Source organism: Coregonus clupeaformis, chromosome 10, assembly GCF_020615455.1.
Source record: "Coregonus clupeaformis isolate EN_2021a chromosome 10, ASM2061545v1, whole genome shotgun sequence".
NCBI classification, from domain to species: domain Eukaryota; kingdom Metazoa; phylum Chordata; class Actinopteri; order Salmoniformes; family Salmonidae; genus Coregonus; species Coregonus clupeaformis.
This window is the reverse complement of record NC_059201.1, coordinates 18,295,868-18,367,956: the sequence shown is the minus strand read 5'-3', so window position 1 is coordinate 18,367,956 and position 72,089 is coordinate 18,295,868. Positions and strand designations below refer to the sequence as shown.

Here is a 72,089-nt window from a genome sequence, read left to right as displayed (position 1 = left end):
CACCTCAGGTGTAAAGATGGAGGAAGATCGCATTTCAGCCGTGCGCAATTGGCCGACTCCAACCACGGTAAAGGAGGTGTAGCGCTTTATTGGCTTTGCCAACTACTATCGGAGGCTTATCCGGGGCTTTGGCAAGGTCGCATCTTCCATCACATCTCTGTTGAAGGGTTAGCCGTCCCGGCTCCGCTGGTCTGCTGAGGCTGACAGGGCCTTTAGTAACCTGAGGGTTCTGTTCACCTCAGCCCGGTACTGGCCCATCCCGATCCATCACTACCATTCGTAGTGGAGGTGGGGATAGGCGCGGTCCTATCTCAACGCTCGGGCACGCCACCCAAGCTCCGCCTCTGTGCCTTGTTCTCCAAGAAGCTCAGCCCAGCGGAGCAGAACTACGATGTTGGTGATCGGTAGCAGTTGGCTGTTGTCCGAGCCCTGACCATGTGGAGGCACTGGCTCGAGGGGGCAAATCACCCATTCCTCGTCTGGACGGACCACCATAACCTGGAGTATATACGGGCAGCGAGGAGGCTGAATCCTCGCCAGGCCAGGTGGGCCCTATTCTTCACCCGGTTTGATTTTACACTATCATACATCCCGGGTACGAAGAACGTGACGGCTGTACAACACAGAGGAGAGGTCCATAGACAACACCCCCATACTCCCGGCCTCCCACATTGTGGCGCCGGTAGTATGGACGCGGACATAGAGCGGGCGTTACGCACAGAGCCATCTCCACCTCAGTGTCCAGCAGGGCTGCAGTACATGCCCTCTCTTGTCCGTGACCATCTGATCTATTGGGCACACATGTCCCCCTCCTCCTCCTCTGAACAGTTGATGTTGAGATGTGTCTGTTACTTCAACTCTGTGAAGCATTTATTTGGGCAGCAATTTCTGAGGCTGCTAACTCTAATGAACTTATCCTCTGCAGCAGACGACACAACAGTAGTAGGCTTGATTACCAACAATGACGAGACCGCCTACTTGGAGGAGGTGAGGGCTCTGGGAGTGTGGTGCCAGGAAAATAACCTCACTCAACGTCAACAAAACAAAGGAGATGATCGTGGACTTCAGGAAACAGCAGAGGGTGCACCCCCCTATCCACATCGACGGGACCGCAATGGAGAAGGTGGAACGCTTCAAGTTCCTTGGCATACACATCACTGACAAACTGAAATGGTTCACCCACGCAGACAGTGTGGTGAAGAAGGCGCAACAGAGCCTCTTTAACCTCAGGAGGCTGAAGAAATTTGTCTTGACACCTAAAACCCTCACAAACTTTTACAGATGCACAATTGAGAGCATCCTGTCGGGCTGTATCACCGCCTGGTACGGCAACTGCACCGCCCGCAACCGCAGGGCTCTCCAGAGGGTGGTGCGGTCTGCAGAACGCATTACCGGGGCCAATCTACCCGCCCTCCAAGACACCTACAGCACTCGATGTCACAGGAAGGCCAAAAAGATAATCAAGGACGTCAAACACCCGAGCCACTGCCTGTTCACCCCGCTGTCATCCAGAAGGCGAGGTCAGTACAGGTGCATTAAAGCTGGGACCGAGAGAATGAAAAACAGCTTCTATCTCAAGGCCATCAGACTGTTAAATAGCCATCACTAGCACATTAGAGGCTGCTGCTGCCTATTGAAATCACTGGCCACTTTAAGAAAGGGAACACTAGTCACTTTAATAATGTTTACATATCTTGCACTACTCATCTCATATGTATATACTGTATTCTATTCTATAATATTCTACTGTATCTTAGTCCATGCCGCTCTGTCATTGCTTGTCCATATATGTATATATTCTTAAATTCCATTCCTTACTAGATTTGTGTGTATTGGGTATATGTTGTGAAATTGTTAGATATTACTTATTAAATATTACTGCACTATCGGAGCTAGAAGCACAAGCATTTCGCTACACCCGCAATAACATCTGCTAAACATGTGTATATGACAAATAACATTTGATTTGATTTGAGAGGTAACTCTGGGTCTTCCATTCCTGTGGTGGTCCTCATGAGAGCCAGTTTCATCATAGCGCTTGATGGTTTTTGCGACTGCACTTGAAGAAACTTTCAAATGTATTGTAATTTTCCGGATTGACTGACATTCATGTCTTCAAGTAATGATGGACTGTCATTTCTCTTTGCTTATTTGAGCTGTTCTTGCCATAATATGGACTTGGTCTTTTACCAAAAAGGGCTATCTTCTGTATACCCCCCCTACCTTGTCACAACACAACTGATCCACAAATTAACTTTTAAGAAGGCACACCTGTTAATTGGAATGCATTCCAGGTGACTACCTCATGAAGCTGGTTGAGAGAATGCCAAGGGTGTGCAAAGCTGTCATCAAGGCAAAGGGTGGCTACTTTGAAGAATCTCAAATATAAAATATATTTTGATTTGTTTAACACTTTTTTGGTTACTACATGATTCCATATGTGTTATTTCATAGTTTTGATGTCCACTATTATTCCACAATGTAGAGAATAGTCAAAATAAAGAAAAACCCTTGAATGAGTAGGTGTTCTAAAACTTTTGACTGGTAGTGTATGTGTTATGGCTTTTCAACCTCAGCTCTGAATCCACGATATGGCAATCTAATAGAACTCAAAGCATTTTCTTTAATGGAAGGTTCTCTAATGTCAAACATGTAAAGTGTGGTGTACCACAGGGCAGCACTCTAGGCCCTCTACTCTTTTCTATTTTTACCAATGACCTGCCACTGGCATTAAACAAAGCATGTGTGTCCATGTATGCTGATGATTCAACCATATACACATCAGCAACCACAGCTAATGAAGTCACCGAAACCCTTAACAAAGAGCTGCAGTCTGTTTTGGAATGGGTGGCCACTAATAAACTGGTACTGAACATCTCTAAAACTAAGAGCATTGTATTTGGTACAAATCATTCCCTAAATTCTAGACCTCAGCTGAATCTGGTAATGAATCGTGTGGCTGTTGAACAAGTTGAGGAGACTAAATTACTTGGCGTTACCTTAGTTTACAATCTATCATGGTCAAAACATATAGATTCAATGGTTGTAAAGATGGGGAGAGGTCTGTCCGTAATAAAGAGATGCTCTGCTTTTTTGACACCACACTCCAAAAAACAAGTTCTGCAGGCTTTTGTTTTGTCTAATCTTGATCATTGTCCAGTCGTGTGGTCCAGTGCTGCAAGGAAATACCTAGTTAAGCTGCAGCTGGCCCAAAACAGAGCGGCACATCTTGCTCTTCATTGTAATCAGAGGGCTGATATAAATACTATGCATGCCAGTCTCTCTTGGCTAAGAGTTGAGGAGAGACTGACTGCATCACTTCTTCTTTTTATAAGAAACATTATGTTGAAAATCCCAAATTGTTTGCATAGTCAACTAACGCAGAGCTCTGACACAAACACTCTTACCCTCCAGACATGCCACCAGGGGTCTTTTCACAGTCCCCAAATCCAGAGCAAATTCAAGAAAGTGTACAGTATTATATAGAGCCATTATTGCATGGAACTCCGTTCCATCTCCATATAGCTCAAATAAACAACAAACCTGGTTTAAAAAAACAGAAAGCAACACCTCACGGCACAACGCCTCTCCCGTATTTGACCTAGATAGTTTGTGTGTATGTATTGATATGTAGGCTACGTGTGCCTTAAAAAATGTTTTATGTAGTTCTGTCCTTGAGCTGTTCTTGTCTATTAATGTTCTGTATTATGTAATGTTTTGTGTGGAACCCAGGAAGAGTAGCTGCTGCTTTTGCAACAGCTAATGGAAGTGGCGCCGGAGAAGATGGCTGCTGTTTTACAGCCCTCTAACCAATTGTACTATTATGTGTGTTTTTTCGCGTTATTTGTAATTTATTCTGTACATAATGTTTCTGCCACCGTCTCTTATGACCAAAACGAGCTTCTGGATATCAGGACAGCGATTACTCACCTCGTATTGGACGAAGATTTTTTTATTCAATGAGTTGGACGCGAAGGATATCCTACAGACACCCGACAAGGCCCAAATCCCCATCATTCGCATGAGAAAGAGACAGAGATATCGTGGACGTAGGTCGGGATGCCTTGTAATGATCCGACGGCGAGCGAGTAAACTGCCTCTTCCATCAATCCTATAAGCCAATGTTCAATCATTTGAAAACAAATTGGACGACCTAAGATTAAGGTTATCCTACCAACGGGACATTCAAAACTGTAATATCTTATGTTTCACGAGTCGTGGCTGAACGACGACATGGATAACATACAGCTGGCGGGATATACGCTACATCGGCAGGATAGAATGGCTGACTCTAGTAAGACAAGGGGTGGCGGTCTGTGTATATTTGTAAACAACAGCTGGTGCATAAAATATAATACTAAGGAAGTCTCGAAGTTTTGCTCGCCGGAGGTAGAGTATCTCATGATAAGCTGTAGACCACACTATTTACCAAGAGAGTTTTCATCTATATTTTCCGTAGCTCTCTATCTACCACCACAAACCGATGCTGGCACTAAGATTGCACTCAATGAGCTGTATAAGGCCATAAGTATGAAAATGTATGCACTCACTAACTGTAAATCGCTCTGGATAAGAGCGTCTGCTAAATGACTAAAATGTAAAATGTAAGTAAACAGGAAAACGCTCATCCTGAGGCAGCGCTCCTAGTGGCCGGGGACTTTAATGCAGGGAAACTTAAATCCGTTCTACCTAATTTCTACCAGCATGTTAAATGTGCAACCAGAGGGAAAAAAACTGTAGACCACTTTACTCCACACACAGAGACGCATACAAAGCTCTCCCTCGCCCTCCATTTGGCAAATCTGACCATAACTCTATCCTCCTGATTCCTGCTTATAAGCAAAAACTAAAGCAGGAAGCACCAGTGACTCGGTTAATAAAAAAGTGGCCAGATGACGCAGATGCTAAGCTACAGGACTGTTTTTCTAGCACATTGAGGAGTACACCACGTCAGTCACTGGCTTCATCAATAAGTGCATCAATGACGTAGTCCCCACAGTGACCGTACGTACCTACCCCAACCAGAAGCCATGGATTACAGGCAACATCCGCACTGAGCTAAAGGGTAGAGCTGCCGCTTTCAAGGATCGGGACTCTAACCCGGACGCTTATAAAAAAATCCCGCTATGCCCTCCGACGAACCATCAAACAGGCAATACAGACATTTACGTTGTGGTCATTTAGCAGATGCTCTTATCCAGAGCAACTAGGGTTAAGTGCCTTGCTTAAGGGCACATCGACAGATTTTTCACCTAGTCGGCTCGGGGATTAGAACCAGCGACCTTTCGGTTACTGGCACAACGCTCTTACCCACTAAGCTACCTGCCAGGACTAAGATTGAATCGTACTACACCGGCTCTGACGCTCGTTGGATGTGGCAGGGCTTTAAAACTATTACAGACTACAAAGGGAAGCACAGCTGCGAGCTGCCCAGTGACACAAGCCTACCAGACGAGCTAAATCCCTTCTATGCTCGCTTCGAGGCAAGCAACACTGAAGCATGCATGAGAGCATCAGCTGTTCCGGATGACTATGTGATCACGCTCTCCATAGCTGATGTGAGTAAGACTTTTTATCAGGTCAACATTCACAAGGCCGCAGGGCCAGACGGATTTCCAGGATGTGTACTCCGAGCATGCGCTGACCAACTGGCAAGTGTCTTCACTGACATTTTCAACATGTCCCTGACTGAGTCTGTAATAACAACATGTTTGAGCTGATGCTCTCATGTGGTCCTCTGTAGCTCAGCTGGTAGAGCACGGCGCTTGTAACGCCAAGGTAGTGGGTTTGATCCCCGGGACCACCCATACACAAAAAAAATTATGCACGCATGACTGTAAGTCGCTTTGGATAAAAGCGTCTGCTAAATGGCATATTATTTATTATTATATGTTTCAAGCAGAACACCATAGTCCCTGTGCCCAAGGACACTAAGATAACCTGCCTAAATGACTACCGACCCATAGCACTCACGTCTGTTGCCATGAAGTGCTTTGAAAGGCTGGTCATGGCTCACATCAACACCATTATCCCAGAAACCCTAGACCCACTCCAATTTGCATACCGCCCCAACAGATCCACAGATGATGCAATCTCTATTGCACTCCACACTGCCCTTTCCCACCTGGACAAGAGGAACACCTACGTGAGAATGCTATTCATTGACTACAGCTCAGCGTTCAACACCATAGTGCCCTCAAAGCTCATCACTAAGCTAAGGATCCTGGGACTAAACACCTCCCTCTGCAACTGGATCCTGGACTTCCTGACGGGCCGCCCCCAGGTGGTAAGGGTAGGTAACAATACATCTGCCACGCTGATCCTCAACACAGGGGCCCCTCAGGGGTGCGTGCTCAGTCCCCTTCTGTACTCCCTGTTCACCCATGACTGCGTGGCCAGGCACAACTCCAACACCATCATTAAGTTTGCCGACGACACAACAGTGGTAGGCCTGATCCCCGACAATGATGAGACTGCCTATAGGGAGGAGGTCAGAGACCTGGCCGTGTGGTGCCAGGATAACAACCTTTCCCTCAACGTGATCAAGACAAAGGAGATGATTGTGGACTACAGGAAAAAAAGGAGGACTGAGCATGCCCCCAGTCTCATCGACGGGGCTGTAGTGGAACAGGTTGAGAGCTTCAAGTTCCTTGGTGTCCACATCACCAGAAACTATCATGGTCCAATCACACCAAGACAGTCGTGAAGAAGGCACAACAAAGCCTATTCCCCCTCAGGAGACTGAACAGATTTGTTATGGGTCCTCAGATCCTCAAAAAGTTATTCGAGAGCATCCTGACTGGTTGCATCACCGCCTGGTATGGCAACTGCTCGGCCTCCGACCGCAAGGCACTACAGAGGGTAGTGCGTAGGGCCCAGTACATCACTGGGGCCAAGCTTCCTGCCATTCAGGATCTCTATACCAGTCGGTGTCAGAGGAAGGCCCTCCTTCCACGGCCCTCCTCATCCCGGGCCAGTGGAACCAGGCGGCGATCCGTTCCCGGGTCTTCTCCATTCCCAGGTGCGCCCCCAACAGATGGGTGTGGGCCAGCTGAAGAACGGTTCCCATGTACCGTCGGGGAAGCAACAGTACCTCTCAAAGTTCCCCCTGTTGGCGTAACACCTGATACAAAAGGTTATTGTTGATTTGGAAATGGGGGTATCACCAGTCACTCACCCCTGGAAGTAGCTGGCCATCCACCGCTATGACTTGGGCTGCAGCGCCTTTCAAGTTCGGATCCTCCCTCTGGGCAGTCCCGAACTGTCCCCTCAGTTGGCCCATTGCGGGTGTCTCAGCTGGTCCCTCGAAATCAATAAGGGGGAGGATGGGTTCCTCCTCCAGTTGTTCACCAGGGGTTCGAGTTCCGGCGCCCCTTTGGACTCCGACTCCGGACCCGTAGATACGGGTTTGTCAATCGCTTGCTTCCGGGCCGCGCAGGTGACTGGTCGTCCTCGCTCTCGTCTCCCGCCGGCTCGTACCTTTTTCCTCAGCTTGTGCCTCCACAGTGCCGCGGACAATCTCATCCCACGAGGAGGGGTACCGGCAACTCCGGTACGGCACCCACCATCATCTGGCAGCTCCCTTGTGGCGTCATGATGTTGGCCTGTACGGTCGGATACCGCTTGGTGTCACCGTGGACACAGGAAACGGAGATCTATCCACCACGTTCAGTCCCCTGGGCCAGCAATAGAGCTTCAGTGTCGTGTCCGTCGACTTTCACCGGGACCATGGGTGCCGGTGGTTCATGGTGCGCCCAACAGGAGGTGGCATAGTTCACTGTGTGGCCCACCTCGCCTCCGGGGCTCGCTGATGGCATCGACTCCTCTCCAGCCGGGCAATTCCATGCAAGGTGCCCCTGGGCGCCACACTCAAAACACCTCCTTTGGTCTCCATCTACCTGGGGTCGTAGGCTGCGGGTCAGCTCTCCCCCAGCCGTCTCTCCGCTGACTGCCGGTTCGGGGTATACGGCGGTGGGGGTGTCCTTCCTTCCCCTCGGGCGGGTCCTGACTCAGCCCGGCTCCCCTTCAGCGGGGCCTCTGTGTTCTGATGTGTCTCCACTGCTCCCAGAAGGTCCTCCAAGGTCCGTAGCGCGCCTAGACTCGCTGCCCTCTTCATGTTTTGGAGTAGCGCCTGTGAGAAGCGATCCATGACCACTTTGTCTATGATGGACAGGGTGGATACGTCGGTTAGGAGACATGCCCTGGTGATGCGCAGTAGGTCGCTCATCTGGGCTCGGGGGGAGGCGTCGGCCACGAACCTCCAGTCGTGGACCAGTTGGGGCCGATGGGCCAGGCTGTACCCGTAGCGGCTGAGTATCTCCTGTTTGAGACTGTCGTAGTTAGCCGCCTGTTCGTCGTTAAGGTCCCAATACACCTTTTGGGCGTTCCCAGACAGGAACGGGGCCAGCAGACTTGCCCACTTCGGCCTTGGCCATCCTTCCCGTTGCGCTGTCCGTTCAAACGTGCAGAGGTATGTTTCGATGTCGTTGTCCTCCGTTAGCTTCATTTAAAAACTGGTTTGGATGCAATTCAGTAGGCGCTCCTACTTGTAGCTTCCTGATTTCCTCAACGAGGCAGACATTTTGTAGCCGATGTTCCTCAAGCGTTTGTTCCTGAACCACCTGTTGTGCTTGTTGGGCCTGGACTAATTGAGCTATCAACTCGTCCATGCTGATGCTGCGTAAACATCAACCCTGATCTGACCACGTTATCAGAATGCCTGAATTCTCCACCACTTGTGGCAGACAAGGGGGTTTGGTGAAGACGTTTACACAGATCAGACACGGACAGAATTGTATTAGCTAGGTTTCAAGGGTGTTTATTTAAATAATAAACAAAGAAAATAATAGGTCTCCTCCAGTAGACCTTCTCCAGGATACCGTCTTCTGGGCTCCGGGGTCTTGCTGTATCCTGTGGGGAACAAAACCGAGCTCCCTCTGTTATCTCTGGTACCGAGCACGACTGTACAGGAGTAACCTCTCTTCCCCAGTCCCCCCTCTCGTGTGCTGCCCTTCTGGCAGCTTTATGGGACTCGTCCAGCTGGTGAGCAGTCAGCCCCTTGATTACTCACCAACCACAATCAGCCCTCACCAACCACAATTAGTCCTGGCTGGAGAGCCCGTTGAGACCTGGCACATCCAGCAGAGGGAGCCATCGCCGCGTAATGTAGACTCCGTCTGTCACCAGGCCTCGACGACTCTCCCCCTGGTGGCTAACCTGCTGTACGCCACAATATATAGCGGACAGAAACTCCTCATACAGAGAAATAAGTCAGGGGCATTTTAGTGACACATTAGTCAGATATTAGAACCCTTTGATTTTGAGTTCCATTTAGAACCCTCTGTGAAAAGGCTCCTACATGGAATACAAAAGGGTTCTACCTAGAACCAAAAAGGTATCTTCAAAGGGTTATCCTATGGTGACAGCCAAAGAACCCTTTTAGGTTCTAGATAGCACCTTTTTTTCTAAGAGTGCATGATGATATCATGACATGCACTGAGATCATGACATGGAACAACCAACAACATGGGAGGTCCCTCAGCTGCCAGGTTCTTACTGCTCCTGAGGGAATGGTATGGCCGGTGGGGCTGGGCGGGGATGCCCAACCTGCTTTTAATGTGGTCAATAGGAAGAGATCAATATAGGGAAAAGGCCATTACATTTGACATTTTAGTCAGATGCTCTCATCCAGAGCGATTTACAGGAGTATTTAGGGTTAAATGCCTTGCTCAAGGGTACAGACAGATTTTTCACCTAGTCGGCTCAGGGATTAAAACCAGCAACCTTTCGGTTACTGGCCCAACGCTCTTAGGGGCCGATTCCGACCAGAGTTAAGCATGCATAAATGGAACATAATTCCTTTTTTTTTCTCTATGCGTATTCTGATCTTGAACTTAAGCATGAGAATAGCATTCACCCGCTATTCGTTTGGGGTGGAGATCAAATAAATGAAGGTGTGGTGGAGATGTCTACAGATACCCATATTCTGACCTTGACTTAATTCCCTAATAATGCCACCATCTTTACGCGTGAGGAAACCATTAAGGTCTAGCGAACCTACCAGTTCCAAGTGGAAAAAGCATCTACTTTATTTTTTCCCTATAGAAATAACACCATTCTCCATGCACTATAATTTACAACTTGATAAAGAGCTAGGTAAATGAGTAATCCATTTGGATAAGGGAATTGTAAATATAAATGACACTTGTTTTAGATATATTTGACCTTATAATCGCTGGAGACACATGTGAAACCAGTCATATGGCAGCAAACTGAAGCATAACATATAAACTTTCCCACAGTAAAGTTTATGAAATGCTGTGCCATTATACAGAATTGAAATTTTACGGCCTTTTAACATGAATGGATGGGAACTCTCTAATGTGTTAGTTATAGGCTCCACGACTTTCTCCGTCTCCTATTTCTATCAAATATTAGCCACTATCAGTATCGACCATCAGTAGGCCTAATAACCACACAACTGCCAATTTACTGTTAGTTCCTTCAGTTGGTATAGCCTACATTATTATTCCATTTAATTCCATTGTTTCGTTTACCTTTATTTGCTTCCTTTGTAAACGCCGTCATGGCAGCGTGGTTGTTGCTGAGGATCATTAGTAGCAGTTGATGATAATATAAATTGTTATTGAGCACAGACCAAGCCGTGACAGTTTGAACCCGACGCATAGCGCAGTATTTGGCCCTGTCATCACACAGCTCCATGGTTAGTGCAGCTAATAGATGAGGGTATAGCCTACTATTGTACACTATTCTCCCTATTATATTTCTATGTACACTAATCTTCCAACATTACCATGGGTTGAAGAACTGAATGTGGCAATTTTCTGAATGAATCAAACCATCCATTTTTTTATTTGTGCGTAAAGGCACTTCAAACCTGTTTTTTTATGGTTCATAAATACTTTCCTAAATCTAAATAATATACAAGATCAGAGTATTTTTAAATCTACCAATTGGTGCTGAAATGGAGACGAATATGCATATCTTTAGATGGCTTTCTTTCATTGAGACCTAAAATTCTGAACCCGTTCTCTCGCTATATTCTAGTCTGTTGACAAAATGTATTTAACACTGTATTTAAAGGGATGGCTTAAGATAAATGTACTGAAAACCCTATTGAATGAAAACTCCACAAGAAAATCTGTTGGCCAGTAAGTGGGAGGGTTGAATTAAATGTATTCAGAGTGCCCAAGGTAGTGTTGCGCGACTGAATAAGGTAAGTCTGAATACCAAATACTGAGAAGTATGTAGGAAAGGTGTATGAAAGGCATAAATTCCTAAGTCGTAATCGGGCCCTGAACCAATAGGCTACCTGCCATCCCCAGAAGAGGGTCAGCACTAAGCAACTACTCAGCCCTCATAAATCACATGATGCCCTGCCCTGGCAACCTGCAGGAGTTCAACCAACCTAGTCTCATAGACTAGATGTAACATAGTAAATGTAAATCCAGTACACTCAAATTAGTATGATATGTTACATTTGGTATGGTTACTTAAGATAAAAACGAAAGTTGGGTGGTTGGTCGGCGTGTAACGCGAATGTCTAGCAATCCAAAGGTTGTGCATTTGAATCTCATCACAGACAACTTTAGCATTTTAGCTAATTAGCAACTACTTACTGCTTTTTAGCTACTTTGCTACTACACTGAACAAAAATATGTTTTCATGAGCTGAAATAAAAGATCCCAGAAATGTTCCATACGCACAAAAAGCTTATTTCTCTCATTTTGTGCACAAATTTGTTTACATCCCTGTTAGTGAGCATTTATCATTTGCCAAGATAATCCATCCACATGACAGCTGTGGCATATCAAGAAGCTGATTAAACAGCATCATCATTACACTGGTGCACCTTGTGCAAGGGCCAATAAAAAGCCACTCTAGAATGTGCCGTTTTGTTCAGTGTACTTACCATGCCTAGCTAACGTTAGCCACCTTGCTAATGTTAGTGTTAACCACCTAGCTAACATTAGCCACAACAAATTGGAATTTGTAACTTGTCATATGTTTGCAAATTCATAACATATTGTACGATTTGCAATTTGTAACAGATCGTACGAATTGTAATTCGTGACATATTATACGAAATGGATGATGGACATCTACAAATCAATACATACCAAACGAATCACAACATATCATACTAATTGGAGTGACCCAGATTTACATTTATAATGTTTCGTCGACCCCTGACTTCAGGTTGGTTCAACCCACTCTCTTTGCAGAGAACCTAATGCTTGTAGGCATATCCAAAGCAACTCTGTTTCCATAAGGGTGAGGGATGGATATTTAACTCAAGACTGTTAAAGGTTTAAGTGCCCTCAAGGTTCATGCACCTCACCTGGGTTGGGTACAAATTATTTTGCTAACTTAGACACATCCAATTACCAATGCTTTTCACCAAGACGTAATGGCAACCCCTGAGAGCAGTGTGTTTTGCATAATGCCTACTCAGAGGTGGAGTGGTTGGTCTGCTTAGCAGCCTATTTCTACTGGTTATTGGGGGTGGAAATTAGATGTCTCAGAAGTGTTCATCTCCATGTCTGGACTGGACTGCTGCAGTATACAGCAGTCCAGTCCATTTCCATTGTGTGCTTTTAAGAGTGAGGATAGGAAGATTTGGTGCATTTTATTTACTTAGTGGAGCTAATTATTCAAGCATGGTGATTTATAAGAACAGATGCTTAAAATAGGGCTATAGAGGACACAACAAAACATTATTGCAAACAGGCTTATGTAGAGTAGGCTGATAGTAGGCCTATGGTGTAATGCTGTATGGTGTAATGCTGTATGATGTGTAGGCTATAGTGAAATGTAGGCCACTGTTAGGGCAAACATGGTCTCAAATCACTGATGCAGAAGAGGTGCTCTGCATATTGACTGAGAATATGACATCATGGGAATCCTCTACATATTCCAAGGTTCTGAAAAAACGTTTACAGCCTAGGCTAGCGCAAGAACAGTATGGCTACCTGAAAAGAGTTGATGGGCTATACAGAATCTAACAGCCGTATGAAAAAATGTAGGACGGTGGGTTGGCTGTAGGCCTATAGCCTGTATCCATGCCGGCGCGATGTCTAGCACCATCTGTGTCCCTCCCGACTAAAGAACGTGATGCTTATTTTGCCTTTCCAGTCACCGACATCTTATCCTTTCTTTCTGTTATTCTTCCTATTATGCAATCCATAGCCCAATGAGGAAAAACACACTTATGGTGTCATTCAGAGCTAATCATATGTGGAGCAATTTCAGGCCAACGCATGTCAATGGCCAGTATTGAGATATAACGCCTCGATCACACCGACAGTGTTATTGCATTTTGGTACACCAGAAATACATCCATATCCAATGGAACGCTGTGTTTGCATGCAGCATTGTGTTGCAGAGGCAGTTGCAGGGTGTATGAATCAAAACTGTATGCGTAGACGGCTTGACAGAAATAGTAGCAGAAGGTGAATGTTGAACTTTTGTTGCACACATATCCAGATGATGCTGTGTACCATTTTGTGCAATGAAGCTGTCGGTGTGATTGAGGCATAATATGACTTGATTCAGCCTTTCTCTAACAGACCTCTCAACTAACCGGGTGGTAACTGCACATAGACAAATACAGTTCTTGTCTGTTAGGCTTTAATGGATATTTGCTCACTACAAATGAAATGTTGCTGCAATTGCACTTGTAAAACGTCTCCAATGCCTTTTATGATATTAAAGGAGCTACAATTAGGATAGATAAATCTTATTCTGAGTCAAAGACCTACAGTGTCTTGAATGGCTAAAGCTCCATTCACATTAACATAAGCACTCCGTTACGCAGGATATCTTTCATTTGAATGGGGGCCTCCACAACTGAGTGAAATTGGGTTGAAGGCTCCCTTGCGAGACTGACACCGCATACTTTGAATTTTTCCAAACTCTGCATCTTCCTCAGTCCGGCCAGACTAACAGGAAGTTACTAAACCACAGAAGAAGATGAAAATATGTGGTTTTCAACAATGGGTTTATGGGATAGCTAGCAACTTGTAAACAATTACCCATTCCTATAGGTGGGTTAAAAATAATACACATTGGCTGCTAAGCCAGTTATACTTTGACTGTTGCCTTCCGTTTATTGTGTCTCCTTTCCCAGATGTTTAGTTCATTTCATTCCGATCTCCTCTGCATTATTGTAGCCATCTGCTGCAGCCTGTCAACTATGCCTCTGCCTATCCCTGTTCTCTCCTCTCCGCACAGGCTACACAAACGCCTCACACCGCGTGGCTGCTGCCTCTCTAACCTGGTGGTCCCTGCACGCACCTCCCACGTGGAGTTCCAGGTCTCAGGCAGCCTCTGGAACTGCCGTTCTGCTGCCAACAAGGCAGAGTTCATCTCAGCCTATGCTACCCACCAGTCCCTCGACTTCTTGGCGCTGACGGAAACATGGATTACCACTGAAAACACTGCTACTCCTGCTGCTCTCTCCTCGTCTGACCATGTGTTCTCGCATACCCCGAGAGCATCTGGTCAGCGGGGTGGTGGCACAGGAATCCTCATCTCTCCCAAGTGGACATTCTCAATTTTTCCCCTGACCCATCTGTCTATCTCCTCATTTGAATTCCATGCTGTCACAGTCACTAGCCCATTTAAGCTTAATATCCTTGTCATCTATCGCCCTCCAGGTTCCCTTGGAGAGTTCATCAATGAGCTTGACGCCTTGATAAGTTCCTTTCCTGAGGATGGCTCACCCCTCACAGTTCTGGGGGATTTCAACCTCCCTACGTCTACATTTGACTAATTTCTCTCTGCCTCCTTCTTTCCACTCCTCTCCTCTTTTGACCTCACCCTCTCACCGTCCCCCCCTACTCACAAGGCAGGCAATACGCTTGACCTCATCTTTACTAGATGCTGTTGTTCTACTAATCTCACTGCAACTCCCCTCCAAGTCTCCGACCACTACTTTGTATCCTTTTCTCTCTCCCTCTCCTCCAACACTACTCACTCTGCCCCTACACAGATGGTAATGCGCCGTCGCAACCTTCGCTCTCTCTCTCCCGCTACTCTCTCCTCTTCCATCCTATCATCTCTTCCCTCTGCTCAATCCTTCTCCCTCCAATCTCCTGATTCTGCCTCCTCAACCCTCCTCTCCTCCCTTTCTGCATCCTTTGACTCTCTATGTCCCCTATCCTCCCGGCCGGCTCGGTCCTCCCCTCCAGCTCCGTGGCTTGATGACTCATTGCGAGCTCACAGAACAGAGCTCCGGGCAGCTGAGCGGAAATGGAAGAAAACTAGACTCCCTGCGGACCTGGCATCTTTTCACTCCCTCCTCTCTACATTTTCTTCATCTGTTTCTGCTGCTAAGGCCACTTTCTACCACTCTAAATTCCAAGCATCTGCCTCTAACCCTAGGAAGCTCTTTGCCACATTCTCCTCCCTGCTGAATCCTCCCCCCCCTCCCTCTCTGTGGATGACTTCGTCAACCATTTTGAAAAGAAGGTTGACGACATCCGATCCTCGTTTGTTAAGTCAAATGACACTGCTGGTCCTGCTCACACTGCCCTACCCTATGCTTTGACTTCTTTCTCCCTCTCTCTCCAGATAAAATCTTGCGACTTGTGACGGCAGGCCGCCCAACAACCTGCCCGCTTGACCCTATCCCCTCCTCTCTTCTCCAGACCATCTCCGGTGACCTTCTCCCTTACCTCACCTCGCTGATCAACTCATCCTTGACCGCTGGCTATGTCCCTTCCGTCTTCAAGAGAGCGAGAGTTGCACCCCTTCTCAAAAAACCAACACTCTGATGTCAACAACTACAGACCAGTATCCCTTCTTTCTTTTCTCTCCAAAACTATTGAGCGTGCCGTCTTTAGCCAACTCTCTTGCTATCTCTCTCAGAATGACCTTCTTCATCCAAACCAGTCAGGTTTCAAGACTGGTCATTCAACTGAGACTGCTCTTCTCTGTGTCACGGAGGCTCTCCGCACTGCTAAAGCTAACTCTCTCTCCTCTGCTCTTGTTCTTCTAGACCTGTCTGCTGCCTTTGATACTGTGAACCATCAGATCCTCCTCTCCACCCTCTCCGAGCTGGGCATCTCCGGCGCGGCTCACTCTTGGATTGCGTCCTACGTGACCGGTCGCTCCTACCAAGTAGGCGTGGCGAGAATCTGTCTCCGCACCACGTGCTCTCACCACTGGTGTCCCCCAGGGCTCAGTTCTAGGCCCTCTCCTATTCTCGCTATACACCAAGTCACTTGGCTCTGTCATATCCTCACATGGCCTCTCCTATCATTGTTACGCAGACGACACGCAACTAATCTTCTCCTTTCCCCCTTCTGATAACCAGGTGGCGAATCACATCTCTGCATGTCTGGCAGACATATCAGTATGGATGACGGATCACCACCTCAAGCTGAACCTTGGCAAGACGGAGCTGCTCTTCCTCCCGGGGAAGGACTGCCTGTTCCATGATCTCGCCATCACGGTTGACAACTCCGTTGTGTCCTCCTCCCAGAGTGCGAAGAGCCTTGGCGTGACCCTGGACAACACCCTGTCATTCTCCGCTAACATCAAGGCGGTGACCCGATCCTGTAGGTTCATGCTCTACAACATTCGGAGAGTACGACCCTGCCTTACACAGGAAGCGGCACAGGTCCTAATCCAGGCACTTGTCATCTCCCGTCTGGATTACTGCAACTCGCTGTTGGCTGGGCTCCCTGCCTGTGCCATTAAACCCCTACAACTCATCCAGAATGCCGCAGCCCGTCTGGTGTTCAACCTTCCCAAGTTCTCTCCACGTCACCCCGCTCCTCCGCACACTCCACTGGCTTCCAGTTGAAGCTCGCATCTGCTACAAGACCATGGTGCTTGCCTACGGAGCTGTGAGGGGAACGGCACCTCCGTACCTTCAGGCTCTGATCAGTCCCTACACCCAAACGAGGGCATTGCGTTCATCCACCTCTGGCCTGCTGGCTCCCCTACCTCTGCGGAAGCATAGTTCCCGCTCAGCCCAGTCAAAACTGTTCGCTGCTCTGGCACCCCAATGGTGGAACAAGCTCCCTCACGACGCCAGGACAGCGGAGTCACTCACCACCTTCCGGAGACATTTGAAACCCCACCTCTTTAAGGAATACCTGGGATAGGATAAAGTAATCCTTCTACCCCCCTCCTTACCGCCTGAAAGCTCAGCTGGACGTCATAGAGAAGGGCAAAATCGTCGTAAAGGAGACTGAGCCTACAGACTGGGTCAATGCACTGGTGGTAGTCGAAAAGCCACACACTGGAGAACTAAGGGTATGCCTAGACCCCCGAGACCTGAACAAGGCAGTACAGACATCACACTACCCACTCCCGAGGTTGGACAACGTCACACCAATGCTGGCTGGAGCACAGTACTTCAGTGTCCTCCATACAAGGTCAGGTTACTGGGCGATTAAGCTAACAGAAGAATCTTCCAAGTTAACCACATTCAACACTGTAGTTGGCCGATAAAGGTTCCTGAGGCTCCCCTTCGGCATCATCTCAGCACAAGATGAGTTTCAGAGGAACATCAGTGAGACATAAGAAGGCCTCAGTGGAGTATCAGCAATCGTTGACATCCTGGTGTATGGCCGTACCAAGGCTGAACATGACGCCAACCTAAGAGCCATGCTGGAGAGAGCCAGAGAGAGAGGGGTGAAGCTCAACACAGAGAAAAGCATAATATGTGTACCAGAGGTGAGGTATTTCAGACACAGGCTGACATGAAACCTGATCCGGAGAACGTGAAGGCGATCAAGGAGATGGAGCCGCCGAGGAACAAGACTGAGCTGGAGATCATTCTGGAGATTATCAACTACCTCGCCAGGTTTGCTCCCAGACTGTCAGAGGTAAACACACCACTATGTCAGCTCCTGAAACAGAGCAGTGAGTTTGTGTGGGACACAACTCAAGACGCTGCATTCCAGCAGATGAAAGAGCTCATCATACAAGAGCCAGGCCCTGTACTCACCTATTTTGACCCCACAAGGAGATGCGGCTCCAAGTTGATGCATCCAAAAGTGGGTTAGGAGCAGTCCTTCTACAAGAAGAAAAGACAATCGCATATGCTTCCAAATCACTGAACCAGACAGAGGAAAACTATGCCCAAATCGAGAAAGAACTCTATGCTGTAATCTTTGGGTGTAAACGGTTTCACCAGTACATATATGGTCGACAGGTCATTGTGGAGTCAGACCACAAGCCACTGGAGTCAATACTCCGCAAGCCCCTTGCAGCTGCCCCACCACGACTGCAATGCATGGTACTACAGCTGCAAAAGTACGACATAATCATCAAAGACATTCCAGTAAGGAGTGAGGGAATGCCAGTGAGGGAAACAAACTAACTGAAATCAGAGAAGCTACAGCTCAAGACGAGCAACTCTCCACACTGAAGCAGACCATTCAGGCAGGTTGGCCTGAATCAATAAAAAAAAATGCCCAACCACTGTTGTTGAGTACTGGAACCACAGAGACGAGATCTCTGAGCTGGATGGTATCCTGTTCAAAGGTGAGAAAATCATTGTGCCGCACACAGTCAGACAAGATATGCTCAAACGCATACACACAGGGCACATGGGCATGGAGAAATGTAAACAACGGGCTAGAGACATTCTATTTTGAGCCCTTTTTGTTCCATTCTTGGACTTCACTGTTGTCCACTCATGTTTCTCACTAACTATACTCGATATGCTTTCAGCTTCAAACAACACTTCTCTCCGCTATCTCAACCTCTCTCCCCACCTCTTATTTGGTCCTAAAACTTGAGATATGCATCATGTATAATAACCTATTAAGTGGTATTTTATGTCCATGTTGTCCAATCCACATTAAGCATGTCAGTCAGACGTTCCATTTCTTTGGACCAAAAAATTGTTTCTATTAGATAAAACAGCCACAAAGTGGCTATATCATAAGAATTTATGAAGAATTTTTTTGCTTTTTGGTCTTAATTTAAATTGTAGAAATGGGTGGGGTTTATTACTTTGTGGCTGTGGTAACTAATGACGACCCAAATAAACAACAGAAGATCTATGACAGATGTAGCCACAGACAGAATTGGTAACCCAGACATGTAACAGGGGATTATAAAGCTGAAGCATCCGATTTAGAACGTTTTCTCACCACCAAATATGGTTATGAGAGGAAGTCCAGTCGAGGGTAGTGGGAGAGGATGGAACTACACTACATGACCAAAAGTATATAGACACCTGCTCGTTGAACATCTCAATCCAAAATCATGGCCATTATAATGGAGTTGGTCCTCCCTTTGCTGCTATGACAGCCTCCTCTTCTGGGAAGTCTTTCCACTAGATGTTGGAACATTGCTGCGGGGACTTTCTTCGATTCAGCCATGAGCATTAGTGAGGTCGGGCACTGATGTTGGGCGATAAGGCCTGGCTCGCAGTCGGCGTTCCAATTCATGCCAAAGGTGTTCGATTGGGTTGAGGTCAGGGCTCTGTGCAGGCCAGTCAAGTTCTTCCATACCGATCTCGAAAAACCATTTCTATATGTACCTCGCTTTGTGCACAGGAGCATTGTCATGCTGAAACAGGAAAGGGCCTTCCCCAAACTGTTGCTACAAAGTTGGAAGCACAGAATTGTCTAGAATGTAATTGTATGCTGTAGCATTAAGATTTCCCTTCACTGGAACAAAGGGAGCAGCCCGAACCATGAAAAACAGCCCCAGACCATTATTCCTCCTCCACCAAACTTTACAGTTGGCACTATGCATTGGGGCAGGTAGCATTCTCCTGGCATCTGCAAAACCCAGATTCATATGTTGGACAGCCAGATGGTGACGCGTTTCCACTGCTCCAGAGTCCAATGGTGGCGAGCTTTACACCCCTCCAGCCGACACTTGGCATTACGCATGGTGATCTTAGGCTTGTTTGAAACTGCTTGGCCATGGAAACACATTTATTGTGCTGACGTTGCTTCCAGAGGCAGTTTGGAACTCTGGTAGTGAGTTTTGCAACCGAGGACAGATTATTTTTACGCGCTATGCGATTCAGCACTCAGCGGTCCCATTCTGTGAGCTTGTGTGGTGGCTGGGCAGTTGTTACTCCTAGACTTTTCCACTTCACAATAACAGCACTGACTTGTTGCAAAGGTGGCATCCTATGACGGTGCCATGTTGAAAGTCACTGAGCTCTTCAGTAAGGCCATTCTACTGCCAATGTTTGTCTATGGAGATTGCATCGGTGTGTGGCTGAAAAGTAAACAAGTAGTTAAGACCAATGAGAGTAGAGCTACTGAGTTCGGCGTCACACACACATGTCCATATATGGCATTGTGTTGGCAGCCATATTTGATTTTCTATCTGGTTATGTCCCTGGAACCTGGACCACACCACACAGACATTGTGTTTGCATTGTGGTACACCACACAGACAGTGTATTTGCATTGTGGTACACCACAAGTACATTAATTTCCAATGGAACTCTGCGTTTGTGTTGCAGAGGCAGTTGCAGTGCGTTCTCTGTGGTGCATACGTTGGATTTATCGAACGTATGCGTCAAACTGTATGTGTAGATGGCTTAACAGAAATGGTAGCAGAAGGTGAATGTTGAACTTTTGTTGCACACATATCCAGATGATGCTGCACACCATTTTTGCGTAAAACCACTGTTGGTGTGATCGAAGCGTTATACCTCCAGGCTGCTGCGATTCAAATTGGCCGCTCGTGCATATCACTCTCGCGCCTCTTTAAATAACGAGTCTTGGCGGAGAAGCGAGGCGCAGTCACACAGCTGCTGGGATGAAGTATATCATCTATCGGAATTAAAACATTGCGACTGCCGGATTCAAATAAGTGGAATGTAAGCAGATTTGTACACAATTATTTTACGCATGCATTATGAGCATATTGATGGCTATTTCAAGAAAAGGCCAATCTGATTAGTGGAGACATTAAGGTAAGATTATTGTTTCAATGCGTCTTTCATTTGATGTTATAATATTCATTGGTATGATTTTCTTAAGCTGGATAATTATTGAGGATTTTATCATTTTTATTCAATTTGTTTTAACATGAGACAATCATGAAAATAGCTACATTTCAAAGGCTTATACACGATGAGGCTTTGACTCAGAATAAGGTTTATCTATCCTAATTATACCTCATAAGAGGCGTTGGCGACGTATTACGAGTGCAATTGCAGCAATATTTCATTTGCAGTGAGGAAATATCCATTAAAGCCTAATAGACAAGCAGGCTAGTCAGACCTGTATTTGTCTATGTGCAGTCACCACCCGGTTAGCTGAAAGGCCTGTGAGAGAAAGGCTGAATTAAATCACATTATATCTCAATACTGGCCATTGACGTACGTTGGCCTGAAATTGCTCCACATATGATTAGATCTGAACGACACCATACGTGCGTGTTACCTCATTTTGTCTGTGAATTGCGTCATTGGGAGTGCAAGGATAAGATGCTGTCGATGACTGGAAAGGCAAAATAAGCATCCCGCAATTTAGTCAGGAGGGACACAGATGGTGCTAGACATCGCGCCGGCATTGATACAGGATGCAAACCCACCTTCCAACATTTTTTTCATCCCTGTTTGATTCTATATAGCCCATCGACTCTTTTCAGGTAGCCGTCCTGTTCTTGCGCTAGCCTAGGCTGTAAACGTGTTTTATGAACCTTTGAATATGGAGCAGATTCCCATGATGATAATCATATTCTCAGTCAAAATGCTGAGCACCTCTTCTGCATCAGTGATTTGAGACCATATTTGCCTTAACAGTGGCCGCACAGGAGGCTGCTGATGGGAGAACGGCTCATAATAATGTTTCCACTATAGCCACACCCTATTTTAAGCATCTGTTCTTATAAATCACCATGCTTGCATAATTAGCTCCACTAAGTAAACAAAATGCACCTGCTCTTCCTCTCCTCTCTATTAAAAGCACACATAGGCCTACAACACTAGGCTATATATTACAGAAGTCCAGTCCAGACATGGAGATGAACACTTCTGAGACACCTCATTTCCACCTAATTTCAAATCAAATAAAAAAAATTAGAAATATGTATCGCATGCACTGAATACAACAGGTGTAGACCTTACAGTGAAATGCTTACTTACAAACCCTTAACCAAAAATGCAGTTTTAAGAAAAGTAAGTGTTAAGTATATATATATTTTTTTATGTTTAAAAAAAATTACAAATAATGAAAGAGCAGCAGTAAAATAACAGTAGCGAGGCTATATACAGGGGGTACCAGTACAGTCAATGTGCGGTGGCACAGGTTAGTCGAGGTAATATGTTGGTAGAGGTAAAGTGACTATGCATGCATAATAATCAGAGAGTGGCAACAGCATCAAAGAGAGGAGGGGGTGGGGGCAATGCAAATAGTCCGGGTAGCCATGATTAGCTTTTCAGGAGTCTTATGGCTTGGGGGTAGAAGCTGTTTAGAAGCCTCTTGGACCTACACTTGGCGCTCCGGTACCGCTTGCCATGCGGTAGGAGAGAGAACAGTCTATGACTAGGTTGACTGGAGTTTTTGAAAATGTTTAGGGCCTTCCTCTGACACCGCCTGGTATAGAGGTCCTGGATGGCAGGAAGCTTGGCCCCAGTGATGTACTGAACCGTACGCACTACCCTTTATGCCTTGCGGTGGGAGGCCGAGCAGTTGCCACACCAGGCAGTGATGCAACCAGTCAGGATGCTCTCGATGGTGCAGCTGTATAACTTTTTGAGGATCTGAGGACCCATGCCAAATATTTTCAGTCTCCTGAGGGGGAATATGCTTTGTTGTGCCCTCTTCACGACTGTCTTGGTATGTTTGGACCTTGATAGTTTGTTGGTGATGTGGACACCAAGGAACTTGAAGCTCTCAACCTGCTCCACTACAGCCCCGTCGATGAGAATGGGGGCATGCTCGGTCCTCCTTTTCCTGTAGTCCACAATCATCTCCTTTGTCTTGATCACATTGAGGGAGAGGTAACCAGTAGAACTAGGCAGCTAAGCAAAGCAGACCAACCACTCCACCTCTGAGTAGGCATTATGCAAAACACACACACACTGCTCTCAGGGGTTGTCCTTGCTGTCATGGTGAAAAGCATTGGTAATTGGATGTGTCTGTAAGTTAGCAAAATAATTAGTACCCAACCCAGGTGACGTTCATTAACCTTTAGGGCACTAAAATCTTTAACAGTCTTGAATAAAATGTCCATCCCTTATGGGAACTGGATTGCTTTGGATAGGTTTACAAGCATTAGGTTATATGCAAAGAGAGTGGGTTGAACCAACCTGGACTCGGGGATAGACGAAACATTGTAAAATCTAAATCTGGGACACTCCAATTAGTATGATATGTTATGTTTCGAATGGTATGTTTTGTATGTTGTGTATTCATTTTGGGATGTCCATCATCCATTTTGTGTAATATGTCACAAATCACAATTCATACAATCTGTTGTGAATTGCAATTTGTACAATATGTTATGAATTTGCAAAACGTATAATATGTTACAAAATCCAATTTGTTGTGGCTAATGTTAGCTAGGTGGCTAACGTTAGCTAGGCTAGGGGTTAGGGATTAAGGTTAGGGTTAAGGCTAGGGTTAGGAGTTAGGTTAAAGGATTAGGGAAAGGGTTAGCTAACATGCTAAGTAGTTGCAAAGCAGCTAAAAAGTAGTAAGTAGAAGCAAATTTGCTAATTAGCTAAAATGCTAAAGTTGTCCGTGATGAGATTCGAACACGCAACCTTTGGGTTGCTAGACATTTGTATTATACGCCGACCAACCACCCAACTTTCGTTTTTTCCTTAAGTAACCTTCTGTCTTATGTAACCATACCAAACGTAACATATCATACTAATTTGAGTGTCCCAGATTTTTTATCAGCTTTAATATTGCAGATAGATTGTAACTTCCATCAATGTAATTGTCTGCATCACTTCCAATCCCCTGTATGTTTTTTATTTAGCAAATGTATGAGTGTATATCTATAGATAGATAGTTAGTTAGTTTGGGGTCACTTAAAAATGTCCTTGTTTTCGAAAGAAAAGCAATAAAAAAGCTGAAAACTGTTGTGCTGAATAAAGAAGCAATAAAACTGTCCTTCTTGAGACTTGTTGAGTATCTGGAGCATCAGTAATTGTAGGTTCGATTACAGGCTCAAAATAGCCAGAAACAAATAACTTTCTTCTGAAACTCGTCAGTCTATTCTTGTTCTGAGAAATGAAGGCTCTTCCATGAGAGAAATTGCCAAGGAACTGAAGATCTCGTACCACGCTGTGTACTACTCCCTTCACAGAACAGCGCAAACTGGCTCTAACCAGAATAGAAAGAGGAGTGGGAGGCCCCGGTGCACAACGGAGCAAGAGGACAAATACATTAGTGTCTAGTTTGAGAAACAGGCGCCTCACAGGTCCTCAACTGGCAGCTTCATTAAATAGTACCCGCAAAACACCAGTCTCAATGTCAACAGTGAAGAGGCGACTCTGGGATGCTGACCTTCTAGGCAGAGTTGCAAAGAAAAAGCCATATCTCAGACTGCCCATCTTAATCTTTTCTTTTTATTGGCCAGTCTGAGATATGGCTTTTTCCTGTGGGGCGTCTGTACGCCTATGTAGATATTCCATAAAAAATCAGCAGTTTCCAGCTACAATAGCCATTTACAACATTAACAATGTCTACACTGTGTTTCTGATCAATTTGATGTTATTTTAATGGACAAAAAAATTGCTTTTCTTTCGAAAACAAGAAAATATCTAAGTGACCCCAAACTTTTGAACGGTAGAGTGTGTGTGTATGTATATATACAGTTGAAGTCGGAAGTTTACATACACCTTAGCCAAATACATTTAAACTCAGTGTTTCACAATTCCTTATATTTAATCCTAGTAAAAATTCCCTGTCTTAGGTCAGTTAGGATCACCACTTTATTTTAAGAACGTGAAATGTCAGAATAATTTTATTTCAGCTTTTATTTCTTTCATCACATTCCCAGTGGGTCAGAAGTTTACATACACTCAATTAGTATTTGTTAGCGTTGCCTTTAAATTGTTTAACTTGGGTCAAATGTTTTGGGTAGCTTTCCACAAGCTTCCCACAATAAGTTGGGTGAATTTTGGCCAATTTCTCCTGACAGAGCTGGTGTAACTGAGTCAGATTTGTAGGCCTCCTTGCTCGCACACGTTTTTTCAGTTCTGCCCACAAATGTTCTATAGGATTGAGGTCAGGGCTTTGTGATGACCACTCCAATACTTTGACTTTGTTGTCCTTAAGCCATTTTGCCACAACTTTGGAAGTATGCTTGGGGTCATTGTTCATTTGGAAGACCCATTTGCGACCAAGCTTTAACTTCCTGACTGATGTCTTGAGACGTTGCTTCAATATATCCACATAATTTTCCTTCCTCGTGATGCCATCTATTTTGTGAAGTGCACCAGTCCCTCCTGCAGCAAAGCATGATGCTGCCACCCCTGTGTTTCACAGTTGGGATGGTGTTCTTTGGCTTGCAAGCCATCCCCTTTTTCCTCCAAACATAACGATGGTCATTATGGCCAAACAGTTCTATTTTTGTTTCATCAGACCAGAGGACATTTCTCAAAAAAGTACGATCTTTGTCCACATGTGCAGTTGCAAACCGTAGTCTGGCTTTTTTATGGCAGTTTTGGAGCAGTGGCTTCTTCCTTGCTGAGCGGACTTTCAGGTTATGTCGATATAGGACTCATTTTACTGTGGATATAGATACTTTTGTACCTGTTTCCTCCAGCATCTTCACAAGGTCCTTTGCTGTTGTTCTGGGATTGATATGCACCTTTCTCACCAAAGTACGTTCATCTCTAGGAGACAGAACGCGTTTCCTTCCTGAGCGGTATGACGGCTGCGTGGTCCCATGGTGTTTATACTTGCGTACTATTGTTTGTACAGATAAACGTGGTACCTCCAGGCGTTTGGAAATTGCTCCCAAGGATTAACCAGACTTGTGGAGGTCTACAATGTTTTCTCTGAGGTCTTGGCTAATTTATTTTGATTTTCCCATGATGTCAAGCAAAGAGGCACTGAGTTTGAAGGTAGGCCTTGAAATACATCCACAGGTACACCTCCAGTTCACTCAAATGATGTCAATTAGCCTATCAGAAGCTTCTAAAGCCATGACATCATTTTCTGGAATGTTCCAAGCTGTTTAAAGGCACAGTCAACTTAGTGTATGTAAACTTCTGACCCACTGGAATTGTGATACAGTGAATTAGAAGTGAAATAATCTGTCTGTAAACAATTGTTGGAAAAATGACTTGTGTCATGCACAAAGTAGATGTCCTAACCGACTTGCCAAAACTATAGTTTGTTAACAAGAAATGTGTGGAGGGGTTGAAAAACGAGTTTTAATGACTCCAACCTAAGTGTATGTAAACTTCCGACTTCAACTGTATATATATGTACAGTGGGGAGAACTTACAAAGCATGTAGAGGTCTGTAATTTTTATCATAGGTACACTTCAACTGTGAGAGACGGAATCTAAAACAAAAATCCAGAAAATCACTTTGTATGATTTGTAAGTAATTAATTTGCATTTTATTGCATGACATAAGTATTTGATCACCTACCAACCAGTAAGAATTCCGGCTCTCACAGACCTGTTCGTTTTTTCTTTAAGAAGCCCTCCTGTTCTCCACTCATTACCTGTATTAACTGCACCTGTTTGAACTCGTTACCTGTATAAAAGACACCTGTCCACACACTCAATCAAACAGACTCCAACCTCTCCACAATGGCCAAGACCAGAGTGCTGTGTAAGGACATCAGGGATAAAATTGTAGACCTGCACAAGGCTGGGATGGGCTACAGGACAATAGGCAAGCAGCTTGGTGAGAAGGCAACAACTGTTGGCACAATTATTAGAAAATGGAAGAAGTTCAAGATGACGGTCAATCACCCTCGGTCTGGGGCTCCATGCAAGATCTCACCTCGTGGGGCATCAATGATCATGAGGAAGGTGAGGGATCATCCCAGAACTACACGGCAGGACCTGGTCAATGACCTGAAGAGAGCTGGGACCACAGTCTCAAAGAAAACCATTAGTAACACACTACGCCGTCATGGATTAAAATCCTGCAGCGCACGCAAGGTCCCCCTGCTCAAGCCAGCGCATGTCCAGGCCAGTCTGAACTTTGCCAATGACTATCTGGATGAACCACAGGAGGAATGGGAGAAGGTCATGTGGTCTGTTGAGTTAAAAATAGAGCTTTTTGGTCTAAACTCCACTCGCCGTATTTGGAGGGAGAAGAAGGATGAGTACAACCCCAAGAACACCATCCCAACCGTGAAGCATGGAGGTGGAAACATAATTCTTTGGGGATGCTTTTCTGCAAAGGGGACAGGACGACTGCACCGTATTGAGGGGAGGATGGATGGGGCCATGTATCGCGAGATCTTGGCCAACAACCTCCTTCCCTCAGTAAAAGCATTGAAGATGGGTCGTGGCTGGGTCTTCCAGCATGACAACGACCGAAACACACAGCCAGGGCAACTAAGGAGTGGCTCCGTAGAAGCATCTCAAGGTCCTGGAGTGGCCTAGCCAGTCTCCAGACCTGAACCCAATAGAAAATCTTTGGAGGGAGCTGAAAGTCCGTATTGCCCAGCGACAGCCCCGAAACCTGAAGGATCTGGAGAAGGTCTGTATGGAGGAGTGGGCCAAAATCCCTGCTGCAGTGTGTGCAAACCTGGTCAAGACCTACAGGAAACGTATGATCTCTGTAATTGCAAACAAAGGTTTCTGTACCAAATATTAAGTTCTGCTTTTCTGATGTATCAAATACTTATGTCATGCAATAAAATGCAAATTAATTACTTAAAAATCATACAATGTGATTTTCCGGATTTTTTTTTAGATTCCGTCTCTCACAGTTGAAGTGTACCTATGATAAAAATTACAGACCTCTACATGCTTTGTAAGTAGGAAAACCTGCAAAATCAGCAGTGTATCAAATACTTGTTCTTCCCACTGTATGTACAGCAAATTATGGTGGAAAATAAGTATTTGGTCAATAACAAAAGTTTCTCAATACTTTGTTATATACCCTTTGTTGGCAATGACACAGGTCAAACGTTTTCTGTAAGTCTTCACAAGGTTTTCACACACTGTTGCTGGTATTTTGGCCCATTCCTCCATGCAGATCTCCTCTAGAGCAGTGATGTTTTGGGGCTGTCGCTAGGCAACACGGACTTTCAACTCCCTCCAAAGATTTTCTATGGGGGTTGAGATCTGGAGACTGGCTAGGCCAGGACCTTGAAATGCTTCTTACGAAGCCACTCCTTCGTTGCCCGGGGCGGTGTGTTTGGGATCATTGTCATGCTGAAAGACCCAGCCACGTTTCATCTTCAATGCCCTTGCTGATGGAAGGAGGTTTTCACTCAAAATCTCACGATACATGGCCCCATTCATTCTTTCCTTTACACGGATCAGTCGTCCTGGTCCCTTTGCAGAAAAACAGCCCCAAAGCATGATGTTTCCACCCCCATGCTTCACAGTAGGTATGGTGTTCTTTGGATGCAACTCAGCATTCTTTGTCCTCCAAACACGACAAGTTTAGTTTTTACCAAAAAGTTATATTTTGGTTTCATCTGACCATATGCCATTCTCCCAATCCTCTTCTGGATCTAGCAAACTTCAGACGGGCCTGGACATGTACTGGCTTAAGCAGGGGGACACGTCTGGCACTGCAGGATTTGAGTCCCTGGCGGCGTAGTGTGTTACTGATGGTAGGCTTTGTTACTTTGGTCCCAGCTCTCTGCAGGTCATTCACTAGGTCCCCCCGTGTGGTTCTGGGATTTTTGCTCACCGTTCTTGTGATCATTTTGACCCCACGGGGTGAGATCTTGCGTGGAGCCCCAGATCGAGGGAGATTATCAGTGGTCTTGTATGTCTTCCATTTCCTAATAATTGCTCCCACAGTTGATTTCTTCAAACCAAGCTGCTTACCTATTGCAGATTCAGTCTTCCCAGCCTGGTGCAGGTCTACAATTTTGTTTCTGGTGTCCTTTGACAGCTCTTTGGTCTTGGCCATAGTGGAGTTTGGAGTGTGACTGTTTGAGGTTGTGGACAGGTGTATTTTATACTGATAGCAAGTTCAAACAGGTGCCATTAATACAGGTAACGAGTGGAGGACAGAGGAGCCTCTTAAAGAATAAGTTACAGGTCTGTGAGAGCCAGAAATCTTGCTTGTTTGTAGGTGACCAAATACTTATTTTCCACCATAATTTGCAAATAAATTCATAAAAAATCCTACAATGTGATTTTCTGGAATATTTTTCCTCAATTTGTCTGTCATAGTTGACATGTACCTATGATGAAAATTACAGGCCTCTCTCATCTTTTTAAGTGGGAGAACTTGCACAATTGGTGGCTGACTAAATACTTTTTTTCCCCACTGTATGTGTATATATAAATCTCCTTTAAAAAAATTGATTTTCCTTTATTACTTTCCAACCCCATCACCCCTCCCCTAATTGGAGTAAACTAGTGAACAACAATGATTAGGCCTCTACTTCCAGCTTATACATACTATATACTTTATGGACACAGTCAATTTGACAATAATTCTATTTTGTTTGTTTTTACTCCTGAACTTCCTCTACCCTCAACCTCTCCGATAATTTTCATGATGTCCATCCGATTTGCCTCTACATGCCATATCCCCCATACTGTGCTCTTTCACAAAAGTTCTCAACTTATATACTTATTATGGACACAGTATGTTTTACATTAGTTATTTTGTTGTTATTAGTTGTTATTAGTCCCAACCTTCAGCTCCATTCAACCCCTCCCATCTATCTCTTAAAACCATCCATATTCGATTTCTACTTGAACAAAAGTTCTGAACCCTTCTATTCTCATTGTTTCTACAGATTGTAAATTGATAATAACAATTTTTGCTAAAAGTATTATTATATTATTGATTGATTGACTGACTTTTCAGATCACCCAGTAGTGCTATCTGCAGGGTTAGCTCCAGGTAAATATTGCAATCCTTCAGCTATTCCTGGACCTGTGACCAAAAACAAGCTACAAATGGACAGTACCTAAACAAATGATCTAATGATTCACTCTCTTCGCAGCAAAATCTGCAGAGCTGAGAAGATTGTATCCCCCATATAAATAACATTATATTGGTTGCAAGAATTTTGTATAATAATTTAAATTGAACAATTCTAAGTTTTGAATCCGGCGTCGTTTTGCGTATCAGTTCATAATCCCTTTGCCATGGAATCGGTACGTCAAAAATCTCTTCCCAACTATTTTGCAATCTATATGGGACAGCTGTCAATCCTTTGGTCCTTAAATGAAACTGGTATACTTTTTTATTTATCACAATTTTCTTTAACCAATTATGGTCTTTAATGCAGGGCCGACAGACAAGTTCCTTACTTTTTCCCCCTTCCACTTTCCTCTTCCATTTTTGCAGTAATGCTGCAATTATTTGGTTGTAATTTTGGGTAGAGCAGATATTTCCATATGTTTTTGTTAGCTGCTTTTGTGCCGTAACTCCACCAGTTCTACCTATGATGTCATTTACGAAGATTATACCTTTTTTTTTTATTATTATTGCAAAAAATAATGTTTTTTTTTATCAATTAGTATATTTGTGTTTAACCTAAATATTTGTTGCATTATTTGTTCTGTCGTTTCTGGAGGATTAAATTGAAATTGCAACCAACTTCTATGGCTTGTTTTAGAAATAGTGATATTTGGGAGAATATTTCCTTTTCAAATAACTGAAAGTGAGAGATCGTAATCTGAATAAAGGGAAAACGGCCATTCTTGAACATGAGGTGAGACAATCTTACTAATTTGCTAGAGAACCAGTTTGGATTTACGTATAACTTTTGTATGACTGAAGCTTTAAGTGATAGGTCTAATGCTTTAATATTGAATCATTTCTGTCCTCCGAATTCATATTCATTATATAAATAGGCCCGTTTAATTTTGTCTGGCTATGAGACCAGGTTAGTTGAACTCCTACAGGTTGCCAGGGAAGGGCATCATGTGATTTATGAGTGCTGAGTAGTTGCGGAGTGCTGACCCTCTTCTTGGTGCGGCAGGTAGCCTAGTGGTTCAGGGCCCGATTCCGACATAGAAATTCATGCCTTTTCATATGCACGCCTTTCCTACGCACTTCTCAGTATTTGGTGTTCAGACTTACCTTATTAAGTTGCTGAACGCTACCTTGCGCGCTCTGAATACATTTCATTCAACCACTGAAAACCCTCCCACTTGCTAGCCAACAGAGTTTTCATTCAATAGGGTTTTCAGTACATTATATACGGTCTACCTTTTAGTTAGAAGTTTGTCGACAGACTTGAATATAGCGAGAGAATGGGTTCAGAATTTTAGGGATCAATGAAAGAAAGCCATCTAAAGATATGCATATTCGTCTCCGTTTCAGCACCAACTTGTAGATTCAAAAATATACTGATCTTGTATATTATTTAGGTTTAGGAAAGTATTTATGAATCATAAAAAACTGGTTTGGAGAGTCTTTACGCACAAAAGAAAGAAAACGGGAACGTCACGTGACCAACAGGCATTATGGTTGCTAGTCACTAGAGCTCTGCAAACCCAATACCTGTTTTTCATATAATGAACTCTTAAAAATCGAACCCAAGACTGACTAACAATGCCGAATACCCAAGGAGGCAAGAAAAACGGTGCTTCTCCAACTTCTTCCCCTATAGTGAAGCGTCAGAAGACAGCCCTCAGCACTGAAACTGAAGCCTTCATAGCTGGCGCGATTTCTGAGGCGTTAGCCAAGCAACAGAACTCTCTCAAGGATATGCTACAACGGGTGTTAGCTGCGGCGGTGGAACCACTCAACAAAAAACATCAAGAGACTTTAGTGGCTGTTGAAGGTCTTACAATCGACGTTGAGAGACGGATGAAAGTGGTTGACAATCTGTCTACTAAAGTGGACAATCTGTAAGGTGAAAATAGGGAAAGCAAACGGAAAATCAATGACTGTTCTTCACAACTGGAGAAGCTGCAGCTCAAGATGGCTGAAATTGAGGACTGTTCACGTCCCTCAAATGTAAGATTAATTTCTTTAAAAGAATGATCCCTATATGGATCCCATCCATATCCCCTCTACTCGGGACCTGGGACTAGTAATGCTTCAGACAGACCGAGGATGCTGATCTTCAAGGTCCTCTGGTACAACGACCGCCAAGCCATTCTACAAGGAGCCAGAGCAGCAGAGCACATTCACCACGCCGATAAGGTACTGCGGTTTTTCCCTGACTACAGCACGCACACCTCCCAATGCCGCAATGTCTTCAACGAGGTCCGGAACAAACTCAGACTGAAGGGCATCCAGTCATTCCTTGTCTATCCAGCAACGCTACGGTCCACACACAGGGGAGAGGGCCTGTCATTCACTACAGCACAAGACGCAGAGGAGTTCGTGCCATCACTGGGAGAGGACAACCACGAGCACCGCAGTGAGCACCACGCTGCTGGTCCTGTTGTTAGGAGGAAGACTCAATAACTGGGCCATGCAAGCACCAGGGAACCTATGGAAGAGTATTTATCCACTTCAAGGAGTTTTGAGGAACATTTTATCTTATTACATGTGATCATTATGAACTTTGACAACAAAGCACCAGCAAGCTAGCTAGCTAGTGAACTAGCTTTCCAGCTAGCTGGGTGATTGAGACAGTAGCGTTACAGCTAACGTTAGCAGCTAGCTAAGTAAGTCATCATCACAACTTCTAGCTAGCTAACTGATTATCTCTTCAGTAGTGTTCAGTATAACCTACATGTTGTTGAAATTTTATCTAGCTTCTATAAACTGAAATTGTATTTTACAACTAAGTTACGTTTACAACGTTCGTGTGATAGCTAGTCAGCTACCACCAGACAAAGTTAACTTGTCTCATGTTGCTATGACAACATCTGCATAGCTAGAGAAGTCAACTATCACTATCACCACTGAATTATTTTGCAAGTTAGTTCTCCATGTTTGTGCTACGTTAAGGCTTAATCATTCAGTCAAATGAGCATTTCTTGCCGTTGTCATATCTCCATTGTGTCAGTTAATGCAAGATATTTAGGAAATGGAGTGAGACATTCAGGGGTATTGGGAGGGTTTTAGTGATAGACAACACTGCGTTCAGTCACGGGTCTAACATTGAGTGGAGAGGGAGGACTGTTGTGTCCTAACCTGTCAGGGAGGGTAGAGATTATTTGTTTAAATTGTTTTGATACATTTTGCAGGGTTATTGTGGTGGAATGGCAATCTGAAGGGTTTTGTAATTTTACATATAATTCTATCCAACAATGGATATGTTTACTGTTTTTTTCTGGAATATCTGGTTTACAATTATTTAGTTGGCAACTGAATAGTCATTTTATAGCTATCATAAGTTACTTTTCTCCCCTTATATCCATCAAACTGGTATTCACATCACCACAGATGGATCATGGCTGATTTAGTGATAATTTCCTGTAATCTGAGGGGTTCTAATGAGCCAAATAAGCGAATGAAATGGCTTGACTTATTACGTAGGAATAAAGTTGACATTGCTCTATTGCAAGAGACACATCTTTTAGAGGGTGATGCCCATAGACTTCAAAACAAATACTACAAACTGGCAGCTGCTTCCTGCTTCATATCTAAATCTAAAGGGGTGCTTATTCTACATAAACTCAATCTACCCCTTACAATTGAAAAAAGTGGAAATTATAAACAGATTTACTTACATATGTTCAACTCTGTATTGAAGGAAAATAGCATTTGTATCTATTTATGCTCCTAACTCATATGACAAAGATTTTCTCGTTTCTGTAACCAGAAGCCTGCTCAATTTATCGGATTATACGCTTATTATTGGAACTGACATGAATGCCATTATTGATTCTAAGCTAGATAGATCTGGACCTTCTCATAGCTCATCACAAATGAATGCTTCCAATGCACTTAAACAATTTCTTAAAGATCTTAATCTTAATGACTGTTGGAGATTTCATAATCCCACAACTAAGGACTATACATGCTTTTCTGCTAGATTTAAGACCTTCTCCAGAATTGACTATGTTTTAACATCTACTGATATTACAGGTAACATGGAACTTATAAAAACATTACCGGCCATTCTATCTGATCATAATCCCATTCTTTGTAAATTTCAAATCTTCCCAATGAAAAAGTGTGCACTGAGATGGAGGTTTAATAATACTTTACTACACAACTCTGACTTCATCTTTCAGTTTAGATCCAATTTAAAATAATTTGTAAAAATAAATTATCACTCAGTGGAGGACTCAACTATGGTATGGTTCGCTGTAAAAGGTTTCATAAGAGGAAACACTATACATTTTCCCTCTAATTTACAGAAATGAAGACTTCAGAAGATCAGTGAATTGGAAAATCATTGTAAAATGCTTGAATATTCTCTTAAAAACAACTATTCAACAGAGAGAGAAATTGGCCTAAAAACAAGTAGACTGGAACTTAATGACCTGTTGCGACGTAGAGCATAATTTATTATGCAGAGGGTGTGACAAAAATACTATTTTCACTGGAGTAGGCCTAGCCACTCACTGCCGATGCAGCTTAAACATGCTGAAACAAGATCATCAATACAGCTGATCAGATCCCCTACTAAGGGACTGATATCTGATCCTACAGAAATAAATACAACTTTTAGAGCATATTATTCCGATTTATACAGTTCCTCACATAGCTTTGATACTTCTGCTTATCAGCAGTTCCTGGAGAACCTTATGTTGCCCAAACTCTCTCAAGAAGAAACACTTTTATTAGAGGAACCTGTCAATTTATCTGAACTGAAAGCTGCTCTTTTAAATATGAAGAAAGCTAAAGTGCCTGGTATTGATGGAATACCTCCTGAACTCATTGTCAACTTTTGGGATGAGCTAGGACCAGTTATTCTTGAATTGCTTGAACAGCTATTATATCCCTAATCCCTAAGAAAGGAAAAGACCTCACAAATTGTGCTAATTTTCAGTTTAATCAGAACAGAAAATAAGTTGTATGCCAAAGTTCTAGCCATGCGCCTAGAGAAAGTTATTAACAAGCTCATACATCCTGACCAAACAGGGTTTATTAAGGGTCGTCAGGCAGCCGAAAACACGCACCGCCTGTTTCATGTGGTTGCTGAGGCTTCCAATCTGGATACCCCGTGTGCTGTGTTATCAGTAGATGCAGAGAAAACCTCTGACTGCTTAGAGTGGGAATATTTATGGCTTGTTCTTGAACATTTTGGTTTTGGGGCTAGAGTTATACATATGATCCGCACCAAGTATGTGAATCCTTCTTCTATTATATCTACTGGCACTACCCATTCTAATCCATTTATCATACAACGAGGATGTAAACAAGGTTGTCCTGCCTCCCCTATGCTATTTGCTCTCTCTCTTGAACTGCTAGCACAAAGCATACGTCAAAATCAAACAAACTGAACAAGTAATTTCTCTGCATGTAGATGACATACAGTGGGGAAAAAAAGTATTTAGTCAGCCACCAATTGTGCAAGTTCTCCCACTTAAAAAGATGAGAGAGGCCTGTAATTTTCATCATAGGTACACGTCAACTATGACAGACAAAATGAGAAAAAAAAATCCAGAAAATCACATTGTAGGATTTTTAATGAATTTATTGGCATATGATGGTGGAAAATAAGTATTTGGTCAATAACAAAAGTTTCTCAATACTTTGTTATATACCCTTTGTTGGCAATGACACAGGTCAAACGTTTTCTGAAAGTCTTCACAAGGTTTTCACACACTGTTGCTGGTATTTTGGCCCATTCCTCCATGCAGATCTCATCTAGAGCAGGGATGTTTTGGGGCTGTCGCTGGGCAACACAGACTTTCAACTCCCTCCAAAGATTTTCTATGGGGTTGAGATCTGGAGACTGGCTAGGCCACTCCAGGACCTTGAAATGCTTCTTACGAAGCCACTCCTTCGTTGCCCGGGCGGTGTGTTTGGGATCATTGTCATGCTGAAAGACCCAGCCACGTTTCATCTTCAATGCCCTTGCTGATGGAAGGAGGGTTTCACTCAAAATCTCACGATACATGGCCCCATTCATTCTTTCCTTTACACGGATCACTCGTCCTGGTCCCTTTGCAGAAAAACAGCCCCAAAGCATGATGTTTCCAACCCCATGCTTCACAGTAGGTATGGTGTTCTTTGGATGCAACTCAGCATTCTTTGTCCTCCAAACATGACGAGTTGAGTTTTTACCAAAAAAGTTCTATTTTGGTTTCATCTGACCATATGACATTCTCCCAATCCTCTTCTGGATCATCCAAATGCACTTCAGATGGGCCTGGACATGTACTGGCTTAAGCAGGGGGACACGTCTCGCACTGCAGGATTTGAGTCCCTGGCGGCGTAGTGTGTTACTGATGGTAGGCTTTGTTACTTTGGTCCCAGCTCTCTGCAGGTCATTCACTAGGTCCCCCCGTGTGGTTCTGGGATTTTTGCTCACCGTTCTTGTGATCATTTTGACCCCACGGGGTGAGATCTTGCGTGGAGCCCCAGATCAAGGGAGATTATCAGTGGTCTTGTATGTCTTCCATTTCCTAATAATTGCTCCCACAGTTGATTTCTTCAAACCAAGCTGCTTACCTATTGCAGATTCAGTCTTCCCAGCCTGGTGCAGGTCTACAATTTTGTTTCTGGTGTCCTTTGACAGCTCTTTGGTCTTGGCCATTGTGGAGTTTGGAGTGTGACTGTTTGAGGTTGTGGACAGGTGTCTTTTATACTGATAACAAGTTCAAACAGGTGCCATTAATACAGGTAACGAGTGGAGGACAGAGGAGCCTCTTAAAGAAGAAGTTACAGGTCTGTGAGAGCCAGAAATCTTGCTTGTTTGTAGGTGACCAAATACTTATTTTCCACCATAATTTGCAAATAAATTCATTAAAAAATCCTACAATGGGATTTTCTGGATTTTTTTTCCTCAATTTGTCTGTCATAGTTGACGTGTACCTATGATGAAAATTACAGGCCTCTCTCATCTTTTTAAGTGGGAGAACTTGCACAATTGGTGGCTGACTAAATACTTTTTTTCCCCACTGTACTGCTCTATGTCGCAAAAGCTCAGAAATCCCTCCAGCCAATAATTTATATTTTCACAGCATTCAGCTCATGGTCTGATTACAAGATCAACTGGTCCAAATCAGCTCTACTATCTCTTAACTCAGCTATGAGAAGGGTGCAACTACCACCCATGATCCCAGTGAATAAACAAACCACCTACTTAGGCATTACCATATCCCCCTCTTTTCACAGGAAGAAGTACTTTAGAAACCTTTCAAAAGATAAAAAAACATACATACAATGGTCTGCTATGGCCACTTCTTTGCGTGCTAGAATCTCATTTATTAAAATGAATGTCCTCCCTCATATCAATTTTATGAGTTCTATGTTACCACTGCCGCCTCCTATAGACTATTGGTCTAAACTTGACTCTGTCATAAAGAAGTTCATTTGGGGGAGAAAGAGACCACATGCAACACTACAGAGAACAAAAGCATCAGGTGGACTTGCAGTTCCAAATCTAAACTTTTATCACCTATAATTCCAAATGAATTTCCTGAAGACCTGGTGAAACCAATTAGATTACAAGAGTTATTATTTTCTGGATTGACTCCTAAAAAATGTGCATTATTGTTTGGACCCATTATACAGTGCCTTCGGAAAGTATTCAGACCACTTGACTTTTTCCACATGTTGTTATGTTACAGCCTTATTCTAAAATGGATTACATGTTTTAAAAATCCTCAGCAATCTACACACAATACCCCATAATGACAAAGTGAAAACAGGTTTTTAGAGATTTTTGCACATTTATAAAAAACAGAAATACGTTATTTACATAAGTATTCAGACCCTTTGCTATGAGACTCGAAATTGAGCTCAGGTGCATCCTGTTTCCATTGATCATCCTTGAGATGTTTCTACAACTTGATTGGAGTCCACCAGTGGTACATTCAATTGATTGGACATGATTTGGAAAGGCACACACCTGTCTACATAAAGTCACACAGTTGACAGTCATTGTCAGAGCAAAAACCAAGCCATGCGGTCGAAAGATTTGTCTGTAGAGTTCCGAGACAGAATTGTGTCAAGGCACAGATCTGGGGAAGGGTACCAAAAAAAATCTGCAGCATTGAAGGTCCCCAAGATCACAGTGGCCTCCATCATTCTTAAATGGAATAAGTTTGGAACCACCAAGACTCTTCCTAGAGCTGGCTGCCCGGCCAAACTGAGCAATCGGGGGAGAAGGGCCTTGGTCAGGGAGGTGACCAAGAACCCGATGGTCACTCTGACAGAGCTCTAGAGTTCCTCTGTGGAGATGGGAGAACCTTCCAGAAGGACAACCATCTCTGCAGCACTCCACCAATCAGGCCTTTATGGTAGAGTGGCCAGACGGAAGCCACTCCTCAGTAAAAGGCACATGGCAGGCCGCTTGGAGATTGCCAAAAGGCACCTAAAGACTCACAGACCATGAGAAACAAGATTCTCTGGTTTGATGAAACCAAGATTCAACTCTTTGGCCTGAATGCCAAGCGTCACTTCTGGAGGAAACCTGGCACCATCCCTACGGTGAAGCATGGTGGTAGCAGCATCATGCTGTGGGGGTGTTTTTCAGCGGCAGGGACTGGGAGACTAGTCAGTACCGAGGCAAAGATGAACGGAGCAAAGTACAGAGAGATCCTTGATGAAAACCTGCTCCAGAGCACTCAGGACCTCAGATTGGGGCGAAGTTTCACCTTTCAACAGGAGAATGACCCTAAGCACACAGCCAAGACAACGCAGGAGTGGCTTCGGGACAAGTCTCTGAATGCCGTTGAGTGGCCCAGCCAGAGCCCGGACTTGAAACCGATCGAACATCTCTGGAGAGACCTGAAAATAGCTGTGCAGCAACGCTCCCCATCCAACCTGACAGAGCTTGAGAGGATATGCAGAGAAGAATGGGAGACACTCCCCAAATACAGGTGTGCCAAGCTTGTAGTGTCATACCCAAGAGGACTCGAGGCTGTAATTGCTGCCAAAAGTGTTTCAACAAAGTACTGAGTAAAGGTACTGAATACTTATGTAAATGTGACATTTACATGTTTTATTTTGTATAAATTAGCAAACATTTCTAAACCTGTTTTTGCTTTGTCATTATGGGGTATTGTGTGTAGATTGAAGAGGGTAAAAACATATTTCATCAATTTTTGAATAAGGCTGTAATCTAACAATGTGGAAAAAGTCAAGGGGTCTGAATACTTTCCATTGGGGAGCAGAATTAGCAGTACACCCATTGGTCAAACAGACAGACGCCCCTCAAAAGGAGTTGATTCTGATATCTATATTCAATTAATTCTAGCAGCACAAAAACCATTAACTCTATCCACTCTATGGGGAAAATATGTTACACTTGCTGACAGACAAATAAATTGGGAGACAGTATGGAAAAATATATGGATAATCTAGAAACCCCAATCACAAATTCATTAATTTAAAACATTTGCCATAGGTTCTATCTAACACCTCAAAAAAGACACCACATGGGAATTAGTCCATCGCCATTGTGTGAGTTTTGCACCACAGGGGACCTTGGTACTTTTCAGCATGTGCTGTGAAAATGGCCGTGGGTGGTTGAATTCTAGGGGACAGTCAAGGATGTAATCTCTGTATTTATAGATAAAATAATGCCATTAGATCCAATAGTTATGTTGCTTTGTGATGGTTCTAATTTGCACTTATCAGAGCGCCAGCGGAGACTGTGGTTTGCAGGAACCACAACTGCTAAGAAAAATATTGTACAAAGATGGATTCCACTTTATCAGTTACCATTGCAACAATGGCTGCTCACATTTAAATTGTACTTATGAAGCTCTCCAAGGCCAGGATCCACAGGGACAAGGTGTCCACTCTGGACACATGGAAAAATGCCGCAGCAGACATTTTTGAACTCTTAACCAACGAGCCTTTACATCCATGAATGTGTATCAATCATTTGTCACTATTGCTGGGCTATATGATGTATTGTTCAGTAGATTTACTATGTAATATACATTTATTTGTTTTTATCTCATAATTGATTTACATGCTATCAGATTTCCGGTGGGGGGGGATCTTTAAAAATATATCTATAAATGTATTGTATGAATCTGTGTAATGACACGGCCAAGTACTGCGCCATGCGTCTGGTTCAAACTGTTTCGGGTGTTGTGGTGGCAGCATCGTGTTGTGGGTGTGCTTGTCACCGGTAGGGACTGGGAGGTTTGTTGGGATCAAAGTGAATGTTGAAGGAGCACAGCCCAGGTAAAAAGCTGCGGAAAGGCCCACCTCAGTCTTCTGAGAGCCTAACCCTGGGATGGGGTTATGTTTTTCAGTGGGACAAATATACATTTTAATGCAAATGACACACCAGAATGGCTTTCAAAAGTGGTTGATCCCCTGTAGCTCAGTTGGTAGAGCATGGCGCTTGCAACGCCAGGGTTGTGGGTTCGTTTCCCACGGGGGGCCAGAATGAAAATGTATGCACTCACTAACTGTAAGTCACTCTGGATAAGAGCGTCTGCTAAATTACTAAAATGTAAAAATGTAAAATGTTTATCAACTGTTACTAATGATCCTCAGCAACAACCACACGGCTGTGACAGCATTTACAGAGGAAGCAAATTAAGGAAAACAAAACAATGTAATTAAATGGAATGATAATGTAGGCTATACCAACTGAAGGAACAAACAGTAAATTGGCAGTTTAATACTGTATGTGTGGTTATTAGTCCTACTGGCGGTCGATACTGATAGTGGCTAATATTTAACATGATAGAAATAGGAGACAGAGAAAGTCGGGCTAGCCTATAACTAAGACATTCAAGAGTGCCCATCCCTTCATGTTAAAAGGCCATACAATTTCAATTCTACATAATGACACAGCATTTCATAAACTTTACTGTGGGAAAGTTGATATGTTGAGATGCTTCAGTTTTCTGCCATATGACTGGTTTCACATGTGTCTCCAGCAATTATAAGGTAAAATAGATCTAAATCAAGTGTCATTTACATTTACAATTCCCTTATCAAAACGGATTCACTTATCAAAACAGATTACTCATTTACCTAGCTCTTATCAAGTTGTAAATTACAGTGCATGGAGAATGGTGTTATTTCTATCGGGGGGATAAAGAAAATGCTTTTTCCACTTGGAACTGGTAGGTTCGCTAAACCTTAATGGTTTCCTCGCGCATAAAGATGGTGGCATTATTAGGGAATTAAGTCAAGGTCTGTAGACATCTCCACCACACCTTCATTTATTTGATCTCCACCCCAAACAAATAGCGGGTGAATAGCATGCTATTCTCATGCTTAAGTTCAAGGTCAGAGAAAACAAGTGCATAAAAAGGGAATTACAGTGGCTTGTGAAAGTATTCACCCCCCCTTGCCATTTTTCCTATTTTGTTGCCTTACAACCTGGAATTAAAATTGATTTTGGGGGGGTTTGTATCATTTGATTTACACAACATGCCTACCACTTTGAAGATGCAAAATATGATTTATTGTGAAACAAACAAGAAATAAGACAAAAAAACAGCGTGCATAATAGGGGTGTAACGATCCATCTACTACATCGATGTATCGATTTATATTCCTATGATCCAACTACATCGATCTGTGCTCGGCGAGTTGGCCTTTTGGACAACATATATCAATCTAACATCGTTTTAAAATGTAATAAATCGATTGTATCGATACTAGGAAATAACCCATTGGATGTAAGCACGTCAGACTTTATATGGATGTTTTTTCTTAGCACTTTTAATGATAAAGGATTTAAACATTACTCGATTCAGTCTGCCTATCTGTGACGTCATCGCCCCGCGCCAGCAGCAGCGCAAAGGCGCAAAGACAACAAAACATAGCATGGCGGACGACAGAGGAGAAGCCGACGAGCGAGAAATTATCAAGCCACCATTGCGGTCCTTACAAGAAACAGGAATCTAGGAAACTTCACCTGCACTGTCCAGTATCCAGGTATTTATTTCAGTCACACTGGTTGAATTTTTGGCTAAAAGGTTACTGAATCGATTTCAAGTCACTGAATCGTTTCGGATCGTATCGTTCTAAATGAACCAATATCGTCCTTGAATCGTATCGACAACCACGAATCGTGATACAAATCGAATCGTTGTTAAAACGAATCGTTGCACCCCTAGTGCATAACTATTCCCCCCCCAGTCAATACTTTGTAGAGCCACCGTTTGCAGCAATTACAGCTGCAAATATCTTGTGGTATGTCTCTATAAGCTTGGCACATCTAGCCACAGGGATTTTTGCCCATTCTTCAAGGCAAAACTGCTCCAGCTCCTTCAAGTTGGATGGGTTCTGTTGGTGTACAGCAATCTTTAAGTCATACCACATATTCTCAATTGGATTGAGGTCTGGGCTTTGACTAGGCCATTCCAAGACATTTAAATGTTTCCCCTTAAACCACTCGAGTGTTGCTTTAGCAGTATGCTTAGGGTCATTGTCCTGCTGGAAGGTGAACCTCCGTCCCAGTCTCAAATCTCTGGAAGACTGAAACAGGTTTCCCTCAAGAATTTCCCTGTATTTAGCGGCATCCATCATTCCTTCAATTCTGACCAGTTTCCCAGTCCCTGCCGATGGAAAAACATCCCCACAGCATGATGCTGCCACCACCATGCTTCACTGTGGGGATGGTGTTCTCGGGGTGATGAGGTGTTGGGTTTGTGCCAGACATGGTGTTTTCCTTGATGGCCAAAAAGCTCAATTTTAATCTCATCTGACCAGAGTAACTTCTTCAATATGTTTGGGGAGTCTCCCACATTCCTTTTGGCAAACACCAAACGTGTTTGCTTATTTTTTTCTTTAAGCAATGGCTTTTTTCTGGCCACTCTTCCGTAAAGCCCAGCTCTGTGGCGTGTACGGCTTAAAGTGGTCCTATGGACAGATACTCCAATCTTTACAGCTCCTTCAGGGTTATCTTTGGTCTCTTTGTTGCCTCTCTGATTAATGCCCTCCTTGCCTGGTCCGTGAGTTTTGGTGGGCGGCCCTCTCTTGGCAGGTTTGTTGTGGTGCAATATTCTTTCCATTTTTTAATAATGGATTTAATGGTGCACCGTGGGATGTTAAAAGTTTCTGATATTTTTTATAACCCAACCCTGATCTGTACTTCTCCACAACTTTGTCCCTGACCTGTTTGGAGAGCTCCTTGCTCTTCATGGTGCCGCTTGCTTGGTGGTGCTCCTTGCTTTGTGGTGTTGCAGACTCTGGGGCCTTTCAGAACAGGTGTGTGTATATATACTGAGATCATGTGACAGATCATGTGACACTTAGATTGCACACAGGTGGACTTTATTTAACTAATTATGTGACTTCTGAAGGTAATTGGTTGCACCAGATCTTATTTAGGGGCTTCATAGCAAAGGGGGTGAATACATATGCACGCACCACTTTTCTGTTATTAATTTTTTAGAATTGTTTTAAACAAGTAATTTTTTTCATTTCACTTCCCCAATTTGGACTATTTTGTGTATGTCCATTACATGAAATCCAAATAAAAATCAATTTAAATTACAGGTTGTAATGCAACAAAATAGGAAAAAACGCCAAGGGGGCTGAATACTTTTGCAAGGCACACACTCGCCCTACCCCCTATACACACTCTCCCTAACCCCCTATACACACTCTCCCTACCCCCTATACACACTCTCCCTACCCCCCTATACACACTCTCCCTACCCCCTATACACACTCTCCCTACCCCCTATACACACTCTCCCTAACCCCCTATACACACTCTCCCTACCCCCCTATACACACTCTCCCTACCCCCTATACACACTCTCCCTACCCCCTATACACACTCTCCCTACCCCCTATACACACTCTCCCTACCCCCTATACACACTCTCCCTACCCCCCTATACACACTCTCCCTACCCCCTATACACACTCTCCCTACCCCACTATACACACTCTCCCTACCCCACTATACACATTCTCCCTACCCCCCTATACACGCTGTCCCTACCTTCTATACACTCTCTTCCTACCCCCATACACACTCTCCCTACCCCATATACACTTTCTTCCTACCCCCTATACACACTCTCCATACCCCCTATACATGCTCTCCCTACCCCCTATACACGCTCTCCCTAACCCGTACTCACACCAACCAAATTAATCAGTACAGCTATAGTCTAAAGGGAAAATCAGTGTGCTCTGTGATAATGATCACGGAAATGTATGACTGGCTGACTGCCTGGCTGGTTACTATATATGACATAATTTGTTTCCGTTGGAAATGTGGCTTTCCTAAAGTAAAAATATTGAACTAAGATCTGACTAATGTAAGTGTCAATAAAATGCCCCTGACTTAATTCTCTACATTGAAAGTTTAAAAATAGGTATGGACTTCTGTTTTTAATTTGATAGACTATAACTTTTTTATTGTGCTTTGTGAAAAATGTCTGTAAAAAACAAGCCTAAGCCTAATGCAAGGGGTCAGGCTACTTCCTTTACAGCCTATATGTAAATAATCTAGACGAGTCAAGGTACCACAAAGTAGGAATATTTGCATGTCCTTTGTTTGGATGGATGTGCACGGTGCAAGGTACACTTGTTTAAAGCCACACTCTGTAATGATGTGCATATCATTAAAGAGTGGGTTTAAATTACAGGTTGTAATGCAACAAAATCGGAAAAACGCCAAGGGGGATGAATACTTTTGCAAGGCACACACTCTCCCTACCCCCTATACACACTGTCCCTACCTTCTATACACTCTCTTCCTACCCCTATACACACTCTCCCTACCCCATATACACACTCTCCCTACCCCATGTACACACTCTCCCTACCCCATGTACACACTCTCCCTACCCCCTATACACGCTCTCCCTACCCCCTATACACACTCTCCCTAACCCGTACTCACACCAACCAAATTAATCAGTACAGGTATAGTCTAAAGGGAAATCAGTGTGCTCTGTGATAATGATCACGGAAATGTATGACTGGCTGACTGCCTGGCTGGTTACTATATATATATATATACTTGTGTCATGCACAAAGTAGATGTCCTAACCGACTTGCCAAAACTATAGTTTGTTAACAAGACATTTGTGGAGTGGTTGAAAAACAAGTTTTAATGACTCCAACCTAAGTGTATGAAAACTTCCGACTTCAACTGTCCACACAATATCTAGGTCTAATACATAGTACAGTGCAAATTACAATAAAAATTCTCCTTTTTTTTTAAACAACATAGAACCCAAATGCAAAAAAAGAGAAAAATCCAACCTTTTATTTAAGTACATTACTTTGGTGTAAAAAAAAATAATCACACATTTAGAAAAAAAAAAAACTTGAAATCATGTGTCCCACAATTATTGGCACCCCTGATGATAATACTTTGTACAACCCCCTTTTGCCAACAAGACAGCACTTAATCTCCTCCTATAACATTTCACAAGATTGGAGAACACAGAGAGAGGGATCTTTGACCATTCTTCTTTGCACAATCTTTCTAGATCATCCAGTGTCCTGGGTCCTCTCTTATGCACTATCCTCTTTAGCTCGCCCCACAGGTTTTCGAATGGGTTGAGGTCTGGGGACTGAGATGGCCATGGGAGGACCTTGAGTTTGTGACTGCTGAACCATTTTTGTGTAGATTTTGCCACATGTTTTGGATCATTATCCTGCTGAAAGACCCAATGATGACCCATCTTCAGCTTTCTGGCAGAGGCCATCAGGTTTTTATTTAAAATGTCCTGGTAGTTCAAAGCGTTCATAATGCCATGCACCCTAACAAGGTTCCCAGGGCCTTTGGAAGAGAAACAGGCCCACAGCATCACAGATCCTCCACCATACTTCACGGTGGGCATGAGGTGCTTTTCGGCATACTCATCTTTTGTTTTACGCCAGACCCACTTAGAGTGTTTGTTGCCAAAAAGCTCAATCTTAGTCTCATCTGACCAAAGCACACGATCCCAGTTGAAGTCCCAGTGCCGCTTAGCAAACTCCAGACGTTTACGTTTGTGAGTGTTAGTGAGAAAAGGCTTTTTCCTTGCATGCCTCCCAAACAGCTTGTTGGCATGTAGAGAGCATCTGATGGTTGTTTTGGAGACTTTGTGACCCCAAGATGCCACTCTTTGAAGCAATTCTGTGAAAGTGAGCTTAGGACTTTTTTTTACTTCTCTTACCATCCTCCTCACTGTGCGTTGTGGCAAGATAAACTTGGGACCTCTTCCAGCCTTGTTTGTCACTGTTCCAGTTGTTTTATACTTCTTAATGATTCCTCTGACTGTAGATACGGGCAAGTTAAGGCGAGTGGCTATTTTCTTGTAGCCATTGCCTGACTTATGAAGGTCGACACAAATCTGCCTTACTTGAATGGTGTGTTCTCTTGTCTTTGCCATGTTGACAAATGGGTAAGAGAATTAGGCCTCTGTGTCACGTCATATTTATACCCCAGGGAAACAGGAAGTCATGAATTACTAATTAAAAGTTCCTAGATACCCTGACCAACTTTAGCAACTACAGAAAAATATATTTTTTAAAAAATCAATTAAAATTTTCAGCGGAATTGTTAGGGGTGCCAATAATTGTGGGACACATGATTTCAAGTTTTTTTTTTTCTAAATGTGTGATTTTTTTTTATTACCACCAAAGTAATGTACTTCAATAAAAGGTTGGATTTTTCTCTTTTTTTGCATTTGGGTTCTATGTTGTTTAAAAAAAATGAGAATTTTTGGAAGTCCTCGACCACATCTTAAACAGGGGTGCCAATAATAGTGGAGGGCACTGTATATATATATATAAAATGGATGTGTCTCTTCACAGTCGCCTTTGTGCAGTAAGGTGTACTTTCTTATCTGTTTTTTGAAACTGGCTTTATTGCTAGCTTGAGTTACCTGGGGTCGCAGAGAGTTCCATATAGTCATAACTCTATTCAATACTGTACATTTCCCAGCCTTTGGTCTGGACCTGGGGACTTTGAAGAGACCTCTGGTTGCATGTCTTGTGTTGTACCGATGAGTGTCCGAACTATGTGCCAACAGCTTGAACAGACAGTTTGGTACCTTCAACACATCAATACCTTGCACAAAGACCAATAGTGATGCAGTCAATCTCTCCTCAACTTCGAGCCAGGAGAGACTGACATGCATGTTACTGACACTTTCCCTTCGTGTACATCTATGTGCGATACGTGCTGCTTTGTTCTGGACCAACCACAATTTACCTATGTCCTTCTTTGCCGCACATGACCACACAGCTGGGCAGTAGTCCAGGTGCGACAAAACTAGGGCCTGTAGGACCTGTCTGGTCAACAGATGTCAAGAAGGCAGAGCAACACCCGATCATCCATCAGGCTTCTTCCCATTTTAGCAACCATTGAGTCTATATGTTTTGACCGTGAATGCCTGCTATCTAGGGTAATACCCAGCAGATTAGTCTCCTCAATAGCCACATTATTCAATACAATCACTTAGCGTTGAGCGAGTGATTTCTCCCAAAAATTATGCTTTTAGTTTTTGAGATATTTAGCACCAGCCTATTGCTAGTTACCCATTATAAAACTGACTAGAGCTCTATGATAAATGTCTGTTATTTATTTTACTGTTGCAGCCGACATGTATACTGTTGAGTCGTCAGCGTGCATAGACACACAGGCTTTATTCAAGGTCAGTGGAAGGTCATTTGTAAAAAAAGAAAACAATGTCCCTAGCCGGCTGCCCTGCGGGACACCACACTCAACTGAATTTGCATGAGAGAGGCTTCCATTAACAAAAACTCTCTGTGTTCTATTAGATAGGTAACTCTCAATCAATGGTAAGGCAGAGGATGCAAATCCATAACAACTACGTTTTTTCAGCAATAGGTTATGATCAGTGACGACAAAATCTGCACTGAAGTCTAACAAAACAGCTCCCACAATCTTCTTACTATCAATTTCTTTCAGCCAATCATCAGTCATTTGTGTCAGTGCCGAGCATATTGAGTGCCTCTCCCTATAAGCATGCTGAACGTCTGTTGTTAATTTTTTTTCTGTAAAATAACTTTGTATTTGATCAAACACCATTGTTTCCAAAAGTTTGCTAAGCACTTGTAACAGGCTGATTGGTCGGCTGTTTGAACCATTAAAGGGTGCTCTGCTATTCTTGGGTAGCGGAATGACCTTTGCCTCCCTCCATGTCTGAGGGCACACACTGTCTTCTAGGCTTAAATTGAAGATGTGGGAAACAGGAGGCACAATGTATTCCGCTACCAACCTCAGGAATTTACCATCCAGGTTGTCGGTTCCAGGTGGTTTGTCCTTATTTATAGATAGCAACAATTTTTCACCTCTTCAACACCCACTTTGTGGAACTCAAAACTACACTGCCTGTATTTCATTATTTGGTCCATTATGCATGAATATGAAGGCTAAGCATTTGTTGTTTGCATGTCATACCTACATTTGCTAATCTTGTCAACAAAAAAGTTATTAAAGTGGTTGGCAATATCAAAGGATTTGTTATGAACAAGCCATCTGCCTCAATGAAAGATGGAGCCGAGTTTGCTTTCTTGCCTAGAATTTCATTTAAAGTACTCCAGAGCTTTTTACTATCATCTTTTATATCATTTATCTTTGTTCCGTAGTATAGTTTCTTCTTCTTTTTGTTTAGTTGAATTACTTGATTTCTCAATTTACTGTATGTTTACCAGTCTGCTGTGTTGTCAGACTTATTTGCTATTCCCTTTGCCTCAGCCATTCAGTTTTTCAATTCATCATCTGTCCATACGTATTTGGCAGTTCTAACAGTCAGTTTCTTGATGGGCGCATGCCTATCAGTAACCGGAAGAACCAGTTTCATAAATGCTTCAAGTGCAGGGTCCGGATATTCCTCATTACGCACATCAGACCAACCAATATTTGTCACATCTTCCACATAGGAACTGTGGTGGCCGAACAACGATGCTGTAATGCTGTGTTGACAAGGAAAACCGCTGACACTGTACTTGATTATAACTTTTATTATATCAAGGATTTCAGCATCAATTTACAGATTTCTGCAGAATCTGGAGAGCAACTAACCCAATCTCAAATATGATCACTCTCTTCGTCCCTTTGTTCAAACATGGTATATATCCTATGTAACACAAAACATAATTCTTCAAAAAATCAATACAGAAAGAATATGACACAAATTATGTATTACACATGCAAATATGTCTATATATATCATTGCAGACACTGAAATGTAGTCCACTACACTGCATCTCCTCAGCAGTGTCGACTTTCAATGCAACGTCGATGATGGAATCTGAACATTTCCACACCTTCCTTGTTCTACTTCCTCCAGTCCATTCATATTGTCCATGTTTGAGTATTTGAATCCCACTCTACACATTCCCCCATATGCTTCTGGAAGAAAATAAAACACCAACCAGTATCTTTTGCAAAGCAACACATGAAAATTAAAACATCAATATCAAAAATAATATATAAAAATGATATATATAAATGAATCACATTCCATTTCCCCCCTTTGATTCATAAAAAAACACTAAATATCACAACAATATGCAAAGAAATGTGAAAATTATCGCACAATCAGATATTCAACATTTCCTAGAGTTACTTCAACCCTAGTTTTCGTAACGTTTTGATCTGACTTTTTTCCCAATTTTTGAAAAATCAATTTCACTGATTTATCCACAAAACTCTCTCGCATTAGCTGAGGACATTTGATCGGGAAGTCCCCACCTGCTTATGACTTCTTTACACAAAAACTTGGCAACCCACTTAGCGTATTTTCGCTTGGTTGCACATGCCTCTGGCCATCGTGACAATCTATCTACAACCACCAGCATTTATATTTTCCCTTCAATTGGTTTTATCATATCAACAAAGTCAATAACCAACTCACGCATAGGACCTCTCGGTGTAGGAATGTGACCAGGAAGAACAGTCACACCCCTGCAAACATTATTTTTCAGACAGATTGTGCACCTGCCTATGACATAGTCAACCTGTTCAAGCAAATACGGTGCCCAAAAACCATACTCCTTTGTGATCTTTCTCCTAACCTCCCCCCTTGCAACATGAGCTAACCCATGTGCTTCCTGAATCATCAGGCCTAATAGGTCTTGAGGCGCTACTATCAACCCCTCATGGTTTCTCCAAAGACCAGTAGCATCTTTGACGGCACCTCGGTCTAGCCATAACTGTTTGTCAATCGTAGAAGCAGCTTCCTGCATCAAAATCACATCCTTAAGCGTAATTTTGTCTTCGAAGTCCACTCCATGAGTGACCAGAAAAACCTTGCCCAATTTGTCCGCTCCTGTGACGGCTTTTGCAGCTTCATCAGCAGCTTTGTTCCCTTGTGTGACTTTTGACACATCTGTTTTATGAGCTGCACACTTAGCTATCGCTATCTCTTTAGGCTTCATCATAGCATGCAACAATTTCATTATTTGCGCATGATGTTGTATCGGAGAACCATCCGTTTTCTTAAACCCTCGACCTTTCCACACTGCTCCAAACAAATGACATACACTATGTGCATATGCAGAATCAGTATATATCGTCACTCGCTTTCCTTCTGCTAACAAACACGCTTCTGTTAGCCCCACAAGTTCAGCAAGTTGTACGGACACAGGCTGTGGTATTACTTCAGCCTTTTCAACAACAAATCCAGTTCCTTGGGCTTTAACTACTGCATAGCCAGCACACAATTTATCTCCCATACGATAACAAGACCCATCAGTCCAATACTCCAGGTCTGCCTCACGTAATGGAAAGGCTTGCAAATCTGATCTAAGCCTCAAGTATTTCTCTGCTTCTTGAACACAATCATGTGGCTCACCATCCTCTGAAGTTGGAAAATTCTCGGCTGGATTCACCGTATCACACCTTACTAGGGTGACATCTTCCTGCTCTATGAGCCTATGATAGTCTCTGAGCCTAGGCATAGTCAATGTATATTTTCCATAGTTCAGAAGATTTCTGAGACTATGATGGGTAAGAATTGTTACTGGGTAACCCATCGTAACAGATGATGCTTTGTCATACATTGAATATACTCCCACCATTGCTCTGTAGCACAGTGGTAGCCCCAGCTCAACTTCTGAATAGGCAGTAGAGTAGTAGGAAATAGGTCGAGGATTCGTCCCTGTACCTGTCGGCTGACAGAGAACTAAACCCACGGGCACAACAAAGCCTATTCCCCCTCAGGAGACTGAAAAGATTTGGCATGGGTCCTCAGATCCTCAAAAAATTCTACAGCTGCACCATCGAGAGCATCCTGACTGGTTGCATCACCGCCTGGTATGGCAACTGCTTGGCCTCCGACCGCAAGGCACTACAGAGGGTAGTGCGTACGGCCCAGTACATCACTGGGGCCAAGCTTCCTGCCAGCCAGGACCTCTATACCAGGCGGTGTCAGAGGAAAGCCCTCAAAATCGTCAAAGACTCCAGCCACCCTAGTCATAGACTGTTCTCTCTGCTACCGCACGGCAAGCGGTACCGGAGTGCCAAGTCTAGGTCCAAAAGACTTCTCAACAGCTTCTACCCCCAAGCCATAAGACTCCTGAACAGCTAATCATGGCTACCCGGACTATTTGCACTGCCCCCCCACCCCATCCTTTTACGCTGCTGCTACTCTGTTAATTATTTATGCATAGTCACTTTAACTCTGCCCACATGTACATATTACTTCAACTACCTCAACTAGCCGGTGCCCCCGCACATTGACTCTGCACCGGTACCCCCCTGTATATATAGCCTCCCTACTGTTATTTTATTTTACTTCTGCTCTTTTTTTCTCAACACTTTTTTTGTTGTTGTTTTATTTTTATTTTTTGTTAAAAATAAATGCACTGTTGGTTAAGGGCTGTAAGTAAGCATTTCACTGTAATGTCTGCACCTGTTGTATTCGGCGCATGTGGCCAATCAAATTTGATTTGATTTGATAAACAAGCATATTTACCTCCAGTAGAAGTAGACACATATAGCAAGAAATTCTTAGAGTAGTCTGGTAGTGTGAGTGCCGGTGCCTCTTGTAACCTCTGTTTGATCGTTTCAAATGCCACAAGGCCTTCCTGTGTCCAGGAAAGATTGCTATGTAGTTGACCATTCCCAGTAATAGCTCTCAAAGGTAACCGTTTCTTTTGGCACTTCTACCAGACAGCCGTCTGGCGTACATTTTATTGTACAATTCAATCTACACAATGCATCTCTTCCCAACAATGCAATAGGTGTATGTTCCTATACCAGTATGGGTATTGTAGTTTTCTGATTTTCTTAGCAGAGCTCAATTGGTTCCGTAAGAGGAATCAACTGTTTCACTCCCTCAAATCCAATTGTCCAAATCAGTTGATTAGACATAGGAAGATGTGTAGCATCTTCAGGCCGAACACAGGTGAAAGCAGCTCCGCTATCCGCCATCACTTCCAATGGTCGGTTGTTTACTTTCACCTCAATTGTTGGATCTTTTTCCGGTCCTGATGCTACCAGCTGACACCCCCCCTTTCGGATCTTCTGGGCACCTCTAGAATCCTAGCTCCAGGCCCCTATAAGGGTTCACCAGTCCTCCAAATGATCTTGACTGGCCCCTGTATCTTCCTCTGAAATTTCCTCTGGTGTTTCCTCCTGGCCCATTACACTTACGGGCAAAGTGACCACAATTATAACACACTTCTGAAGATTGCTGGAAGTATGGATTAAATCTTCCTCCTCTTCCTCTTCCTAAGCCTTCTCGTCCTCTTCCTCTCCAATTCTGTGTCTGTCCAGAAACTGGCTGTGGATATGAAACAACTAGTCCCACTAGTGGTGGCTGGGACAATTGCGGTTGGACCTGGTTCGGTTGAAGCTGTGGCAGTGATTGTTGATTTGATGAACACTGATTCTGCATAACCAAAGCCTGTTTCTTCTCCGTCTTCTTATTCTCCACCAGTTGTATTTGATTGAGTTTTCTCAGAGTTTCTTGGTCCTGTTCTTTCTGGTTGTGTTCCTTTTTCCTGTATAGATCCACTTGATGGGCTATATGATCTGTATAGACACCTTTTGCCATGCTTCCAAGTCCAACCACCTCTGCCAGTTTGCTCCTTACTGGTGAGGGCAGCCCCATCTGCAGTTTAGCTGGCAAAATTGACTGCTCTATTTGACTCACATCTGGATCATTTCCGGTAATATTTCTCCACACTTGATGAGCTCTTGACACGTAGGCTCTCGGATTTTCTTGTTGTCCTAGTGGGTCAATCAGAATGTTGTCAGGATGCACATTTGTTGGAAACGTATCTTTCAGTGCTCTCCACAGCCTATTTCTACTTGCAGCTAACAACTCAGGATCATTCACCGCAGTCCCCATATACAGTGGGGAAAAAAAGTATTTAGTCAGCCACTAATTGTGCAAGTTCTCCCACTTAAAAAGATGAGAGAGGCCTGTAATTTTCATCATAGGTACACGTCAACTATGAAAGACAAAATGAGAAAAAAGAATCCAGAAAATCACATTGTAGGATTTTTAATGAATTTATTTGCAAATTATGGTGGAAAATAAGTATTTGGTCAATAACAAAAGTTTCTCAATACTTTGTTATATACCCTTTGTTGGCAATGACACAGGTCAAAAGTTTTCTGTAAGTCTTCACAAAGTTTTCACACACTGTTGCTGGTATTTTGGCCCATTCCTCCATGCAGATCTCCTCTAGAGCAGTGATGTTTTGGGGCTGTCGCTGGGCAACACGGACTTTCAACTCCCTCCAAAGATTTTCTATGGGGTTGAGATCTGGAGACTGGCTAGGCCACTCCAGGACCTTGAAATTCTTCTTACGAAGCCACTCCTTCGTTGCCCGGGCAGTGTGTTTGGGATCATTGTCATGCTGAAAGACCCAGCCACGTTTCATCTTCAATGCCCTTGCTGATGGAATCAGCGATACATGGCCCCATTCATTCTTTCCTTTACACGAATCAGTCGTCCTGGTCCCTTTGCAGAAAAACAGCCCCAAAGCATGATGTTTCCACCCCCATGCTTCACAGTAGGTATGGTGTTCTTTGGATGCAACTCAGCATTCTTTGTCCTCCAAACACGACGAGTTGAGTTTTTACCAAAAAGTTATATTTTGGTTTCATCTGACCATATGACATTCTCCCAATCCTCTTCTGGATCATCCAAATGCACTCTAGCAAACTTCAGACGGGCCTGGACATGTACTGGCTTAAGCAGGGGGACACGTCTGGCACTGCAGGATTTGAGTCCCTGGCGGCATAGTGTGTTACTGATGGTAGGCTTTGTTACTTTGGTCCCAGTTCTCTGCAGGTCATTCACTAGGTCCCCCCGTGTGGTTCTGGGATTTTTGCTCACCGTTCTTGTGATCATTTTGACCCCACGGGGTGAGATCTTGCGTGGAGCCCCAGATCGAGGGAGATTATCAGTGGTCTTGTATGTCTTCCATTTCCTAATAATTGCTCCCACAGTTGATTTCTTCAAACCAAGCTGCTTACCTATTGCAGATTCAGTCTTCCCAGCCTGGTGCAAGTCTACAATTTTGTTTCTGGTGTCCTTTGACAGCTCTTTGGTCTTGGCCATAGTGGAGTTTGGAGTGTGACTATTTGAGGTTGTGGACAGGTGTCTTTTATACCGATAACAAGTTCAAACAGGTGCTATTAATACAGTAACGAGTGGAGGACAGAGGAGCCTCTTAAAGAAGAAGTTACAGGTCTGTGAGAGCCAGAAATCTTGCTTGTTTGTAGGTGACCAAATCCTTATTTTCCACCATAATTTGCAAATAAATTCATTAAAAATCCTACAATGTGATTTTCTGGATTTTTTTTCGCAATTTGTCTGTCATAGTTGATGTGTACCTATGATGAAAATTACAGGCCTCTCATCTTTTTAAGTGGGAGAACTTGCACAATTGGTGGCTGACTAAATACTTTTTTCCCCCACTGTATCGATTAAATCCAGCTCTCTGAAAATTTCTTCCATACCTGGAATCCCAAGGAGATTAGCCAAAAGTCTCTTAATGTCTCCTATGGCAGACTGTGTTCCCACCATCATTTCTTCCAACTTTGAAATCCAAGGATATGCTCCATCTTGAAGAGTAGGCATCTTCTCAAGTATATCTGACATATCGGTATTCTGCAAAGGCTTATACTACAGGTTCTGTCCTCGAATTATCACTGGCATCATCTTCTTACCTGTGCTCCCTTTTCTTGGCCGCAATGTATACCGGTACTTCCTCTCCAATTTTTGGGATTCTTTTTTCAGCAGTTTTTCCTTCTGTATCTTCAACTTCTTGAGTTGTTCTTCCAATTCTCTTACTTCTTCTAAATTATTCGCGTTATCCAAGCATGATATGCATCGATCCATATCTCTTTCTATTTATTCTGTGCTAGTCATTGTAGGATAAAATCCTCTTGAACATGAAGCACCTTTTAATCTCCAAATTTTCATCGCCGTCTCCATCTTCACTTTCATCAGAGGTCGAATCTCTTGTATCCTTCTTCTTCCAACTTTCATCACCCCTGCTTTCCGCTCTAGCCAACCTCCGTCTGATCACAGGGTCATATCCACCCATGATCTCTTCTGAATCACTCTGATCATCATCATCTTCAAATTCCATCCTCCTGAACCTCACTCTACCCTTAGTTTCCAGACATGTCGTTTTCTTCTTACTTTTGGAGTTTGGATTCATCTTTATGGTCGTTTCTGCTTGTCCTCTCTCTATTATTCGTTCATCTTCATCTCTGATGCAATAATCACCCTCCTGAATGATCATTGGAAGCTGAGGATAGACGTCCTTAAACTCTACTTCTTCCTCGTAAGGTGGGGGCCTTTTTGCTGAATCCGTATGTGAGAAAGGTGTTTTGACTTCTGCCATTTGTTTTTCTGTTATCTTCGCCTCTTTTGCCATTTTCTCTATACCTCTGTCTCTTTTATCTTTTGTATCTTTTATCAGTTTTTGTCCCTCATTTTCAAACAACTTAAGAACACCCAGCTCTCTTTGTCTCTTTTCTTTACGTTGTTCCCCTTTTTTTCCCTTCTTTTGATCTGCCTTATACGTCGACACAAGCACTTGCATTATCTTAATTACTTCTGGGTTAAGAGTCCCTTCCACTGGCCATGGTTGTTCAATGTCAGGCCAACGTTTATTCTATTTTCCAGATAACCTTGCAATACCATTAACTAGAGGATTACTATTTTGTACTACATCAACAGGAGTAATTACTTTCGTAGTTTTGATGTCCTTTTTCCGCATTGTAACAACTCTTTTATATTCCTTTATTGTGAATGTTTTATTTATTATTATTATTATTATTATTATTATTATTTTAAACTAATTAATTTGTAAACCAAAAAATACTTTAAGCTATGTAGCTTATCGTTCCCTCCTATTTTTTTATTTTTTATTTTCTACCAAATTATTGATTAGTGGCAATCTTACCACATCCGATACAGAAAAGTAAAGGAAACTAGTCAACTTCAGAGCAATCAAAAAAGAAAGACCTGCAATCCAGCAACACTACAGCACCCACAAACCAATTGCTTAATAAGCACCCAATCACTTTAATTTTACAGAATAATCTCAGTGCTGGATTTCCAACACAACTCTAATCAAAACAACCCATGCACAAATAAACTTCAATGTGCAATTCTCAATTACATCAATTGATCAGTCTGTTGCCAAGTCAGCAGAGACCTCTTTATTTGCACAAACACACACTCTCTTTCTCTCACACACACATAATCAACAAGAATGCATCCATTCATACAATATCTAAAGCATGCTTCCGTCGCTCCTTTTTCTCCTTTTTCCTTCCTAAATTTTTGCTACCTTGAGTTGCAGATATTCAATGAGAGGCTACTTCGGACATATACCTCGTCAACTATATACCGAGAGGTAACATACAATTGAATGTATATTCTACAATCTCCAGTTCCTTGAACTGACCCGAAAATCCACCTAGTGAATTCACAGGATTTGTGGCCCATCTAATAATCGCCTCGTTTGAGGGCTTCCGTAGATCAGCGACGTCCTAACAGTATACATTTTTCCTTAGTTCCTTTTCCATTCTATTCCGTTATTTTATTCCTTTTCCCTTTAATTTTATTCAAGCCAAATTTCCCTGGGCCCAGTGTTATCAATTCCTTTTTTCCTTAGGTCTTGTATTATATAGACACTCCCCCCGAAACAACGCAAACAAATTTAGAAATTTAGAACGGAAACTCATCACACAGCAATAACAGCAAGGCACACACCGGTCCTTCACGGTGCGTCCCCCCAACGCACACACAGTCACCCGAACTGACCAGCGCCCAAAGTTGTGAGAAAGCTCACCCTTATCTGCCGGACTCTGGAGCTAGAGTCAGCACGGAGCCCATAATGCAAAGCTGAAATAGACGCAACACGTCCCAAAATCCTCGTCGCCAATTTCTGTGGTGTCGAGACAACGATGCTGTAATGCTGTGTTGACAAGGAATCCGCTGACACTGTACTTGATTATAACTTTTATTATATCAAGGATTTCAGCATCAATTTACAGATTTCTGCAGAATCTGGAGAGCAACTAACCCAATCTCAAATATGATCACTCTCTTCGTCCCTTTGTTCAAACATGGTATATATCCTCTGTAGCTCAATTGGTAGAGCATGGCGCTTGTAACGCCAGGGTAGTGGGTTCGATCCCCGGGACCACCCATGCGTAAAAATGTATGCACACATGACTGTAAGTCGCTTTGGATAAAAGCGTCTGCTAAATGGCATATTATTATTATTATTATTATGTAACTCAAAATGGCGTGTTTTGAATAGACAAATCCCTGGCCTCCACATATCCCCATGTCCACTATTTTAGGGGGCCCCTATAGTAACACTTTCCAGATGTTCCAGCAAAGCAAAGTTCATTAACCAACAATATGAAAACCTCAGCCAAAGCTATAAATGTTCAGATACTACAGAACCATTGCAAAACCTCTTGTATGATCGTAGAATAGTTTTAGGCCTAATAATCTCATAAAGGTACAGTGAGGGAAAAAAGTATTTGATCCCCTGCAGATTTTGTACGTTTGCCCACTGACAAAGAAATGATCAGTCTATAATTTTAATGGTAGGTTTATTTGAACAGTGAGAGACAGAATAACAACAAAAAAATCCAGAAAAACGCATGTCAAAAATGTTATAAATTGATTTGCATTTTAATGAGGGAAATAAGTATTTGACCCCCTCTCAATCAGAAAGATTTCTGGCTCCCAGGTGTCTTTTATACAGGTAACAAGCTGAGATTAGGAGCACACTCTTAAAGGGAGTGCTCCTAATCTCAGCTTGTTACCTGTATAAAAGACACCTGTCCACAGAAGCAATCAATCAATCAGATTCCAAACTCTCCACCATGGCCAAGACCAAAGAGCTCTCCAAGGATGTCAGGGACAAGATTGTAGACCTACACAAGGCTGGAATTGGCTACAAGACCATCGCCAAGCAGCTTGGTGAGAAGGTGACAACAGTTGGTGTGATTATTCGCAAATTGAAGAAACACAAAAGAACTGTCAATCTCCCTCGGCCTGGGGCTCCATGCAAGATCTCACCTCGTGGAGTTGCAATGATCATGAGAACGGTGAGGAATCAGCCCAGAACTACATGGGAGGATCTTGTCAATGATCTCAAGGCAGCTGGGACCATAGTTACCAAGAAAACAATTGGTAACACACTACGCCGTGAAGGACTGAAATCCTGCAGCGCCCGCAAGGTCCCCCTGCTCAAGAAAGCACATATACAGGGCCGGCTGAAGTTTGCCAATGAACATCTGAATGATTCAGAGGAGAACTGGGTGAAAGTGTTGTGGTCAGATGAGACCAAAATCGAGCTCTTTGGCATCAACTCAACTCGCCGTGTTTGGAGGAGGAGGAATGCTGCCTATGACCCCAAGAACACCATACCCACCGTCAAACATGGAGGTGGAAACATTATGCTTTGGGGGTGTTTTTCTGCTAAGGGGACAGGACAACTTCACCGCATCAAAGGGACAATGGACGGGGCCATGTGCCGTCAAATCTTGGGTGAGAACCTCCTTCCCTCAGCCAGGGCATTGAAAATGGGTTGTGGATGGGTATTCCAGCATGACAATGACCCAAAACACAAGGCCAAGGCAACAAAGGAGTGGCTCAAGAAGAAGCACATTAAGGTCCTGGAGTGGCCTAGCCAGTCTCCAGACCTTAATCCCATAGAAAATCTGTGGAGGGAGATGAAGGTTCGAGTTGCCAAACGTCAGCCTCGAAACCTTAACGACTTGGAGAAGATCTGCAAAGAGGAGTGGGACAAAAATCCCTCCTGAGATGTGTGCAAACCCGGTGGTCAACTACAAGAAATGTCTGACCTCTGTGATTGCCAACAAGGGTTTTTCCACCAAGTACTAAGTCATGTTCAAATACTTATTTCCCTCACTGTATGCATCTCATATTCTTCTAAATCAAGGTGTATACCGTATGAAGAGTTTCTTTCCAAAACGCAAAGAATGCTGAGTTGCATCCAAAGAACACCATACCTACTGTGAAGCATGGGGGTGGAAACATCATGCTTTGGGGCTGTTTTTCTGCAAAGGGACCAGGACGACTGATCCGTGTAAAGGAAAGAATGAATGGGGCCATGTATCGTGAGATTTTGAGTGAAAACCTCCTTCCATCAGCAAGGGCATTGAAGATGAAACGTGGCTGGGTCTTTCAGCATGACAATGATCCCAAACACACCGCCCGGGCAACGAAGGAGTGGCTTCGTAAGAAGCATTTCAAGGTCCTGGAGTGGCCTAGCCAGTCTCCAGATCTCAACCCCATAGGAGTTGAAAGTCCGTGTTGCCCAGCGACAGCCCCAAAACATCACTGCTCTAGAGGAGATCTGCATGGAGGAATGGGCCAAAATACCAGCAACAGTGTGTGAAAACCTTGTGAAGACTTACAGAAAACGTTTGACCTGTGTCATTGCCAACAAAGGGTATATAACAAAGTATTGAGAAACTTTTGTTATTGACCAAATACTTATTTTCCACCATAATTTGCAAATAAATTCATTAAAAATCCTACAATGTGATTTTCTGGATTTTTTTTTCTCATTTTGTCTGTCATAGTTGACGTGTACCTATGATGAAAATTACAGGCCTCTCATCTTTTTAAGTGGGAGAACTTGCACAATTGGTGGCTGACTAAATACTTGTTTTCCCCACTGTATATATATATATATATATATATATAATCAATACAGTAATATGAGATCTGTATGTTTAACATTTACATTTGACATTTTAGTCATTTAGCGGATGCTCTTATCCAGAGCGACTTAGTTAGTGATTCATCTTAAGATGGCTAGGTGAGAACCACATATCACAGTCGAATATACAGGATACAAACATTCCATTCCAGCTAAACAATGGATACATAGTATTTAGCAAAAAAAACAAATTTTTAATACACAGCTAAAATCTATGAATTAAAAATCTGAGAATAGTAATGTTTTACACACACATACAAAGGTACCATAAGCAATCATTTCTGGTGAAAAAAAAAACAAATTTGAAGAATTGGTGGCTATAGCATTTTGGAAATAAACTGTTCATATCTCATTATTAAAAATACTGAAATCTTAGTAACATAATTCACCGTCACAGAGACATGATAGTCTGACAGACGATTATGACATCAAAGCCTCATATGAGCCAATTCAATGAGGCTTGTATATGTCATCATCAGTCGGTGAACTATATCAGTTGGTGCTTCAGTGACAGTCGCAGTGACACCTGAATTCGCTGCACTGGTGTCAGAAGTGGGATATCGCCACAGTAGATGCATTCTCCAAAAGAAGTAGTTAGTGTAGCGACCTTAGTATGACCCAGAGCGATCTTGCATGTCTGCTTTAAAACTGAGTCATTAGAATTGTTTGATTATCTGAACACTGGGAATTATCATAAAAAATATCACCAACCCAAAAAGTTCTCTCTTGGCTCCTGTTGTTGTGCCTTATTGTAGAGCTTTGTTGTAGAGAAATGTAGATCTTTCCCCCTAGATGTTGTTCAGCATCTCTCCGGTGTTAACACAACCGTCATCACTACCATTCAGTTAACAGCTCTTTATCACTATGAAAGGCCATCATATCTGCTAAACATCCTTACCTTTGATGTACCTACATGTTGCAGTTTCCTCCCCTCTAAATCTATTGTTTTTATTTTCACCAATGTTCATATTTTTCACTGGGCCATTTTTAATACAGTGTCCTTGGAAATGAGAAGTTACTTCCGTTATCCTACTGAATAAACATAACTGATGTGTTATTGTTTACAGATGGGGAAAGTCTTTACCTGTTCATTATGGGATTTTGGGGAATGCAATGGCCTACAGGAGACATCTTCTCTCTGAGTGGATACAGGCAGTAGGGTATGATACCAGCTCTCTCTTTTACTGTAATGGATATAGATGCATAACAAATACAAAATTGTTTAGAAAGTGTTCAAATCAGATGTCATGTGATACTCTAAGCTGCCATTTACTGTATCTGAAGATAACCGAATCATGGCAGCATTCAATTCATCCAGCAATTAGGCTAATCTTGTCACCTCAGATATGGTCACATACTGTTGGACTTAACCACCAAAGCAGGTGGTGACCGCAGCGCGTCTCCTGTTTGTCCTTGTGTGCTGTGCCAGTTTTTAGGATGCGTTCCCTGAGGAAGACAGTGTTGTTGGCCATTGTGGCATCAGTGGTGTTGGTGGTGGCCCTCCTCCATTCTTGGCCCACCCGGGCCTACACCACCGTGGATGTCCGCCAGAGACCAGGGCCTGTAGTAGAGAGGCACCTGGAGGAGAGGCTCCCAGAACTGGACCACAGATCTACCCACATCCCCTATCGCCTGAAGGAGAGTGTTGCAGGGTCAGTGTTTGAAATAAGGCCTTCTAAATAATTCCTATATTTTGTTTCATTGTCATTTAATTGATGGAATCCTATCGTCCCTTTCATCTCTCTCCAGTCTGTTGGCACGTAACGGGTGCATGTGTGAGGGTGAGAGTGGTGGCGTGAACCTGCCCTTTGGCCAGCTGCTGTTCCCACGGGTGTCGGCCCACCCCCTGCACACTGCTTTTGAGGCCTCTGAGCTGGAGGAGATGAAAAAACGGAGGGCCAAGGAGTACCAGGGCTTCAAGATGAGGTGAGAGCACAGGACTGTACACCAGCACAGAACTGAAAGGGAAGGACATCCCATATATCATCTTAGTTATTCCTTACACTAGGGGAAGTTGCTGTGTCTGTCCTTTCATGTGATTCAATTCAAAGCTTGTAAATTCTTAGGTTTAGGTTAAACTTGCTGTAGGTCTTTTGAAGGAGTGGATGTCAACATTACCCCAGCTTTGAAACAAATAGCGTAATAGAGTTCATGATGCTTCATTCTAGCTGTAATAGCTTTGAATACTGATTATTAACCTGATGTGTATCTGTCCCCCTCCAGGTCTCAGACTCCTGTAGATATGCTCATTGTGGCAGAGGCCAACAATCCTCTGCAGTACCCAACACAGGGGGTGGAAGTACGGCCGCTCAAAACCATCCTCATCCCAGGTCTGACTTATAACAGGGATTAGTTACTTTTTACCTTGATATAAACGAGAAGGTACCTTGATATTTAAAACCTAATTTGTAAAGGAAACCTGGTAAAATAAGGGAAGCACAGAAAGAGAAGTGTAGTTAGATGAAGCTACAAATTCAGGGAACGACTGTCCTCTTACAACAATATATATAAATAAAAGAAAACTCAAGCACAAGTAATCTTGACGCTTCCAACAATTTAATGGATCACCAACGTATCGGTCTCAAATTACCTTCATCAGGGTATTCTTACAGGGAGGTAAAACTCAGTATTTTAAAGAGACAGACAATAGGTGTTTCAACAATCTAACATGTACTTGTATTATTATTACACCCACTGACAACTACTATTTCTACCATTACCATTATTACTACCTTGATAACCTGCTGCTCTGGATGACTGTTTTAGAGCAGAGAATAGTATTTTGTTGCACAACCGAGAAAGTGTTTACTCCAGCTGACAGTTGATGTGGTGTATTTGGATTGGATTAACATCCAGCTGCTTAATCAAATATGCCAGTAAATTGATGTCAGATGTTTTCAGGACTTGCCTTACAAGACATTCCCAGAGAGCTGTACACAGTAAGTAGACTAATAACATTTGGTTTGAGTTATTATTTCCAGTACTATTCCATCTGTCTGGTCTTTGTCAATTAAAAAACATAATATTTCCTTACTGCTTTATCTTCTTTGTTCCCTGTCTCCTTAATTTTTTTCTTTCTTAGGTCAACTTCACCTCCACCCTGGGAGCGTTAAATGTGGCAGCGGAGGTTGAGGGGGTAAAGGTCAAAGGTGATGGGGAGATGCACATGACCCTGATGAGCAGCCTGCTGCCCAACCTGAACCGGCAGTTACAGTTTGTCTCCTACACCAACACACTGTTCCACCCTAGTACAGCAGACACAGGTGAGGCCAGACACATCTGACTTTCTGGTGGACTACTACTTTATTGGTTGTGTATATTATCAAAGACCTACGCCAAATACCGTCTGGAATAGATTTGTGGTAATGAGGTTGAAAATACTCTCACTATGTCTTTCAGTGCAGTTTGAGACAGAGGGACACCAAGCCATGTTCACCATCAAGATCCGTCATGGTGTAACTCCAAAACTCTACAACACGGGACCCAAAGGGGGTATGTCGACAAATATAACGGTCGACTGCATCTCACAACAGCACAACACTTACTAAAAAATAACCAAAATGACATCTGAGATGAATGTGTAACGTAAGTAATGTCAAAGACCCTAACTTTTTGTCTCTCTCTGTTCTCAATCTAGAATACAACATCAGTGCCCTTGTTACCATAGCAACCAAAACTTTCATGCGCTATGACAAGCTCCAAGATCTCATCGACAGCGTGCGACAATACTATCCCACTGTCACCATAGTAATAGCTGATGACAGCAAAAACCCCAAGACAGTCTCTGGCCCCTACATCGAACATTACATCATGCCATTTGGAAAGGTTTTTTTTAAACACTGCTGCCTCTTTAATGTATGGGAACCAGTGTACTTGTCAAGTATAGTTTTTGTCTAGCAATAACATTGTTTGCTTAAATAATACTTGACAGATGCCCTTCATTGAAAAGGTTGGGAAGGAATGTCAGCAATGTTCTTGAAAAAAATGTCCTTAGTTGTCCTATCACTGCTTTTGCTTCCTTTGTCCCACATCCTGTTCTCTGTCACAACAACTAGGGCTGGTTTGCAGGACGGAACCTAGCTGTTTCCCAGGTGACCACTAAGTATGTGCTGTGGGTGGATGATGACTTCATCTTCACAGCCAACACCAAGCTGGAGAAACTGGTGGACGTCCTGGAGAAGACCACCCTGGACCTGGTGAGGGGGCACAGGCCGTGCCATACTGTATTGCTGACCTGGGTTCAAATACTATTTGAAATCTTTCAAATACTTTGAGCATTTGTGTTAGCCTGCCTGAAGAGAGAGGGGTTTTCCCTTTTGAGACTTTTCAATTGGTTCCATTGCAACAGGTAAGCTCAATTAAGCACAGGTGCAGTATTTGAAATTATTTCAAGTAGTGTTTGAACCCAGGTCTGCTGTATTGCTGCTAAAGTAGTGATTTTAACACAGCATGGGACTGTACAAACCACCCTCATTTGATTATGGGTCTTTTGGGGGTGTGACATAATTTGCTGACCCTTATGGAAAAAACGTGATCTTGTGTGATCTCATGTGATCACGTAACAACATGTGAAGCAACATGTGATAACGTAAAACTATACATGACAACATGTTAGCACATGTGAGAACATGATCTCATGTGAAATTAATGTGAAATAAATGCGACAACATGGGGATGCAAAATCTCAACATTTGATAACATCAAACTACATGTGACAACATGTGAGCACGTGAAAACACAATCTCATGTAAAATACATGTGACAACATCGGGAGGCACATTTTTCAAATGTGATACCATGACTGATACTGTATTTTTTACAGCTAAATTAAAGTGTTAATGTGAAGGACAATATGATGCTGTATGCTGATAACTTGGGACTTAACCTCACTTGGGATTTGAACTCACAACCTCTTTGTTGCTAGCTACCTGAAGTTCCTGCTGCGCCACCAATTATGTGGATAAATTGAAGATTGGCTATATATTTATTGCTTAAAATACACTTCTGCACTTTGCCTAAAGTTGCAGTAAAAATAAAGTAAATATATACAAAAACATTGTATATTTCTATAAATTGACAATATGCTGCTGTATTCTGATTTCAATTACTGTAAAATCTTGTATAATTTTGTACTGTGACCAGAACTGGGACTTAGCCTTAAATGGGATTTGAACTCATAAACTCTGTTGGTAGCAACCTGGAATGTCCTGATACAGTGCAGCTACACCACCAGATCTGTGAGTGTGAAAGCATTATGGGCCACAGACTTTCTGCACTTTGCTTAAAGCTTCCCAGAATCAAGTAAATAATTGTCCAATTATCACCACCAACGTAACATTAACGTAAAACTCGAGGACACTTGGCGTTGTAGAGTATACATTAATTATTTGGGGATTAAACATCTTGGTTGGGAGTGCATCAATGTTTCATACTTATTGCTTGGAACATATAGTGCATTTGGAAAGTATTCAGACCCACTGACTTTTTCCACATTTTGTTACGTTACAGCCTTATTCTAAAATAGATTAAATAAAAAATGTCCTCATTAATCGACACACAATACCCCATAATGACAAAGCGAAAACAGGTTTTTAGAAGTGTTTGCAAATGTATAAAAAATAAAAAACAGATACATTATTTACATAAGTATTCAGACCCTTTGCTATGAGACTTGAAATTGAGCTCAGGTGCATCCTGTTTCCATTGATCATCCTTGAGATGTTTCTACAACTTGATTGGAGTCCACCTGTGTTAAATTCAATTGATTGGACATGATTTGAAAAGGCACACACCTGTCTATATAAGGTCCCACAGTTGACAGTGCATGTCAGAGCAGAAACCAAGCCATGAGGTTGAAGGAATTGTCCGAAGAGCTCCGAGACAGGATTGTGTCGAGGCACAGATCTGGGGAAGGGTACCAAAACATTTCTGCAGCATTGAAGGTCCCCAAGAACACAGTGGCCTCCATCATTCTTAAATGGAATAAGTTTAGAACCACCAAGTCTCTTCCTAGAGCTTGCCGCCCGGCCAAACTGAGCAATCAGGGGAGAAGGGGCTTAGTCAGGGAGGTGATCAAGAACCTGATGGTCACACTGACAGAGCTCCAGAGTTCCTCTGTGGAGATGGGAGAACCTTCCAGAAGGACAACCATCTCTGCAGCACTCCACCAATCAGACCTTTATGGTAGAGTGGCCAGACGGAAGCCACTCCTCAGTAGAAGGCACATGACAGCCCACTTGGAGTTTGCCAAAAGGCACCTAAAGGACTCTCAGACCATGAGAAACAAGATTTTCTGGTCTGATGAAACCAAGATCGAACTCTTTGGCCTGAATGCCAAGCAAGGAATACTGGCACCATCTCTACGGTGAAGCATGGTGGTGGCAGCATCATGCTGTGGGGATTTTTTCAGGAGCAGGGACTGTGAGACTAGTCAGGATCGAGGGAAAGATGAACGGAGCAAAGCACAGAGAGATCCTTGATGAAAACCTGCTCCAGAGCTCTCACCTTCCAACAACAGGACAACAACCCTAAGCACACAGCCAAGACAACGCAGGAGTGGCTTCGGGACAAGTCTCTGAATGTCTTTGAGTGGCCCAGCCAGAGCCCTGACTTGAACCCGATCGAACATCTCTGGAGAGACCTGAAAATAGCTGTGCAGCGATGCTCCCCACCCAACCTGACAGAGCTTGAGAGGATATGCAGAGAAGAATGGGAGAAACTCTCCAAATACAGGTGTGCCAAGCTTGTAGTGTCATACCCAAGAAGACTCGAGGCTGTAATCGCTGACAAAGGTGTCTTCAACAAAGTACTGAGTAAAGGGTCTGAATACTTATGTAAATGTAATATTTCAGTTTTTATTTTTTTATAAATTTGTCATTATGAAGTATTGTGTGTAGATTTGATGAGGGGAAAAAAACAATTGAATCCTTTTTAGAATAAGGCTGTAACGTAACAAAAATACTTTCCGAATGCACTAAACACAATGGTATGGTTAGGGTACACTAGTGTTCCCTGGGGTACAAAAAGGTCAAAGATGCACTTGAACTCACATGGTACAGTTTTGTACCTTGTAGGTATAATGGGACATTTTTCAACCTAATATTTTGAATATAAAGTACTGGTGGGGTTCATTAGCATATTTGGGGGCATGGTGAAATATTTGTGCGAACCGTCAGTGGAAGTGTTGTAGCAGTTTAAGTGTTTTGATTGTTATGCCAATGTAACTTAAGCACCACCTTTGACACTGTCTGTTCTGCACATTTTTCTATGGGATTCCGAGAAAATGTTTCTGTTTTAAAGCTAGTTTGCTGTAATTCTACACATTTTGCCATGGGGCGGAGAGAAGATTTAGCAATTTGATAACAAATTTCATGCAATTTTCTGGCAACAAGTTGCCATTAACTTACTGGAAAATGCACAATAACCTCTTTTACAATGCAGCTCATTACTGACGCATTCTCTTACATCAGGGATGGGCGCACTAAGATCCCCCCCATTCCTGTTGTAAGAGAATGTGCCAGTAATGAGCTGCACTATTGTGAGCTTATTGTGCATTTTCCAGTAAGTTAATGTTAACTTGTTGTCAGAAGTTGCTGTGAATTTGTCATTTCTTACCTGGTAATTACTAGTTAGTAAGTTATTGTAAAAATCACAGTAACTTACTGGCAAAACGTTGCCAGTAACCTACAGGAAAAATCCTTGAATTCACAACCTCTGGATTTGAGGTACACTGCCCTTTCTGCTACGCCACAAAGTCTGTAGCATTCTCATACACATTCAATACCTATAATACACCTCTGCACTTAGCAAAAGAGAGCCATCTGCACTGCTATTTTAGTTATTCTATCAGTTATTCTGACTATTCTCTCATCATTGATTACATTTACTTATTTCAGCAATTTGAGCTGTCTAATGTTGGTGGGGCATATTATCCTGGTTAAATGTTACACCTGAATCACTATGATAAATATAATAGTTTTTCTTGAGTGTATTTTTAACAAAGCTGAGATGTACTTTGAAGACCAAATGGTAGGAATACAGGTAAACATCAGTTATTGACACAGACATGGTGGCATAGCAGGATGATCAGAATGCTGTGAACCAAGAGGTTGTGAGTTCAAATCCCAGATAAGGACATGTTGAATAATAATTACAGTATAAATAAACATACACAATGTAGTCGTGTGTCAAATATGTAAGTTAAAATCACTGTGTGTATCATAATGACACATTTGTGTATGCAGGGCATCACCTGTGAAATCTCATGTTAAATATCATCACATGTGAAGTGTTCCAAAAACACATGGTTTAACATGATTTCACATGTGAAAATCCAGAAGTGAAATATCATATGTGTTACAAAAACTGGAAAAATACAGGACTAGTAAAGGCCCAGTGCACTATCTTTGGGGAAAAAATATGTTTCTCTAAAACTACTGCAGCACCCTCGGCACCCCTACTGTCCGCGGTTATGAGTGTTCGAAATAGTTATACTCTTTTAGTTAGTGGTGTCTGACATATTTTGCTAAGACATAATTCAACACTTTCTGTGCAACAGTCAATGCCAGTTCAGAAGCATTCTCCGGACTCTGAACACATTGTTACTCACTGGGAGCTACTCTGCAGAGCCAAAAACAGCTCCTACACGATTCAGCACATTCCGTCTTGGGTAGCATGAGGGAACACAATCCACACTCTAGTCGTTTTGCCAGACAGACACAACTTGAGTTCAATTAACGTTTTAAAATAATTTTGATTTACAGTTCATCATGAAAAGAGTATTGAAATAAACTATCCTAGCTGTCTTCTGAAGATGACAAATTAGGAAAATGTGGAAGAGGCGTTCCCCTCTGTTGATGTTGATGACCTAGCTAGCCACATCCTGTCTCTCGAACACGGTAGCTTTGCCTTTAAAAGCTACAAGTGCAATAAGATTGAATCCCGGCCTTGTTCTCTAGTTACAGAAGAAAACAAACTCGGACACAGACACAGATGCAAGCAATTTCACACTCTCCATCTCTCTCTCCCTCTTCTTCACCGATGCGTAAAGGCATATTCTTGCTTTGTAGCACATGCACACCACAGCAATATTAAGCATGCACAAAACACAAAGTAAAACACAAAAGCCCAAAAAGCTGACACCCACATGATGCTGGATGAAGGGGGTTTTGTATGGATCCCGATTCCCACTCAGATACCTTACTATGGGCTGGGGGAATAGAATAGACCTTGTGTACCATAGACTGGGACTCCAGCTCTTGAGAGGGAAGTCTATGGGTTACACATGTCAGCAGCTGGTCTGGTGGACACTTTGAATCAGTTATTTCTTCGGTCCACAAAAGCACAGACAGTAAAACATTGTGTCCTTTGGAAAAAATAAATGATCAAGGGAAAGGGGGATACCTAGTCAGTTGTACAACTGAATGCATTAAACTGAAATGTGTCTTCCGCATTTAACCCAACCCCTCGGTTTCCATTGGTTTCCTCGTATATCAAATCACTACAGCATGCACTCAATATCAATTTCAGACAATTGGGAGTATCCTTAATGTTTGTTTATGCATTGTACACACTACACAATATTTGTGAAAATCTGTGTTCAGTGCTTGATGTGTATGTGTGTGTCAGAATCAGTTAATGCAGTGTGTGTGTGTGTGTGTGTGTGTGATTTAGGTGGGTGGTGCAGTGCGGGAGGCCACAGGCTATACTGCCACCTACAGGCAGACCATCTCCATTGAGCCAGGGGAGGAGGAGGGTGACTGCCTGCACATGCGGAGGGCCTTCCACCACATCATCCAGGGCTTCCCAAACTGCGTGGTCACTGACGGGGTCATCAACTTCTTCCTGGCCCGCACAGACAAGGTCCAGCAGGTGGGCTTCGACCCCCGCCTGGCCAGAGTGGCCCACCTGGGTGAGTATGGCCCCAAACCCCAGCACCGCACAGGGTGTACCTGTCCACAACATCAACTGCACCAGTGGTTAAATTTAGCCGGAGCTACCCGGAGCTGGGCTCCTGCACCGTACTGGTTCAAAGAGGAGTAGGATAGAAAGTAGGATAAAAGTACTAACCCTAGCCTTAACCCTAGCTTCATGTCCACAATCTGGTTCAACCCTAGCCATAACCCTAACACTAATCCTGACATAACCCTAACCTTGTGTTCAACACTGGCTCAACCCTCATCCTAACCTCTCCAAATAGGGCTCCTCTACCTCTGTATTCCCAATTTCACCCCTGAGCTGCACCATCTACATTTGGAAGGAGGTCATATAGGTAACAGTACATTTGGATACTTGGGCACAAAACCCCTTTTTGCAGTCTTAATAGTCATTATCAGTTATCCAAAAGCTTGAGGAGGGAACAAAATAGCTTCTTCTCATGTTTGTTAGTTGCATTTGTTCATATAAATTGTGTGATACTTGAAGTGCCCTCAGTATAAAAACTAACTGCTCTGACCCCTTGGTTCTTGTCACAGAGTTTTTCATCGATGGCCTTGGCTCACTTCACGTGGGATCCTGTGATGATGTCATCGTCAATCACGCCACCAAGATCAAGCTTCCCTGGGTCAGCCAATCAGAGAGTGACAAGACTTACGCCAAGTTCCGCTACCCACCAGCCTCCTCGGACACAACACACACCAAAAACGGCCTCCTCTATTTTAAGAACCGCTTCCAGTGTTTGACTCACAATTAAATGTCCTGTTTTTTTACCTGTAGTTTCTCTTCTCGTTCAAGTTGCCAAAGAAGCCCTCGTCCAATGTGTCCCATCAGATAAGATTTTAGACAACCACATGACATGCTTCCCCTTAAAAACAACCTTGCTTGTTTCACTCTACAGGGATTGTCATTCAAACAGAGCAAAGCTGTAATTTCTCTTAACTTAATCATAATTGCTCTTCAGTTGTGTACTCTTGAATGTAAACTCAAGGTAGAGATCATTTTAAGGGGTTTACAGTGCATTCGGAAAGTATTCAGACCCCTTGACCTTTTCCACATTTTGTTACGTTACAGCCTTATTCTAAAATGGATTAAATAGTTTTTTCCCCTCATCAACACATCTACACACAATTCCCCATAATGACAAAGCAAAAACAGGTTTTTAGAATTTTTGGGAAATTTATAAAAAATACAAAACTGAAATATCACATTTACAAAAGTATTCAGACCCTTTATTCAGTACTTTGTTGAAGCACCTTTGGCAGCGATTACAGCCTCTAGTCTTCTTGGGTATGACGCTACAAGCTTGACACAACTGTATTTGGGGAGTTTCTCCCATTCTTCTATGCAGATCTGTCAGGTTGGATGGGGAGCGTCGCTGCACAGCTAAGTTCAGCTGGGTTCAAGTTGGGCCACTCAAGGACATTCAGAGACTCGTCCCAAAGCCACTCCTGCGTTGTCTTGGCTGTGTGCTTAGGGTCGTTGTCCTGTTGGAAGGTGAACCTTCGCCCCAGTCTAAGGTCCTGAGCACTCTGGTGCAGGTTTTCATCAAGGATCTCTCTGTGCTTTGCTCCGTTCACCTTTCCCTCGATCCTGACTAGTCTCCCATTCCCTGCCGCTGAAAAACATCCCTACAGCATGATGCTGCCACCACCATGCTTCAACGTAGGGATGGTGCCAGGTTTCCTCCAGACGTGACGCTTGGCATTCAGGCCAAAGAGTTAAATCTTGGTTTCATCAGACCAGAGAGTCTGAGAGTCCTTTAGGTGCCTTTTGGCAAACTCCAAGCGGGCTGTCATGTGCCTTTTACTGAGGAGTTGCTTCCGTTTGGCCCCTCTACCATAAAGGCTTGATTGGTGGAGTGCTGCAGAGATTGTTGTCCTT

The 72,089-nt window shown here is 43.1% G+C and overlaps 1 protein-coding gene across 3 annotated transcripts; it reads left to right on the top strand.

Moving 5' to 3' along the window:
• Window positions 1-20,709: 20,709 nt before the first annotated feature.
• Window positions 20,710-70,978, top strand: LOC121575259 (beta-1,4 N-acetylgalactosaminyltransferase 1). Of its 3 annotated transcripts, none has more exons than XM_041888227.2 (12): window positions 20,710-20,833; window positions 61,340-61,432; window positions 61,702-61,924; window positions 62,022-62,198; window positions 62,496-62,602; window positions 63,174-63,211; window positions 63,355-63,535; window positions 63,672-63,764; window positions 63,910-64,097; window positions 64,328-64,468; window positions 69,945-70,182; window positions 70,745-70,978. In XM_041888227.2, the coding sequence occupies exons 3-12, from the start codon at window positions 61,710-61,712 to the stop codon at window positions 70,960-70,962; spliced, it is 1,596 nt and encodes a 531-aa protein (XP_041744161.2). In that variant the 5' UTR covers window positions 20,710-20,833; window positions 61,340-61,432; window positions 61,702-61,709; the 3' UTR covers window positions 70,963-70,978. The 3 variants fall into 3 exon arrangements, with proteins under 3 accessions (XP_041744161.2, XP_041744162.2, XP_041744163.2); XM_041888228.2 differs by having other exon boundaries at window positions 20,710-20,929; XM_041888229.2 differs by lacking the exon at window positions 61,340-61,432.
• The last annotated feature ends 1,111 nt before the right edge of the window (window positions 70,979-72,089 follow it).

Coding starts and splice junctions, on each gene's coding strand:
- LOC121575259 (XM_041888229.2), top strand. CDS start 61,710: ATGCGTTCCCTGAGGAAGACAGTGTTGTTGGCCATTGTGGCATCAGTG. Junction 63,536..63,671: donor CCCTAGTACAGCAGACACAG/GTGAGGCCAGAC, acceptor TATGTCTTTCAG/TGCAGTTTGAGACAGAGGGA. Junction 64,469..69,944: donor AGAAGACCACCCTGGACCTG/GTGAGGGGGCAC, acceptor TGTGTGATTTAG/GTGGGTGGTGCAGTGCGGGA.